At 44.4% G+C, this 72,089-nt stretch overlaps 5 protein-coding genes across 5 annotated transcripts; 3 read left to right on the top strand and 2 right to left on the bottom strand.

The window, feature by feature from the left end:
* Window positions 1–3,429: 3,429 nt before the first annotated feature.
* LOC311315492 (transcription factor-like 5 protein) lies at window positions 3,430–5,646 on the top strand (the record flags this gene model as incomplete). The annotated part of the gene is made up of 6 exons (XM_084446161.1): window positions 3,430–4,019; window positions 4,145–4,301; window positions 4,393–4,555; window positions 4,765–4,987; window positions 5,141–5,282; window positions 5,527–5,646. The coding sequence occupies 6 exons, from the start codon at window positions 3,430–3,432 to the stop codon at window positions 5,644–5,646; spliced, it is 1,395 nt and encodes a 464-aa protein (XP_084302287.1).
* A 2,529-nt stretch (window positions 5,647–8,175) lies between these two features.
* LOC311315493 (transcription factor-like 5 protein) lies at window positions 8,176–10,149 on the top strand (the record flags this gene model as incomplete). The annotated part of the gene is made up of 5 exons (XM_084446162.1): window positions 8,176–8,771; window positions 8,897–9,054; window positions 9,264–9,486; window positions 9,642–9,783; window positions 10,030–10,149. 5 exons carry the CDS (start codon window positions 8,176–8,178, stop codon window positions 10,147–10,149), a joined length of 1,239 nt encoding a protein of 412 aa, XP_084302288.1.
* A 1,650-nt stretch (window positions 10,150–11,799) lies between these two features.
* On the bottom strand, window positions 11,800–26,695 carry col9a3 (collagen, type IX, alpha 3; the record flags this gene model as incomplete). The annotated part of the gene is made up of 32 exons (XM_084445256.1): window positions 11,800–11,984; window positions 12,101–12,178; window positions 12,304–12,486; window positions 12,639–12,693; window positions 12,819–12,965; window positions 13,432–13,464; window positions 13,609–13,653; window positions 13,742–13,777; window positions 14,445–14,516; window positions 14,713–14,766; window positions 16,411–16,464; window positions 16,680–16,733; window positions 16,871–16,915; window positions 18,020–18,073; window positions 18,180–18,233; window positions 18,317–18,370; window positions 18,519–18,572; window positions 18,698–18,751; window positions 18,916–18,969; window positions 19,195–19,248; window positions 19,341–19,394; window positions 19,579–19,635; window positions 19,811–19,852; window positions 20,094–20,147; window positions 20,947–21,000; window positions 21,552–21,575; window positions 21,938–21,973; window positions 23,535–23,588; window positions 23,824–23,895; window positions 24,020–24,055; window positions 25,427–25,495; window positions 26,630–26,695. 32 exons carry the CDS (start codon window positions 26,693–26,695, stop codon window positions 11,800–11,802), a joined length of 2,037 nt encoding a protein of 678 aa, XP_084301382.1.
* Window positions 26,696–32,280: 5,585 nt separating this feature from the next.
* Window positions 32,281–41,909, bottom strand: ogfr (opioid growth factor receptor). Its single transcript, XM_084445372.1, has 7 exons — window positions 41,633–41,909; window positions 40,629–40,697; window positions 40,425–40,506; window positions 40,263–40,341; window positions 39,829–39,895; window positions 39,448–39,596; window positions 32,281–34,240 (listed from the first exon to the last, which is right to left on the bottom strand). Exons 1-7 carry the CDS (start codon window positions 41,753–41,755, stop codon window positions 33,169–33,171), a joined length of 1,641 nt encoding a protein of 546 aa, XP_084301498.1. The 5' UTR covers window positions 41,756–41,909; the 3' UTR covers window positions 32,281–33,168.
* Window positions 41,910–57,270: 15,361 nt separating this feature from the next.
* kcnk15 (potassium channel, subfamily K, member 15) lies at window positions 57,271–58,856 on the top strand (the record flags this gene model as incomplete). Its single annotated transcript, XM_084446163.1, has 2 exons — window positions 57,271–57,553; window positions 57,865–58,856. The coding sequence occupies 2 exons, from the start codon at window positions 57,271–57,273 to the stop codon at window positions 58,854–58,856; spliced, it is 1,275 nt and encodes a 424-aa protein (XP_084302289.1).
* Window positions 58,857–72,089: the final 13,233 nt, after the last annotated feature.

Below are 72,089 nucleotides of genomic sequence, written 5' to 3' on the forward strand. Positions count from 1 at the left end.
CACCTCCTCTACATAACATCACATGTAGACTACAACATCACCTTCTCTACATCACCTGTAGACTACAACATCACCTTCTCTACATCACCTGTAGAATACAACAGAGCCTCCTCTACATCACCTGTAGACTACAACATCACCTCCTCTACATCACCTGTAGACTACAACAGAGCCTCCTCTGTCATGTGATAGTATACGTGAACACGTTATGTTAGTACTGACTGGGGGCTGCTGCGCATGTGTGAGGAGCTTGGCGCGAGTTAACTAAAGACACAAACTATACACCTGCTCTCTGTGTCATTCTTCGTAGTTATAAGTGAGTATTGCTACATGAGTGACTACCAGATTTGGAAGTTCAGTGAAGCCGCCATCCCGCCTTGATCTATAGGCTAGAATTGGGTTGATGTTCAAAGGGGCAGAATAATCCCCTTTCATCCCAATGGGTTCTTTGGAAGTCTACCCAGAACCCAAGGTTATTGTTTGTTACTGTGAATGTTACTATAGGAGGGTTATTGCTTGTTACTGGTAAAGTTTATATTGAAAAGTGATAAATGAAGAAAAAAAAGATAGTTTGTTGTTCCTGGTTATATAGGAAATGTGACTTATTTTGATATCAGTCCTGAGATGTTTTATAGTAAAGGTGGGGTACATTAACTTAATTAAGAGGGGGCGATGCATTTTTAGTTTTACAATCACATTTAGTTATGTGGATATTCATTGTCCTACAGAGAGGATGGTTAGTAGGTAAAGGCAAAACAGTAATGACTGACAATCAGAAGAATGACAACCCCCCACCTGGGCTCCCCACACACTCTCTCTCTCTCTCACACATACACACACACACACACACACACACACACACACCACGCAGCCTACACACACAGCCAGGTAGCTAGGACTCTCTCCCTTCATCTCTGTGTGGAGGCTCTCCGGTCGTGCGTAGCTGTCAGGAGTCTGACCCGCGGGGACCAAAGAGGCGGCCAGAGCAGGGGGTCCTTATTCACAGGTTTAGGGGAAGTGCAGTAGAGTGAATGGTGCGCTTGTAGTTGTGGATATGGGATGTGTAGTTAGCTATGTGTAAGGTGTTATGTCAGGACTGTGTGTGGTAACCAGTGAGTGCAAGGTGACAATTGGCGGGACAGGTGTTGTTTGAATGTGCGTGCGTCTGTCAATGAGTCCGGTCCGAGATCCGATGGGAGTTCCGTGGGAGGAGGTGTGGGTGGTACCGGGAGGTCAATCAGAGGGGGTTCTGGAGGGCCTGTGGACACGCGGGCAGGGCAGAGGTACGTGGGAACACAAGAGGAGCTGAGAGAGGGAGAGGGTCCGTGGGAACAACATCCTGGGGAAGACACAAACAGGGTAAGGCTGGGTTGGACAAGACAAAGCAGGCTAGTAAAGATCACACTCAAGGAGCTCGACTGTACCGTTAACATTTGGCTACGATCTGGCGACGAACAGCAGGTCTGGCTGGCTCTTGTAGCAGAGGAGCAAATCAGCGAGAGTGCGCTGAGGTGGAGGTCTGGTCAGAGGTGGAGGTCTGGTCAGAGGTGGAGGTCTGGTCAGAGGTGGAGGTCTGGTCAGAGGTAGAGGTCAGAGGTGGAGGTCTGGTCAGAGATGGAGGGTTGGTCAGAGGTGGAGGTCAGAGGTGGAGGTCTGGTCAGAGGTGGAGGTCAGAGGTGGAGGTCTGGTCAGAGGGGGAGGTCTGGTCAGAGGGGGAGGGCTGGTCACAGGTGGAGGGTTGGTCAGAGGTGGAGGTCTGGTCAGAGGTGTTGGGCTGGTCAGAGGTGGAGGTCTGGTCTCCAGCTGAGGCTGCCCAGCCCCTAAGTCTGACGTGCTAACAGTAACTATAGTAACAGTACTCCTATATGCTAACATGGATATCTTAATAACAACACTATAGCTTACAATTAGAATCAGAATCAGTTTTTATGATTAAAATCAGTTTTTATTTAGTTTTTATAATTGAATAATGAATTTATTTTTTTAATGAAAGGATGGAAGAGCCGCACATTGACGGGCCATACATGTAGGTACCCGGTAAGTACCCCGTAAGACACTGGTAAGACACAGATAAGACAAGGGTAAGACACTGGTATGACACAGGTAAGACACTGGTAAGACAGTGTAAGAAGACACGGGTAAAACACAGGTAAGATGCTGGTAAAACACTGGTAAGACAATGGGTAAGACATTATATTATAAAGCATTAGGCTACCCAAAATCCATATTGCTTCTCAGCTAGTGGGAAAGGTCAATAGGTTTCACGACAGCACCGCATTCTATGTGATTGGGATGGGAAGTCATGTTTTGTTATTATATGTTTATAAAATGGGTAGCTCTAATCAAGCAATCTGGCTACGGGACTGACTCTGCTTCTCAGAAAAATGCTGAAAAATGATCCTCAAGCTGGGTTCTGTTTTAGGATGTTAATAGCCTAGTTAAAAAATAAGAATGTCTCTTTGTTATCATAAACATTCATGTAAATAAGTAAATGTTATAAAATACTGAAATCAATACAACAATATATCAATATAACACTAGACTGATGAAAAAAATACGCATAGCAACCGCCTCATGTGCTTCATATTGCCATAGGCCTACTTGGTGACCATTTTATAAAAGCAATAGGCTATCTCAGTCGCATCTCGGCCCAGGCTGCTTCGCGTCGGGCGAACAACGCCCCTCCCTCAGCTGTGATATAATACTACGGCTTGTTTGCCTGATTAATAGACAAAAACGTTCACGCTTCATGAGTCTTCACGTCAGTGAGTGACAGCTGTCTACACTGTCTAGAGTCTAGACGGCTAGCAAGGTGGTAACGTGACTGTCTATTCAGAGAGACAGAAGGAACCTGGCACCGGTAGTGTGACAGTTGGGGAAGTTAGGAACACGAGCCCCTGTCAGATTCTTCAGTTCTGTGTATATACTATTGACGACTATTTAAGTAAAGTACCCAGGTAAGTTAATTGTCTCGTGTTCATTCAGTAAAGTAGAGTAAGAGGTTAATTAGGAGTGGTGACGTTAAGCTTAGCTATGTGTCAGAGAGACGGGCGTCAAAGTCGCTGCCTAGTTGAAGCTTAGCTAATGTAATTAGCTAGTTGATTTGATTAGACTCTTAATGTTGTTTTAGTTAAAGTTATTGATGGTACCTGGCAAGCTACCAACATCTTGTCACATTTATTTTACGTATTGTTATCAACGCTAACCTTTGTTAAGCCAGCTTGAAAGTTGTTCGGCCCGCTAACATTTAGTTAGCTAAAGTTAATGCTAGGCTATCTTTCAGTGCTAAGTTAGCCAACTGTTGAAGCGCGAGACCGAAGCGGGAAAAAAGTGATTCGGCGTTTAGCCAGTTTATAGTTGGTTTATAAGCCTAGCTTGTTAACTTTTGAGTCACAGAAGACGGGCTAATACACACGTTTCTTTATCAGGATGTCGACATCAGGGCAAGACAACTGTGATTCTGTCGGTGTGATTGTGAATCAAAATGGGTGCGTTACTAATGATCAAGGCCAGATTTTGGGCACTGAGCTGAACCTGATGGAGATGACTGACGTTGAGTACACCCACCTTCAGCATATCATCCAGACGCACATAGAGTCGCAAGCAGCAGGCCCGGATGGTCCTGGAGATGTCCGATTCAACTCAACTGTGTTTGCTGTGGGCAGCCCCCCTCTGCACCAGACGACGACTACAGAAGTTGAGACCGAATACAGTGCAACCTCTCCCTATACCACCCCACATGATGTCCCATTAACCCAGCAAGGACTGGTTGATGTTCAGGAGATAAAAATGGTTCTGGTCAGCAATGCTGACAGTATATCAGGCGAAAGGACCCCGACCACTTGCGGGGAAGTCCCAGGCTCTGTCTTGGCGAAGGTCAGAAGGGAAGTAGACCCATCTGTCAGCGGAGCATCGTTACTGGCCAGGCCTAATCCACCGGCCCGAGTTCGTTTGGAAAATAGATTTAACTGCAGTGATATCCCCAGACAACAAGATGCTCAGTCTACAGCTCTTAGCAAGTATGTTTTTTGTTAAAGTGAATCTGGTCTGCTGTAAATTTAGTAACATGAAATAACTTATAGCTTGATGTATAATACTACTTAATCCTATTTATTTATTTAACCTTTCTGTCATTTTATTTCAGTTTTTTGACGATGCTTCAGCATTCCACAGAGGCACAAGAGTCCGCTGTGCATCCTCAAATGCAGAAATGGGTGAGGTCAGACCGAAGCAATCCCATTGAACTGTCACACCCATATGCAGGGAGCATGTTCAACCCAATTGCTGGCTTCCATGGTCAAGTATGAGCAACATGATCAAGTATCAATTTTGCATTGTCATTATTATAAAGGCAGTGGTTCTGTTTGTGTTTAACAAGTGTTAAATTCCCAGGGATTTGGGAATATTCCTCATGTGCTTGAATCCAACAAGCACCAAGGTTTGATCATCCCAACGAACTTCACGTTCAGCTACCGGCAAGAAAGAGTGACTGCAAATGCACCCTGCAACAATCGCACTACCGCAACAGAGGAACAGGTGGGGGTGAAAGTGGAAAGTAAGTAAATATAAATTAAATAAATATTGCTCAGCTTTTATGAGCATGCCTACTACTTGTGCAGTTTACCCCGGGGATCAATAAAGTACCAAATTATTTTATTATGCATTTGTCTTGTCTACATTCAGCACAATGATGAATATAATTTTATGCTGTGTTACAACTGTCAAACAGTTTAATTATCTTTAACATTCCTCCATGTGTTTTAGATGCTGCTGCTGTTAGACCTACGCCTACTAAACATGTTCGACCTCCGCCTACTAAATGTGCCAGAACCCGTGGCCCTCGGATCCTCAATGCCACCGCCATGGCAGTTACAGCAGACTTAAAGGGAGCTGGGGGGGCCACAAGAGGTACAAAGAAGAGAGGAGGGACCCCTATGGAGAGTAGCCAGCGAAGAGAGAGACACAACAGCAAGGAGAGGGACCGCAGGTTACCATGCTCACACATTTGTGCCTCCATAAAACAACTACACTTGTCACCCATCATGTGTACACGCTCTCACATGGAAATTATTAACAAATGGTTAACAGCAAAAAAAAAAAAAAGAGACGTGTTAATTGCCTAGGCCTTACTGGTGTGTAGGAGGAGGATTCGCTTCTGCTGTGATGAGCTGAAGCTGCTGGTGCCATTCTGTAACCATGAGACAGACAAAGCCACCACCCTGCAGTGGACCACCGCCTTCCAAAAGTATATCAGAGAAGTGTACGGAGACTCTATTAAACAGGTGAAGGCCAATCACAAGGTTACCACAGCATAGTCTTTTTGACAATGTGGAATTGAACCACAGGTCACTGGAGATGTGTGTGACCTTGACTAATGCTGCTGTAGTGTCCGAGTAACAGTAGTATTTGCAACCTCAGACAAGAACCCAACAGCTCTTAGGTAACCATAACGGCAAGGCTACAAATATCTGATGCCCCAACTATAATATCGTCATGTGGAGATGACCTGTTTTGTCTCTCCTTCAGGAGTTCCAGAGCACGTTCTGTGGTAAGACTGGCCTCCGCCTGAAACCCAGTGGTGGCTCCAGCCAGGTCCACCGGGAGACAGCAGAGACACAGAGCGCCCTCCAGGATGCAGAGCAGTGACCCCTCAAACTATGCCGTACTATGCTCCCACAATATTTAACGACCACTATTTATAACTAATGTATTGTACCCCCTCTAGTGGCTATGTTCTATCAAGATTGACTTTGGAATGGTATTTGTTACACAATAACATCACTGCCAAAGGCAAACTCATTATTTTATGTTTTGGGGTGTAAGACGATGAACTGCAGATGTGCTGATTTTTCTCTCTGATGTAAACAACTTGATTTGTTCAGCGTTATTGACTTCACCCTTTGACAGGACATCCAACTTCACTTAATGGTGATTTTTGTCAGAGCAACAATACTATGCAGACTCACAGACAGGTGGCACTGTTTCTCTTTGGTAGATGAGATATACACAAGGCTGTCCACTATTTCTGTTTTTCTTATAGAGGTACTTCTGTTATGTTTTCAATAACATTTTACTTAACTTTTTAAGCGCTTTTAAAAATGTGCTTAGTGTATATTGCACATTGTTATGTTAAGTTTTATGTTATATGGTATGATTCTGTTTTATATGTTTATCTCCCCACTCTCCCCCTGACCTAATTTGAAAATAAAAGTGACTGAAATAATTGACCTTGGTTGGTGTTTGTTATTTTATTGCATAAAAATTCAGTTTGTTAACTTCATGTGTAGAAAAGAGTTTTACTGAAAAGTGGCTTTATTTGTTATTTCTTACAACATGGTGCTGTAGCATCTTACTTTACATACAACAGTCACCCACAAATAATAAATAGTATTTAAAGTCATGTATATTTAATAGTTACAGCACCAGCACCATATTTCCTGTAGTGGGTGGAAATATAGTTTGTAAAAAAAAAGAAAAAATATTTAGGCCACTATAGCTTGTAGGAATGACTTGTGCTTTGGGAACGTGTGTTTTGCTTCTTAACATGCACGCATGCAGAAAAAAACTGAATTTTCACTCTGGCATATCTCTGTGCCCCCCCCCCCCAGTCAAAAAGGTCTAGAATCGCCACTGTCTGATGGTATTGGGGTGTACTCCAAGGCACTCAGCTATTCCAAAGGCGGAATAGCTGCAATTGACAAACCACTCCAACGTTTCCTGAGAAATGTTTAAACGTGGTCTCCCTACTAAACCACGTCTGTCTGCATGTACGTCAATGGGAAAAACTGGCTTCAGTTAGCTGTAACGTTAGAAGTTCGCTTGTAGCATCAGCTACTAGCTCGACCACCCTTGGATTTATTTGAACTCCGCTAGCTTGTGCATTAACAAGAAAACATTTTAGCCATTCCAAGTTGAAAAGGAGGACGTCGTCGCTTGGGCCGCTGATAACAAGATATCGACAGACTCGAAGTTTATTTACAATAAAACCCTGCACATCAGAGGCTGCCTGCGCCATTTTTTGAAAACTGCGGTCATGCGCATGACATTTTTCATCAAAAGACATGTCCAATCGACAAGGATAGCCTGGATGTACGCCTGTGGGCGTGGTCAGGTGATTGACACACAACACACACCAGTCTAATGATAAAGGCTTTATCGTTAGAGTGGTGTGTGTTGGGAAAGGGCAAAAGCGCAGTTTAATGACAAAAGTGAAAGCACACTGTTATGATAAACGCCCAATCTAATGATAAAAGCACACGCTAATGATAAAAGTGCAGTTTACTGATAAAAGCACACTAATGATGAAAGCACACTTTTAATGATAAAAGCGCACTCAAATGATAAAAGTGCAGTTTAATGATTAATTTAATGACTAATTGAATGATTCATTTAATGAATAATTGCATTTGATTGCATTTTAATCATTCACACATTTAATTCGATTGCATTTTAATCGATCACACATTTAATTCAATTGCATTTTAATCGACAACATATTTATTTATACATTTTTGTTACTTCCACCCCTCATAGCCAAGGTGGTAACGTTACTGTCTATTCAGCGGAGACAGAAGGAACCTGGCACCGGTAGTGTGACATTTGGGGAAGTTAGGAACACGAGCCCCTGTCAGATTCTTCAGTTCTGTGTATATACTATTGACGACTATTTAAGTAAAGTACCCAGGTAAGTTAATTGTCTCGTGTTCATTCAGTAAAGTAGAGTAAGAGGTTAATTAGGAGTGGTGACGTTAAGCTTAGCTATGTGTCAGAGAGACAGGCGTCAAAGTCGCTGCCTAGTTGAAGCTTAGCTAATGTAATTAGCTAGTTGATTTGATTAGACTCTTAATGTTGTTTTAGTTAAAGTTATTGATGGTACCTGGCAAGCTACCAACATCTTGTCACATTTATTTTACTTATTGTTGTTATCAACGCTAACCTTTGTTAAGCCAGCTTGAAAGTTGTTCGGCCAGCTAACATTTAGTTATCTAAAGTTAATGCTAGGCTATCTTTCAGTGCTAAGTTAGCTAACTGTTGAAGCGCGAGACCGAAGCCAACAATCAGAGCAGGAAAAAGTGATTCGGCGTTTAGCCAGTTTATAGTTGGTTTATAAGCCTAGCTTGTTAACTTTTGAGTCACAGAAGACGGGCTAATACACACGTTTCTTTCTTTATCAGGATGTCGACATCAGGGCAAGACAACTGTGATTCTGTCGGTGTGATTGTGAATCAAAATGGGTGCGTTACTAATGATCAAGGCCAGATTTTGGCCACTGAGCTGAACCTGATGGAGATGACTGACGTTGAGTACACCCACCTTCAGCATATCATCCAGACGCACATGGAGTCGCAAGCAGCAGGCCCGGATGGTCCTGGAGATGTCCGATTCAACTCAACTGTGTTTGCTGTGGGCAGCCCCCCTCTGCACCAGACGACGACTACAGAAGTTGAGACCGAATACAGTGCAACCTCTCCCTATACCACCCCACATGATGTCCCATTAACCCAGCAAGGACTGGTTGATGTTCAGGAGATAAAAATGGTTCTGGTCAGCAATGCTGACAGTATCAGTATATCAGGCGAAAGGACCCCGACCACTTGCGGGGAAGTCCCAGGCTCTGTCTTGGCGAAGGTCAGAAGGGAAGTAGACCCATCTGTCAGCGGAGCATCGTTACTGGCCAGGCCTAATCCACCGGCCCGAGTTCGTTTGGAAAATAGATTTAACTGCAGTGATATCCCCAGACAACAAGATGCTCAGTCGACAGCTCTTAGCAAGTATGTTTTTTGTTAAAGTGAATCTGGTCTGCTGTAAATTTAGTAACATGAAATAACTTATAACTTGATGTATAATACTACTTAATCCTATTTATTTATTTAACCTTTCTGTCATTTTATTTCAGTTTTTTGACGATGCTTCAGCATTCCACAGAGGCACAAGAGTCCGCTGTGCATCCTCAAATGCAGAAATGGGTGAGGTCAGACCGAAGCAATCCCATGGAACTGTCACACCCATATGCAGGGAGCATGTTCAACCCAATTGCTGGCTTGAAAGTGGAAAGTAAGTAAATATAAATTAAATAAATATTGCTCAGCTTTTATGAGCATGCCTACTACTTGTGCAGTTTACCCCGGGGATCAATAAAGTACCAAATTATTTTATTATGTATTTGTCTTGTCTACATTCAGCACAATGATGAATATAATTTTATGCTGTGTTACAACTGTCAAACAGTTTAATTATCTTTAACATTCCTTCATGTGTTTTAGATGCTTCTGCTGTTAGACCTACGCCTACTAAACATGTTCGACCTCCGCCTACTAAATGTGCCAGAACCCGTGGCCCTCGGATCCTCAATGCCACCGCCATGGCAGTTACAGCAGACTTAAAGGGAGCTGGGGGGGCCACAAGAGGTACAAAGAAGAGAGGAGGGACCCCTATGGAGAGTAGCCAGATAAGAGAGAGACACAACAGCAAGGAGAGGGACCGCAGGTTACCATGCTCACACATTTGTGCCTCCATAAAACAACTACACTTGTCACCCATCATGTGTACACGCTCTCACATTGAAATTATTAACAAATGGTTAACAGCAAAAAAAAAGAAAAAAGAGACGTGTTAATTGCCTAGGCCTTACTGGTGTGTAGGAGGACGATTCGCTTCTGCTGGAATGAGCTGAAGCTGCTGGTGCCATTCTGTAACCATGAGACAGACAAAGCCACCACCCTGCAGTGGACCACCGCCTTCCAAAAGTATATCAGAGAAGTGTACGGAGACTCTATTAAACAGGTGAAGGCCAATCACAAGGTTACCACAGCATAGTCTTTTTGACAATGTGGAATTGAACCACAGGTCACTGGAGATGTGTGTGACCTTGACTAATGCTGCTGTAGTGTCCGAGTAACATAGTAGTATTTGCAACCTCAGACAAGAACCCAACAGCTCTTAGGTAACCATAACGGCAAGGCTACAAATATCTGATGCCCCAACTATAATATTGTCATGTGGAGATGACCTGTTTTGTCTCTCCTTCAGGAGTTCCAGAGCACGTTCTGTGGTAAGACTGGCCTCCGCCTGAAACCCAGTGGTGGCTCCAGCCAGGTCCACCGGGAGACAGCAGAGACACAGAGCGCCCTCCAGGATGCAGAGCAGTGACCCCTCAAACTATGCCGTACTATGCTCCCACAATATTTAACGACCACTATTTATTACTAATGTATTGTACCCCCTCTAGTGGCTATGTTCTATCAAGATTGACTTTGGAATGGTATTTGTTACACAATAACATCACTGCCAAAGGCAAACTCATTATTTTATGTTTTGGGGTGTAAGACGATGAACTGCAGATGTGCTGATTTTTCTCTCTGATGTAAACAACTTGATTTGTTCAGCGTTATTGACTTCACCCTTTGACAGGACATCCAACTTCACTTAATGGTGATTTTTGTCAGAGCAACAATACTATGCAGACTCACAGACAGGTGGCACCGTTTCTCTTTGGTAGATGAGATATACACAAGGCTGTCCACTATTTCTTTTTCTTTCGTTTTTCTTATAGAGGTTCTTCTGTTATGTTTTCTATAACATTTAACTTAACTTTTTAAGCGCTTTTAAAAATGTGCTTAGTGTATATTTCACATTGTTATGTTAAGTTTTATGTTATATGGTATGATTCTGTTTTATATGTTTATATCTCCCCACTTTCCCCCTGACCTAATTTGAAAATAAAAGTGACTGAAATAATTGACCTTGGTTGGTGTTTGTTATTTTATTGCATAAAAATTCAGTTTGTTAACTTCATGTGTAGAAAAGAGTTTTACTGAAAAGTGGCTTTATTTGTTATTTCTTACAACATGGTGCTGTAGCATCTTACTGTACATACAACAGTCACCCACAAATAATAAATAGTATTTAAAGTCATGTATATTTAATAGTTACAGCACCAGTACATAGTGGATGTGATCATTGCAAAATAAAAAAAGATAAAGCACACAAATCATTGAGTTATTCTACAATTACAATTTCTCATGCATCCACAACGCTTTCATGTTTTTTATTTCAAAACTTATGTAAAAGGGGGGTCTTAATCATCAAACATGTAATCAAAAGGGGAAAAAAAACTGCTTAAGAACTGTAAGACATTGCAAAATACTGTGGTTGCATCAATAAACAATATCTGGGCACTTAGGTTCTCTTTTCATTGTCAGTTACAGTACACACATCTTTACAGAGGCTCAGCTCTGGCACGTATCTTCATATTTTACATTTGGTAAGCTTGTCTTGTGAGGTAACACCTGTGATCTAAGCAGAAAGGCACATTCACTGCTAGGACAATAACCATTGTCAGGTTTGGGCAGTCACCTACTAAATGGATGTTAACCAAAATGATGGGGGTGTTGCAACATGTCATCCTTTTTACATACATAAATGGTTTAGAAAAATAATGGCCTATAAGCACTTTTCCAGTAAAGTTGTTTTCAGTCATTTTTATTATTCATTTTTGATGGTATTTGGAGTTACAGGTGTTCTTCGCACTCGTCTCAGCTTCTGTCCACTTTATTGATGGAGTCTAGAATTGTAGTCTCTCAGTTCATCTCTGATTTCCAAAACTGCTGGCATTGTTCTTAAACACTCAGGGGATGTTCTCTTCCACTCAAATAAATTCACATCGTTTGTTGTTACTGTTCCCATCCCGTTTTAGACATATTAACGAGGAAATGGTGTGTTTGGTCTTGCTCCTCTCTCCTCTCTTTCCTCTTTTCCCCTCCCTGTGGTGGATTGTTTCAGGGTGAGGGGTAATAATGTTTAATGGTTCTTGGGGTTGGTGGCTTTCCCAGCAACTGAGGCCCCCTGGCAGGCTGAAGTGTCACAGATTCCAGGGGAGCCCTGATGTCCGGTCCTACCCGTCCGGCCTGACTCTCCAGGCTCACCTGGATCTCCTGGGGATCCATCACGCCCATCTTTGACGATTCCAAGCACCCCAGGCAGACCTATGTGAACAGCGATGCAGGGTGTAAGCCAAGTTTCATTTTGAGAGCTAAAAATATGCAGAATTTCTGTCTAACAACAGCTGAGTTTACAGAGTATACTTTGTAAACTGACACACCTTGGTATCCTTGGTCTCCAACGGGCCCTTCAATGGCCTTTCCAATGGGTCCCTTGTCACCCTGTGAACCAACATCACCTGTAGGGCAGAGAGTAGTGTTGGCTATTGCCTTGACACAGTGATATCTACCAGACCTGGTCTTAATGAACACAGTCAAACTCAGCTTTATGCTCTGCCAAAGACCCCCATTTCTCTGCTCTCACCTCTGGGACCAGGATCTCCCAGGTCTCCTGACAGCCCTCTGTATCCTGGAGGTCCACGGGCACCAGGATGTCCGATAGACCCGGCGACACCTGGCTTTCCTGGGCGTCCGGCAGGGCCAGGACGACCCACCCCTCCCGGGGACAGTGGCCTTCTCAGGTTGGCAGCAAGCTGTGCAATCTGATCTAAGAAAGAAAGAGCAGGAAAAGACACCTATTTTGACGGGAAATAGCTAGTTTCTCTTTAAATGTAGAAGAAGCAGGACACTACACCACACAGCAATTTTATTAACAATTATGATGGATTCGACATTCAAGGACAGCAGAAAATTCCTCACCATCAATCATTGAGCCACACAATTCTCTGATGTGCTGTTCACTTGCCAGTTTACCCTGGAATCAGAAGCGCAAACAACACGGTTATACACACATGCTATTCTTTACTGTATCATTGGGTCCCTTGACAATCAATTATGGTCAGTTTGAGGGAACCAGTTAGGCAGATCTAGGCTACTCACGGGAACACCAGTTTTCCCTGCAATTCCGGGTAGACCCTGTTCACCCTGGAAGCCCATGAGTCCTGTTTTTCCAGGGACCCCTCTGGCCCCGAGTTCTCCTTGTGGTCCCACCACACCCTTGGGTCCCAGCTCACCAGTCTTCCCTGACTATGAATTAACAAACAAACAAATAAAATCAATACCTCATACTGCTCATTTCTGCTGTCCTACAGCAAGGGAGAAGAATGTAGCCTACTTGTTTGATTAATTAAAGAAACACAAAATGACCTAACTCATTCTCAGCCTGTTCTGTCAGATAGGAAAACAATATGCCAAATGTTCAGTCCCTGGTAGACTTGTGTTTTCTCGCTTGATAATTAGTTTGAATACAACAACAAGGCATGAGTGTGAGAGTTAGTGTCATAGAAAGGTAGAGCCTCACATTAGTGCTCTGTGTCTGCACACAGCAGAGAATAGACTAATAAAGCTAAAGCAGCAATACCCCTGCTAATTAATCCTCTTAAACTTGGAATGTGAGGTGTGTGTGTGCACTGAGGTGTGAGTGCCTCAGTACTGAACAACAGCATATTAGTGATCAAAGAGAGGAGGCAGGGACAATGTCATAATTACTCACCTCTCCCTTCTGGCCAACTGGACCGAATGGGCCCTGAAAATTAGGGAATGATCATAGATGAATTAAACAAATCAGAAATGATTGTGGAAATGAAATCCTCCTGAATGGTATTGGCATGTCAAAAATGGTTTCGATGTATCTGTTGCCTCAACTGGTGAAGTAAAGGAACAGACTTACAGGTTCTCCGTTCTCTCCTGGCAAACCATCAGCTCCTCCCACGCCCTAAACACAAGACAGTGCTGGATGAGGGATAGAATTGATAAGGTACACCTTGACCTTTGAACCTAAAGACAAAGCATCAGTTCCTCACCATGTCTCCCTTAGCCCCTGATGCTCCGACTGGACCCTGTGAGAGGAAGAGAGAGAGAGAGAGAGGAAAAAGAAAACAGAGTAAATGAGAGCCAGCAGTTACAGTGCGCAGTAGCAGTGCCCTTGACTCCATAGATGGCAAGATGGGGGAGAGTACAGGGGTGTGTGGAGGGTAGGAGTAGGGGGAGCCAGGAGCTGGATAAATACATGCTTTGTTCTACACCCAGGTGCTGAACAGGGGGCAGCTTTGTTACCCCTCTCCTGGGTACAGTATGAACACACTGCTGAGGTTGGGGTGTGTAGAGTAGACTGACCTGGTCATCAACATACGCTGCTTCACATTCCATAATGGGTGTGGCTAGATGAGCTGCATGTCTGTGGTATTTTATATATTTATGTGTGTGTGTGTGTGTGTGTGTGTGTGTCTGTGTGTGCGTGTATGTGTGTGTGAGTGTGTGCGTGCGTGCGTGCATGTATGGCATTTGGGTCAGTCGGTCAAAGGGTTCTAATCTGACTAAGACTGCAAACAGAAGGCCTTGTTTATTCCCACAAGGTGTGCACTGCAATGTATATGATGTAATGAACAGGGATATTTTGGCTTGGTGAACAGTCTGTATCCCCGGATGTGGAGTGGACACCGATGCTGGCCACTTCGCCAGGTCATCGGTCCCAGCGGGGCACGCCGTGTCACTCCTCAGACTCACCCTCTCACCATATCCTCCGCGGATTCCAGTTGGTCCTGGAAGGCCAGCGTCTCCGAGAGCCCCCTTCACACCCTGTTCAGTGTGACACAGATGACAGCATTGCTCTACAGTTCATTATCCTTTTGAGCAAGCAGTCGCCCCGAGGTAGCAGAGCGCAGTGGTCGGGGGATGGGGGGAGGGGTGGGGGTGGGGGTGTAGGGTTTGACCAGTTAATGTGTTTTCCCTGAGTTTAACTGTTATTTAGTATTGGTGACAGCAGGTAACTGACCTGGAAGCCTTTGACACCCTGAGGTCCGATGTTGCCCACTAGTCCAATGCCACCCTAAGAAACAGAGGGAATTATATGTTAGTACAACAGGAACTAAAGACTTTAGACATCAGAGAAGAAACATATCCGCAGATTCATTCTGGCAAACCCTTCAAGAGATCAGGCAATTTACAACTATAACCTTTTTTGGGAGGTTTCTTTGTGTGAAGTATAATGCCTGTAGTGGGGTAGTGTGTGATAATATCATCTTATTTGTGTGTGTGTGTGTGTGTGTGTGTGTAGGCGTGCGTGTGTGTGTGTGCGTGTGTGTGTGCGTGTGTATGTACAGTATATGTGTGTGTGTGTGTGTGTTAATTTTTATATGAGGAATGCTTTGAAAGTGAGCCTGTGACCAGCAGGGATGAGGAAATACCACCAGGCTTCAGAACCACTGCTCCATCCTCCCATCCCCAGAGGGATCTAGTGGAGACATACAAAGACCCCTCTGTCCCTCCATCCCTCTCTCCTCCATTCCGCCTTCATCCATAGCTGTCTTATGCCGGGCTCACACTACAGGATATTTAAAATCCTAACCAATTTCGAAATCGGGTTACATCACGCACATAAGGAGAATCTTAACAGATATTCTTCTTGCGCATCTCATACGAGCACACACAGCAAGATTTGAAAATAACGGCTCATCACACACTACAGCATCTTATCGTGCCCGAGGGAGCAACGAACCACTGGTCTCGCCGTCTCACTTGTAAAGTCGGGATGTAATAATCTTAAATATCAAACTTGTTTGATATTATCGGGGCCGCCCCGATGGGTCTGCGAGCCGATCGGGAGGTATAAGATTGGATCTGTAAACCCCTCACATTACAAGATAATCTGGACCGATCATCGGCCCCGACCAACGTTACAGACCAGATTTCTCCTCCGATTGTCGGGAGGGGTGAATTGGGGATAAATCGGCCCAAACATCCTGTAGTCTGAGCCCGGCATTACTCTACGTGACTAGAGCATCAGCCATGTCGGTTGATCGGTTGATTTTCAGTCCTCTCTCACGCTCCCTTATAATCCACTACGACGACGTTCCTTCCACTTAAGCTACCCTTATGCAAATTAAATTATGTAAATCTTTGTGGCTGAATCCATCCACAAGAGTTAATTGTGTACAGTATACTGTAGTTTTGCTAGAAGATGTGGAGCCAGGGAGATTACTGTGGGCGTATGGACATATTCATACTGTGCGTTGCTATGCAACAGACTTCATTAATCATGCTATCACTACTCATTGGTATGATAGGGTGTGTGCTTTTCATCTTGTGTGTGCTTGAACATGCTGGTAGCCACTGTAATGATTATACTGTATCTACTGTATGCCACAATGTCCACCGTTTCACTCCAGTCTTGTGCAATAAGAGAGAAGACTTAGGAAAAGATCATGTGGTGACACCGGTCAGTCAGATGGATGCAGTTTGGGTCAGCTATGAAAAGAGAAGTATGGTTGGCCTCTTTCCAAGAGGGTATTTTAACTGTAATACTCTTCCAGCTTACATACTATAGGTCGATAACTATTCAGATATTCCTCATAGCAATGGCACACTTTGGCTCCATTCTGACATGATAAGACTCACACATGGCTGTTCAGTCTTTATCAAATCAATAAGGTTGCCATGGACGTGGTGTTGTACTGTAAACATGACTACTTACAGCCACTCCTCTGACTCCAGCCATACCCCTCTCTCCGGGGATACCGATGTCGCCCTGTGGGAGGAGTCACAGGATGACACAGACTGGTGAGAGGAGCTGACTTACAAGACAACAACAACAACAACAACAACAACAACAACAACAACAACAGCAACAGCAACAACAACAACAACAACTAAACAAAGTGCCATGTTTGGTTACACTACACACAGAGACCCAGAATAGCCCAGTGCAGTCCCAGAGTTCCCCAGAGCCCATCAGATACATACAGGAATACCTGGCTCTCCAGAGGGTCCCGCCTCTCCCATCTCTCCTGGATCACCCTAGAGAAGGAAGGGCAGCAGCAGACAGAACCATTTGCTTGGTGAGAAGTTATCACTTCCTCTTGCATCTGGATCCCAATGTGTATCAATGTCATTCTGAAAATACTGGCTTAGTGGCGCATTGTCGCCATACTCACGACTCCTCCTTTTGCTCCTTTGGCGCCACCCCTTCCTTGCAGACCCTGAAATAAAGGAACATAGATATGACTTCTAAGGATTCACAGTGCCACAATTCCCTGACATTGAAATTTAACAATGCAGTTTAGGAAAATGTCAGACTGTCTATTGAGTGGATTCTATGTTGATGGATGTGCAGAAGAGTATCATTCACATCTTTATTACCTCCACCCCAGCGACAGTGCAGGGCGAGACGTAATGTTTTCGGTGGCGTGTGTTCGTTTATTGGTTTGTTTATTTGTTTGTTTGTTTGTTTGTTAGCAGAATTAAGCAAAAAATATCAGACCAATTTTCATGAAACTTCTTGGAGGCATGTAGAATGGTCCAACTTAGAACCCATTAAATTTTGGAGTGGATCCGAATTGCGGGGCGTATCCACAAATTAAAACAAAACTTAGAGCAAAGACAACTCTACATATGGAGGGCGCTAGAGACACAGGGTTTAGACTGGGGTGTGTGGGGGGAGATCCAAGAGTGCATTGAACCTGCCCCCCCCCCCACGCCGGCTGCAACCCGAGGGGGGCGCCACAGAGCCCATTCACCTCCATTCATCTTTTTGACTTAGGCTCAGGAGCAAAAAATTCCCCCCACTCATTGTCAAAGGGGGGTATTGAAATGGTCATATCTCAATGTGAGAAGAGACACGGGGTTTGGACGGGCATAAAGCTCTCGGCCTAACAAATGTAGCAATACCAAACATGTCCTGCTTGCAGGCGTGTGTACACGCACTGAGTACTAGGGAATGCATTCATGGGCAGAGGTCTGTGCTCTCCGAGCACCATTTCTAGTTTCAACAGAGAGTACTAAGATTATTAGTGAAACAGTATATCTGGGTCCTGTGTGGGTAGAGACATGGGGATATTATTCTTTTCTTTTTTTTTTTTATCAACCTGGCCTCTTGAGAGTCTAGGGGCAGGGAGGAGGACAGATGTGGGGATAAAAATGTAGACATGAGACATGAGAGTGTGTGAGAGGGGAGGCCCCTGTGGGGCACAGATGGGCCCTGGCCTATTCCACACAGTGGAACACACACAGATAATGTCAGGCTCTACACAGAGCCCTCAGACAGAGGGACACACACTGGGCAAGAGGCACTCTGGGGTACTCACAGGAAGGCCATTGGGTCCTTTCTCACCAGGCACGCCAAACCGACCAGCATCGCCCTGGCAACACAGAGAAACACTGTCACTGTGACATCAGCCGAGGTCGCGTGGTGGACCCGTGGGATATAGAAGCAGAAAGCATGCTGGGAGAAATGGTTCCACTTACCTTCTCCCCATCTAATCCTTGGGTGCCATCCTTCCCGTCTCTGCCAGGAATACCCTGAGGATGACACAGACACTCTCTCAAGCTCACGAATCTGACGATGATATTACGGCGTTTCATATTTAAGAACAGGCACTTACGGGCTCCCCTTTGGGTCCTGCTCCACCGGGAACTCCCTTTGGCCCAATTTTACCCTATGAGAGAAATGGCAACATTACTGGTAATGATGTGTGCTCACCGAAAATTACATGTTTTCAGTCAGCATGATAGCATAACTCCTCGTTTGGTTGGAAATGCCTGTAAAGATAATGTTCACAACTGAAAATGTTGTCATTTACTCACAATGTCTCCCTTAGGTCCATTGAAACCCTGTGGTCCTTTCTCTCCAGGATCACCCTGGAATCATCAGATGAGACACACACAGCTATTTATTGATGGGACCAATGGTCTATTCTACACAAGTATAGATATACTGTCATGATGCACTCGTCAAAATGTTTAACGAACATGGAGAGACTCACTGTCTTTCCAATGACGCCAGCAATACCAGATTTGCCTCGGAAACCAGGATAACCCTAAAAGATCAAGCAGAGAGAGAGAGGGAGAGAGAGAGAGAGAGAGATGGAGGGTCAAAGCTGTACCAATAAGACAACTGTGAGCACGCACAGTTTAAAGGGCAGCCTGGTGAAATGTTTGCTGGTTTGAGTGACCGTGGTCAGTGAGAGGTGCTGGTACTTACCCTGTCTCCCACAGCCCCCATCGGACCCTGGAGACCCCTCAGCCCACGGGGACCCTGCGGAACCACACCAGAGGATGTTCACAGACCAGTCAAGATTACCCACAAACAATGGCGACAAACAGCAACAACGCAGAATCATCTAGAAATTCTCACGTCAACACTGCATCCCAGCCCCAGAGAGGGGCTAACTCTAACGGCAATGCTGACAGCAAACAGGCAAAAGTGTTACATTGTGTTTTGGACATGTGTGAATCTTTGGAGGTTATGTTTGTGACTCACCTGCAGACCCACTGTGCCTGGGAAACCTGCAGGACCAGGAGGGCCAGCAGGACCCTGGAAGAGGGGACAGGACAGACAGTCAGACATGACAAGACCAACAATAGGACATCACCATTTCCCTGTGGTTGTATTCCAGCAGATCTCACCTTCTCTCCATCTTTCCCGACCTCTCCCTTGTCTCCTTTGTGTCCTGTGTGACCCTAAACGAGAAGGATAGCGAGGGATGGAGAGGAAGTGAGTACAAGTAAGTACAAGTAGAAATAGGCATGATAGCACACAGTTACAGTCTTGCATGTTCCTGGAGAAACCTTCATTTGAAGAGCACACGTTTCAAACAGACAGGAGTGAATAATCCTGAAGAGCAGCCCTGGAGGCTGAGCTCACCTTGAATCCAGGCATCCCGGGGGGGCCAGAGGGACCTGGGGGGCAGATGGCAGGACACTACGGGGGGGGGGGGGGGGGGACAATGACATGTCAGTCACTCTCACTGGATCTATGCAGTCACAATACTGTGCTACGTAGCCATGTAGAAGGTTGCCTTTTCTACATTTTCTAACACATGCCCGCAGGCCTGATTTCCTCTGCGTTGGAACCTAAAAAAAGCCTAGAAACTTACCAGAAGATCTCCGCTGCCATCAGGGAGAGCGCCAGGGAGACCCTTAATGAGAGAGGAAGAGAGAGAGAGAGAGAGAGAGAGAGAGAGAGAGAGAGAGAGAGAGAGGTTGCTTTGAGGTGTTCATGGCAATGTCCCAGATCAGAGTAATGACGCGGTCATACTACAGGCATCCACTAGGTGGGGGTAACAAAATACATTGATACTGGTACTGATGCATTTGTAGGCTACTGATGCATTTCACTCATTTGCAGATATGAAGATATTAATGATGTGGAGTACTTACTGGGGGTCCATCAAGCCCGGTAGGGCCAGCCAGTCCTGCAGCACCCTCAGCGCCCTGGTAAACAGGAAGAGGAAAACATTGGTTGGTGTCTCAAAACAAACAACAATATGTAGACAACACTGAATAAAAACAGTCAGTCATTAGGGGACCAAATCATATCCTCCCTGTATACACTCTCTCTTTGATACATAATATATTTAATCAATATGCATCATTCACTTTGCATGAAAAACAAAAAGCCACATCCAGTCCTATCTCTCCACTCACTCCACATTGCCCTTACTAGTCTCTTCATACCCAACTCAGAGCCAATCACAGCAGCCTCTCCCTCCCAGATCACCTCATCAGACTGATGGGAAGCCTGTCTGAAATTAGACCTCGTCAAGATGACTACAATCTCACTCCGGTCCCACAAAATGAGACCCTAGGCTCAGCAACCCCTGCGCATAGACACCCTCCCACTCCACGGGTCATTCGGATTCTCCTATTTCACTATTGCTGGAGGTGACTTCTGCTCAAGGTACATCCTCTGATTGAGATGAGCGGAGAGTGAACAAAGAATGTGACTTATAGAACCCTATGTTTCACTATGTCAAAGGTCCTCCCTATTCCTGTACCCACTACTGAACATCTGCTAAGCCGAAGTTCTGTTTCATTCACTACTTAGATCATGAATTTACCAAGCTAACTTCACTACATTATCTTTTTTCTTTCTTTCTCCAGGCCAGTCCGGGACTGCAACAACCGTGAAATGGGTATAAGTATGTTTACAATTCACTGTGACTGATACAATTGAATACTGTATGGAGGATAATTGAGCTTTTATTAATGGGGTCAGGGGTCAGATACTCACAGCTGGCCCTTGTGGCCCAACTCCACCCTGCAGCCCATTGGCCCCAGCGGGCCCCTGGAAAACAGAGAAATGTATGGGTGCAAGAAGACACACACAGACACATATGCAGATGTAACCCATCTGTTTTGGCATGCATAGGGGGGGATTAGAATAGCGGATTATCCTCTTGGGAGGCGGATGCGCTGACAGTTACGCCAATAGGGACGTCTCTCTTGGAGGACCTGTCAGCGCCTTTTTTGAGGAGTGAGTTTCACCAGCTACACGATTCACTCAGTTACACTCACCCCTCCAAACTCACTCTACACCACTGGGCATCCAGGTCATGGCACCATTGTAACCCATCTGTTTCGGCATGCCCAGGGTGGGATTAGAACCTGGGTCTAACTCCCACTTGTGAGGCGGACGCGCTGACAGTTGCGCCAATAGGGACGTCCCTCTTGGAGGGACTGTCAGCGCTCCTTTGAGGAGTGAGTTTCACCAGCTACTCCACGTTTCACTCGGTTACACAGACACACAAACATCACAATGTGATAACGCATGCAGGGAGGTAAAATGTGATCATACACACATGCAAAGTGACAACACAGTTGATAATCTGTACTCACTGGAGCTCCTGGTCTCCCTCTGCCCTACGGAAGACAGGGAAGGGCAGATTAAGTCGCATGCACAGGTAATGATGAAGAGACATTCTGTTGCAGTTCACTGAAGGAGGTCATATTGGGGTAACATTACGCTATAGCTATCTTCAAGTGATTGTTTCTGTTACAGGTTATTACAGACTCTATGGACATAAGAGTGTGTGTTCCAGGTCCTCCTGAACGTTACGCCCCACTTGACTAGACAAACTCTAGGAGTGGGGGCCGGTTAGGTAGAGGACCGTGTTCTACGGGTTCTGGTGACTGTGGAAAGCTACAGGCTGGTGGCCAGATGAAGGCTGAGACAGTGACAGTGTCATGGTGTAACTATGTAGCCGAAGCGCGAGAGTACTTACAGGAGGTCCACCTGGCCCAGAAGGTCCAGGATCACCCTGGAGACAGACACAGAACATCTCTCAGGTAACCTTATTAGACTTCAGTAGTATTGGACTATAGTGAGTTACTGAGGAACATCCAGGAATGGCATGCATTCTCCAAAGTCTACTACCACTGCTGATAACTGAGACTACCCACATAATTAGCCTAAATCAGCCTGTCCCATGTTCTCCTTATATCTCTGCTTTCTGTTGTCCCTCTTCTCTCTCTCGTCATTGATTCCGTCTCTACCCCCCCCCTACCCCCCCCCCCCCCCCTTCAGCTGTATTTGGAGTCTCTATGTGGTGAGAGGGGGAGGAACATCAACAATCAGCATGGTGGTGTCACAGCAACCCAAGGCATTCCTCACTGTGCAAACTGGAAGAGTGCAGGCTAGACCGGTGCACAAACACTTCCACACACAGATGCATTTCTGTGCTTTTTTTTCTCTTCCTGTGAATGTGTTTGTCCTTTTCATCTCCTCTTGTCTCTCTGGTGATATATAACTATGAGAGTAACAAAACAAACAGGCAGGTGAACAGTTCCATGCTTCTGGTTTATCCTAGAAACAAATGACTCTCCTGCTTCCCTCCGCATGTCTTGGGCTTGGGAGGAGAGGGGGGGGGGGGACTTCTCTGTGTGTTAATTTAATCACATTAGCTCATGGATGTCAGCCAGAAAGTATCAGACCGGTGTGTCTGCAATCAGGTAAATGCACATTTTCTAATAAGTTTGGCTAATTAGGTGAATTGCAGACGACTGCCTTTCTCTTGACAGCGTAGTCATTTGTACCCTTCATGTGAAGAACACAGAATCTCCACTCATTCTTTTATTCCTCATATTTAATGCATGACTCGTAACCCTTGATGTCAAAGCCTGTGGTGCTGTTTCATCATTAGACGCCGTAGTTTCATGCTTTCGCTCACTATTTCGTATTTGTATTCTCCGAGGATAACTCTTCTTCCACCCGGCATCACAGCCCAGATCCCCTGGAACGCTGGGCACATTCCAGGTAGGATTAGTGGAAAAAACAGCAGCCAGAGCTAGATAAATGTGACTCACAGTCAGCCGATCCCTCATTAAAAAAAGAGCCCAAGCCGGCTCGACAAATCCAGGCTGACAGAGAAAAAAACAGAGGCCTGAGTGTGGGTACCAGATTGAGCCTGGTGAGACACCTGTGAAGACCTTGCTTCAACAGCCTGATACCTTGCCCTAGCCTGAGAAGTCAAGCGATAATGATACCCAGAGGACCCCCTCAGTCAGGGGTCATATAGAATATTCTACACCACAGAAACCACAGATGATCCTCAAATGGGTTTCAAACTGAGGATCCTCAAATGGGTTTCAAATCACCTTCAGTGGATATGAGCACTTGCGTGTGTCAGTTTATAGGGGTCATTGTACAGAGGTCTCTCTGAGTGTGTGTGTGTGTGTGTGTGTGTGTGTGTGTGTGTGTGTGTGTGTGTGTGTGATTGATGAGACCAAAGGGACAGTTTGCATTTGAAAACCAAAATAGGCATATCCAGGAGCGCTCCCCCAGGATGCCTTGGACACTGTGTGACACTGAGATTTACTCACCACCACCCCGGGAGGACCATCCTTCCCAGCTGGACCGTCGGGACCTGTCAATCCCTGAGGGACAGACAGACACACACCCAAGGTTAAACTGTGAGACTGTCAATTGACCTCCTCAATTACTATTTATGATAAAGCTTGCTTGGATGTTGAAGGAAAAAATCACCAAAGGGGAGAGTGCTCGAGCCCATGTGTGTTGGACAGAGATAGCAGTTGTGTGTGTGTGTGTGTGTGTGTGTATGTGTGTGCGTGTGTGTGTGTGTGTGTGTGTGTGTGCATGGCAGTCACTTACATCCACCCCTGGAAGGCCTGGCAGACCGGGGCTCCCTGGACCTCCTGGTATCCCTGCTTTTCCTTTGGTTCCCTAAAAGCACAAGGACAGGTGTTGCTGTAGCAGCTCCATGGGGCCTCTTACTGAATCATTTTGAAATTATGACAAAAGGTATATAATGTTGAAAAAGATAATATAGCTATATTGGCATACTCACAGTCTTCCCTGGAAGTCCAGCAGGACCATCTTTGCCCTGTCAATGGAGGAATAACATAGCATTTCTATCTCGTGAGCAGTACAAAATTACATGGAAATCCATAAAGTTGTGGCTAGTCTATTCTTGGTCCATTATAGTCTATTCTTGGTTGGCACTGCTATCAAACACAATTTTTGAACAATTGGTTAAACTAATTTGGTAAATCCAATTAGCTCAAACCCAATTTGCCCTGTGCCGTCAGTGTCAAATTAATATCCTACAAAACTAAATTCTCTCAGTTTGTCCACTCAGGAGAATACACTGGAATTGCTTTTCTTCCGGCCATTAGACCAAATAAGAAAAGATAAATGGAATGTGTCTCAGTGAGGGAGTCTGGGTGTATAAAGCGCTTCAGTACACAGGAGGTTAGTTCCCCTCTGGCTGAAAAAAACAAACAGAACTGAAAAAGACCCCGTGCCTACACCACAGAGCAGAGGGGTCACATGGTGAAGGCCTGAGGTTGATGTGAAGAGGGGATTTGAGGGGGAGGAGGAGGGACAGGAGGGGTGGCAGGAGGTAACTTTAGAAGCTCCTCGGACTGCGGGGATGTATGAATGGACCCTCTGTGTAGCTGGCCTTCCAAGGTGGTGTGAATTTACTTTACATGACATGACCAAAGCAATGGAGGTATTTAATCCCAAAATATTACATTTGACAACGAGAACCTTTCTTCTCATACTATAGAAAAGTCTACATCTCAATCAAAACCATAAAAGCAAATGTCTTAGATTTTGCACATAATCCCATTTCCCCTCTAAATTCTACAAACATGAGTTAGAGGTTTGGTTTTGGTTCCTACCCCCACCCCCGGGTTGGCTCAGATGCATCGTCATCATCTACCTGCCATCCAATATATATTTGTTCAGAGTATTTAACAGTGACACAATACCTGCAAGTTGGGGCCATGTGTTTAAATGGGAGGAGTCAGTGTGATAAAACTGAATATCTAGAGAACAGTCCACCTTAAATGACTGGAAGAGAAACACCTTTGCTTCAGCATCAAAGGAGGGAGTTATCTTTCACAGAAGCAACTTGTGGGGCTATGACGACTGTTGATTTTGTGGAATTTCATTAGAAATCAGTTAAATCTAATTCACAATTAAGTGGTTATGCATGATAATAGGGGATGACATGCCTTTCTTCTGATTCTTTTTGAGAAAAGTATATATTTGTCTCTGCCACAGCTTATGAAGGAATTATCATAATTTCTTAAGGTACACACATAACTATGCCAGAGGATAGGGCTACCAACCATGAAAACAAGTTATTATGACACAAAATCGACAAAATAATTATATTAAAGACTAATTTAGAGTAGGCCTAATCCTAAAGCCAGTGTGTGAGCTGCTGCATCTCTGGCCAACTCACATCCGTGCCATCTTTTCCCGCGAGTCCCGGGGGTCCTGGCGGCCCTGTGGGTCCTCGCGGGCCGGGTCTCTGCAACAGAAAGAAAGTTGTCAAAAAAAACAAAAACGTATCATTAACTGAACTGTTCCAGCCATAATTGTGTGGGCATATTTCTGATGCAAATAAGGCTAAATGGAATTGAAGTGATGCACATTTAGACTGGAAGAACCAATATAAGCCTGTACTAGGCTAGGCTAAATGGGCAGGTTGTTAAAAGTAGTCTTCGGGTTTTAGGTTTTGATTATTTTGGCATCATTAGGCAAGCAAACCCGAAGAAAAAAAATTTGCACAGTTTTACGCATTGCTACCCAAGGTGACAAGCTAATAGGCTATAGCCTAGAACACGTTTTTTTTTTTTATGCCATCATGCCAAAGGTGGACAAAGGAGGAATGTTTATGTTTATTTGGGATCTCCATTAGTTATCACCTCGGTAACAACTATTCTTCCTAGGGTCCACATGTTCACAAATGTGATTATGAGAGATTGTGAGAGAAATGCTGAAAAGAAGCCACAGAAGTGTGTGTACAAATGCGCAAGGATGCCGGAATGCCCCATTTACGCAGAAACGGATGGACGGATATGGCCAAAAGTGAGAAACAATTGAATAACATGTTCACGTATTTTGAGCACAAATATAATTCATTTAATTACCGACTACACTAAAAAGCTCCAGTGTTTCTACCGGCTGCAGGAGCTGAATGAACAAAGGTGTCCTTGTGCGCAGGCCACTGATCTCCAGGCTCAACATTCCTCAGCTTCAGGGAAAACAGAACCCCACGACTTCATAAACCCTTGATAGCTGACTATCTGAAAAGTCAACAACCACATATATACAACTAGGCCAAGATACATCGGATAGAAGGCAAGAATCCACTCATACACAAATTATTAAGCATCACAAAAAAGACTCAGTAGGCCCGCTATGCAGTTGCCCTCGAAACAATATCAATAACAATCTCACCCTCTAATAGCAAATCATGATTATGATGATGGGACCTTGGGGGTGTCTCGTACACCCATAGTACTCGATGCACAGAGAGAAAACATTTATTGCGTCCATACTTTCATCCAACTTGTCACACACAGCACAGGTAGGCCTACATGGTGACAAAATGGAAACATCTCAAATAGATGGATGAGGACGCATCACAGCCACCGCTTACCTGGGCTGAAGATGATGCCAAAAGCTGGCACAGCAAGATCACCCCGAGGGCTGAGAACATAGCCATAGCTCCCGCTCGCCCGAATTTACACGGAAATAGTCAGACCCCGTTCCCAATCCTTATTGATGGCTCCCCCCGTTTACGCAACGGACCGCTCCTTCACCTTACAGCGCGCGGCTCCTGAATGGCATTCACGTAGATTCCAGATAAACCCGAGCCTCCAGCCGAAGGGGCTGAGCTCAATCTCGCGCACTGTCGAAAGGTATGAGGGGGGTTAGGCGAGGGAATGGTGAAGGGGAGAATGAATAGAGGGGCGCAACTCCGGAGCCAGTGGGTTGCGCTAAAAGTTTCAGGGAACGCTGTGCGGGGAGAGTGGTGACCTCATGAAGCATACTCAATCACGAGGGACAAAATAATGGGATGGGTGTAAGCAGTATGGGTGTATGCCCCCATGTATGCAGTGCTACCATTCCACTTTAGGGGGCTATCTATTCAATTATTTCAGATCTACAGATCTATGAAGCAACCGAAGGATATAGGGATAGTTTGGGAATTGGGCATGGGGATGTCAAGTGAAATGGCATGCCTCGAGGAACTGTCGTGTGAACCCTGTACCAATGCTTGTAGCTTTTAAACTATGTTGATCTAGATAAATCTAGAATGATGTTTGAATATGAAGAACAAGACATTATAGCATCAGAGCTCACTGGCTCAAGTGCAGGTTCCAGTCCTGCTTTGATTGCATCCCGATTTTGTTCAAATCCTGCCCCCCCCCCCCTCCCCCCCTCTGGCCAGCATCTGGACACTGCTGCTTCACTGCTATTCCACTCTTTTTTTTATTTTATTTTTTTAAATTTTTGAATTACAAATACAATATCCATTAGAACTGTCACAGCCGAAGCAACATCAGGATGTTGATTTTGTTTTTAGTTAGGCGATACTTTCTGATCATATTTCTGATACATCAACAATGGACATGTACATTTGTCCAAAGAAAACACGAGACTGGCTGTATTTGTCAGATTTTGACAGGCTGGCAGCAGGTAGCTGATGTTGAGTACCTGATTCAGGTGTCTGAGGGTGTGGTTCCTGGACTGCACTCTGCTCTTCAACAGAGATGCTCCGAGGGAGAAGAGAAAAAACAGAAACACAGGTGTATCTTAACCGACCAAGGGTTTCATTTATAAAAGTTTGCCGAAGCGTCATACTAATGTCCCATGTTTAGCGTCTGCTAAATGACTGTAATATAGTGTTGTTTTTTCATAAAATGTCTGTATAACTGACATCTATGAGCTGCTACAGAAGCTGTGCCTCATGTCTCAAACACATCTCAGATGGCGGCCAGGAGGTCCCTCACTCTCTGGCCCACCTGGGAGGAGAGAAGCCTGGGTAAGCCTCCCTGCTCGCTACCCTGTGGCAGGTTCAGCCTCTGGAGCCTCCCTCTGGAGGACAGCGCCACCAGCTGGACTGCCCCTGGGACACATGGCACATAGGAGAGGATGAGGAGAGATTCATAAATTCTCTCACCTTCTAATGTCAGAGAAAAAAAAACACACCGACTAAGAGAATAAACACACACAAATAAAGCTCTCTGCTAAATGAAAAGATGCAAATACACATCATCACAAACTGATTGTGAGGTCAGTGGACACAGTCACCTGAGGGCCTGTGTGAGTGTCCAGCCAGGTCGATCGCCCTGCACACGTCCAGACTCCTGGGGCTCTGGATGCTCTCCTGGCCCTGGCTTGGACTCTCCCCATGCCCCAGCACCTCACCTTCTCCTGGGCCTGTGTCCTCTCCTCTCCCCCTGGGAGATCCAAGAGGTCTGATCCCAGCCCGCACGCACATACACACCACAGGACCCAAGACAGACCCCTCACTGAAGCCTGTCACCTTGTCCCTCTCCTCTGCCCTTCTGCAGGCAGGGACCAGCAACCCCCTCCCCCGGTGACCCACTGCCACCACACACTGAGCACCACCTCCTGTCTCTGGGACAACAGAGGTTCCGACAACTCTGACACGATGCCCTGGTTGCCACGGGAGACGGCAGGAAGGATTTTGAAAATTGTATCTGTGTTGTGTGTTTGATTATGTGTGTGTGTGTGTGTGTGTGTGTGTAACACAGAAATATAATGATAGTTTCTGTATATTCTACACATCTACCCAAGAGCTGTTCACCAGCAATGGCACTGGAATATATTTAGCCCCTCATTTTTTGGGCATAAACTGGATAGTCACATGCTACAAAATGGATGTCCTGGGCATGATGGCAACTAGCATACAGAGAAAGAATCATGTAATAACAGTACAGTTATTACACAGTACCTGGCCAGGACCTAAGCAGAGAGGTCTGGGTACCGAGAGTGAGCCAGAGAGGTTCTGGTGGAGAGGTTTGGCCACAGACTACCACAAAGAAAAAGATACATACACGTGAGACAAGGTCTGAAAGCAGTCAGTCCTAGTACTGCTTATCCAATACTCACTGATGCTGCACACACCGCACCTAGCCTGCAACTGGACAGAAAGGTAGAGGGGGAGACTTTTACATTGGTATAGGTTTGAGGGGAGTGATTCAGGTGCAGGGGTTTCAGTGGGAACTGAGCAGAAAGACAATTTTCATGAGATGAATAGACACATGAAAGGACAAATACTGTGCAGTACTAGTCGCTCTAATAGGTCAGCTGCAAGTAGCCTATCAGTTCCAGGCATTCAATATAGCTAGATAGCGAAACAGATCCTGACAGACCTCACTTGTGTACGACTATGACAGGCCACATGCTAACCAGCCAGGCCTCTCTGCTCACAGCTCACCATGCAGCCTGCCGCAGGTGCTATTCTTAGCTGCATGAGTAATAATTACCCTCCAAATTATTCACTGCACTGGACTACAAAACAAAGTGTTTGATGTAAGAAAAAAAATACCGACTTATGTGACTTTAATGACTTATAAAACGAATTATTTTTTTCTATTCCATAAAAGGAAGAGGATATGAGAGACTAAAAGAAAGTACTGGAAGTGCAACTGGTCCTAAAATTACAGATTCCTCCAGTGCAACTTCCAATAGTAACTGCAACTTCCAATAGTAACACCGGGTGGCACTATCATGGTCTATTTAATCTAGGAAGCACTTGCCACTGAAATGTGGAGGAGGCTGGGTGGGTGGCTCAGGGAAGAAAGCAGGTTTGATTCCTGTAGTGTTGGACAACATGGGTTCAAGCCCCACATCAAAATCAGTATTAGAATCTGTTTATTGCCATGCAGTTTTACAACATACTAGGAATTTGCTTTCAGTCGTGGTGCATAACATTGAGACAACATTGGACAAGATCCAGGGACGAGACAGGACAGTGCAAAACTCGAGTACAAAATGCTAGTGCAAAAAGGATAAGCTAAGAAAAAGAACAATATACAGTGTATATACAATATGCAGTGTGTAGTGTAAGTGAGTGTGTGTATGTGTATGCGGCGTGATGTGTGAGTGCGGTGTGTCCTATACATACATTCAGGTCATGTGCAAGTGTCTATTGACAGTATCTCTCAATGGTGAGAGGAGTGGAAGAGATTATGGCTGGGGTGGGAGGGGGCGGCCGCAATCTTCCAGGCCCGCTGGAGAGGGCAGGTTGCAGCCGATCACCTTCTCAGTGGATGAGATGACGCGCTGCAGTTTGGCCCTGTACCAGAGTACCAGAGTACCAGATGGTGATGGAGGACGTAAGGATGGATTCAATGATGGAGGTGTAGAAGAGTATCATCATTTCCCTTGGGAGTCTGAATGTCCTCAGTTGCCTGAGGAAGTACATCCTCTGCTGTGCCTTCTTTAGGAGATAGCTGGTGTTTAGTTCCCATTTGAGGTCCTGGGAGATGGTGGTGCCCAGGAAGCGGAAAGAGTCGACAGCGTACACTGGGGTGTCATTCATTGTGATGGGGTGGAGGGGGGCTGGTTTCTTTCTTAAGTCTACAATTATCTCCACTGTCTTGAGAGCGTTGAGCTCCAGCTTGTTTTGGCCGCACCACGAGAGCAGCTGGTCGATCTCCCACCTGTAGGCAGTTTGTCTCCCTCAGAGATGAGTCCGATGAGGGTGGTGGTCCCATCCTTCAGGAGCTTGACAGACTGGTGGCTGGAGGTGCAGCTGTGGGTGTACAGGGAGAAGAGTAGCAGGGAAAGGACGCAGCGCGGGGGGGGGGGGAGGGTGGGGGGTGGAGCCGGTGCTGATGGACCTGGAGTCAGAGATGTTTTCGCCCAGCTTTACGTACCAGGAAGTCAGTGATCTACCTGCAGGTAGTCAGGTAGGTAGGGCACGTGCAGCTGGGAGAGATCGTATTCCAGTGTGGGCGGGAGGATGGTGTTGAAGGCAGTGGTGAAATCCACAAACAGGGTCGAGGCATGTTCCAGATGCTGTAGAATATAATGTAGGACCTGTTTGCTCTGCAGGCAAACTGCAGAGGGTCCAGGAGTGGGTCCGTGAAGGATTTGAAGTGCAGCAGAACAAGGCGTCAAAGACCTTAATTTGTCAAAATATGTAGAAATGACCAGCAATAGAGGACCTGAGTGGCTCAAACAATCTTTGTCTCGTATTGAGTCTGCGACAAGGACAATAGTTACAATGATGGCAAAATTGCACTGTGCCATGCCTTGATGTCATCCCAACATGGGTTCAAAGCTATGCTGACAATGAATCCTTCCACCTTCATTGTTCCCCTATACATTTACAAAATAACAGAAGAATGATGTTCAAATAGGATGAACGAGCAGACGCCATAAGAGCTGGTGTTACCAACCAGAAGATCATGGGTTCAAATCCCACTGTGGTTGTGCTGGTAATTAGCTTTTAAACTATATGTTGATCTAGAATGTTATGAAGAACAGGGTATCAGCATCAGCGAGTGAACGTCAGAAGAGCTCCACCACGTTAGCTCAGCGGATTACAGCTGACGTTACTCCCAGCACAATGTGGGTTTGAATCTCACAGATCACAAGGAGTCAGTAACTAGGTCCAGGACAACGAGGTGGAGAAGGCTGATAAAACAACTGTGCTGTCTAGCCGAATGGATTTTATATTGATATACTTAACAATATGATCTACTACTGTCATACTGTAGGCTATAGAGCAGCACATTATTCACACAACATCCTAAGCCTAAAATGGCCAAATGAAGAGTAAATTCAAGTAAACATGGGCATTTCACTCCTAATTTTAAATAGGTCTCAATGTAATTCACAAAGCATTTTAGCATTGATGTACAGTAGCTCCTAAATCCAGAAAAATATAGGAGCGGTGGAGAGGACTTTTATGAGAGGCTAAAGAATTCCTCAATCAAGGGCAACCGTTGCTGCTCGTTATCTGCTGGGTGATTCAGGCCTGGGGGATATTCAGGCCTGGGGGATATACTGAATTTGTAAATGTGCCGGGTAGGAAAGTATGCCCCAGGATTGTATACTGTGCGTCATCTGAACTCCATCCGCCTAGTGTAAAAGCTGCATGCTGAAAATGAAATCCAACTAGTCCTGAAGTACTTGCACAATCCTTATCTTTATTCATTAATTCAATGGGAAAAATTGTACATCTCGGAGGCTGCATCGAAAAGGACACATTAATCTAGTTCCACCCCCCCCCCCATCCCTCCAATAATGTGAAGTTTACAACCCTCTATACATTTTGTTATTCATATGAATTCATGCCCTGAACAACGGCATTGACATTTTGTGACTGTATATGTTCACACAAATCAAAAAATATGATCTGAACAGGAGCTGAAGTTGACTATCTACCACAGGGTTTTCCTGAGATTTGCAATTCAATATTCTAGAAGGGGAACCTGGGCTTTGGCTAATATCTTTTTCCGAAATCAATAAACAAACAACAAAAAAGGAATCAATAAATAGCGAGAACAAGACCACATTGGCCTATAAATGAAAAAAGCGCCCACGTCCATCCAATCACATGCCATTCTCACATCAATGACGTGTATTTCACTTAAGCTACATCTCATGACACCAATACTGTCAAGACATACAATCAACCAGTCTATTTTTTTTTTTTTGGCAATGTTGTCTATTGTTCATATAACTTCTCTGAGCCAAAATATACAAATTGTGCAACGATAATGACATACAATCATGTTCCCATTTCATAGAGGGGTTCCAAAAGACAATAATAATAAAAATGCAGAATGTTCTTCAGATAATGGTCACATCATATTAAATACAAATTAATATTTTTCAGTGCAAAACAACTGCATTCACAGCTTGATAATATTGGTGAATTAAGAACAAAACATTTAAACCATCAAGACATACACTAGAATCAAACATTTAATCAAATGCTTCTCACTTAGGGATACTAATCGAGTATTATAGTCCTTCAAAAAAGAGATGTGTAATCATGAAAACAAATCAGTAGAAAACAATAAGGCCTGGGAACTGTACTGTATACCACTTCATTAACTCCTTCGGTGACTGTCATTTTTTTTATTTTAGTTTTGAGAGTGCCATGTGAATTCAGGCTCCATCTTACTTCTACCTGCTCCTTCACTATATTCAGGAATGTCCCATATCTTGGTCTAAGCTAGGGGTGGTGGATTCAACATCCATCTCCTCCTGGTCTCTCCCGTTTGTCTGTTCACCTTCAGCTTTTTCAGCGCTGTCCCGGCACGCTGCCGACACTGGGATTGCCGCGGTCGACCCCTCCTTCACGTCAGGCACGGGACTAAAGTCAGTCCTGGGGATTTTCTCTCCCCGTTCTAAGGAACAGGAGGGAGAATCTTTAGGGGAACCTTCAGTTTTGGCCCCGGGAGATGGCACTGTCACAGATAGGCTTGTCTGACCAGATAGGTTGTTGCCAGGCGCAGCTGTGACTTCCTCCTGCCCGTTGGTAAGGTCCCCTTTAGGACTGTTGCTTGGCATATCCACATCGCTTTCCCTCTTCTTCTTGGGTGGTTTTTCGGACTCTGATTCACGCGTAGTTTCTAGGACAGGTCGCTCCTGGATGCTGTCCTTTGTCTTACTGCCATCTTTGAGTCCTCCCTCCACATCACTCTCCCCATTCCCAGAGTCAGCGTCTGGGCTTCCTGAATGGTCCATCTCAACATGACCATTACTGTCTCCAAGGTCAGCTTCAGCCTCTGGTTTGGGATCAACAGAGGAGCCTTCAAAGAGTTTGTCTGTGTCTTCATTTGCAGTGTTATTAGTTCCCTTCTGGGTCTCTGGGGCATCCTCTATCATGTCCTTATCATCCTTAGGAGACGCCCCTGCCTCTCCATCTTTCCCCTTGAGCCGTGAGCGACCTTCATCCACTCCGTCTCTGGTCCCTGCTGCCTCAGGCCTCTTCTCTGCCTTCTTAAGCTGTTTCTGGATCTTTCTAGGGCACCATACAAACTTGTCCTTCGGCTCGTAATGTTGGTAGGCAAAACGCACCAGCTCTTTGCGCTTCCTCTTGTCCCGCACAGCAAACAGGAAGTAGTCAAGCACACTGCGCTTGACACTGCTGAGGTTCTTCTTCACCAAAGTCTCCTCCAGGAAGAAACGCACCAGAGGAGCCTGATAGTGCTCAAAGCCAAGCTCCCCTAAGCTCTTCAGAATGCGAGTGATGCGCAGGTTGTTGTGTATATTTCTGAGAAAGAAAACAAGACAAAAAGTTCAGTTAATGTTTGAAATAAAGACAAATTAAGAAATCTCGACTGCTAGATGACGGATAGTATAGTAAATTGCCAGTTTGGTAGTCTCAACGCCAGACCCATGAGAGTTCTTTCGCTGATTCACTACCTAAGCTACGCTAACTACGATACTGCATGCTGCAGATCTCCCTATGGGTCTGGGACACTTCATGCAAACATCTGCAAGTCCTGGCAATTCATTGGTTTCGCAGGAATCCCTGCAACACCAATCATTAACGACTTTTGCGTCAGGTGTTCCCACCCATAGATATTCCCCGCTCATCTAACCTGGGCTAGCGTCTCTCATTTGCTGCTACGACCTGTCACTTTCAACTTTGAACCATCAATACGCCCTGAGAATACCAGCTTGAGCGCGAAGTGGCAGACGCTATTATGTAGTATGCAGAGCAGTGATTCAATGTAATATTTGAGTCTGGAGAGAGACTACCAGTTTGGGAACCTTGAAATGTCTGAGTACCTAGAATTCCAATGCACCTGTACCCTTACTTGTTACTTGTTGTGATGCCAAGCTCAAGACTTAGGGAGGATTTCTATACCAAAGTGGGGGTCTGGGGGTCCTCCCCCAGAAAAAAAATCCAGAGAGTTAGTTTCCTGTATTCTGGTGACTTTTAAAGAATGAAAATAACAAAATTGTTTAAAGTATACCATACCACTTTATTTATAGAGCACATTTAAAGACAACAAAGTTGACCAAAGTGCTGTACAAGTCAAACAACAATAACACACAAAGAGCACATAGTAAAACATACGCAGTATGTCACATGAAAAAGGACAAGTCTCTTAGGCCATGTCAGGAAAACGCCAAAGAGTATAAGTGTGTTTTGAGGCGTGATTTAAACACCTGCAGAGTGGGGGACTGTCTAACATGCAGAGGCAGCTCGTTCCAGAGCTTAGGGACTGCCACTGCAAAAGCCCGATCCCCCCTGAGCTTCAGCCGGGATTTGGGGACAACCAGGAGAAGCTGATCAGAGGACCTTAGGGACCTTGAAGGAGCATAGGGTTCCAGCAGCTCTGAGAGGTAGATGGGTGCCAAGCCATTTAGGCACTTAAAAGTAAACAGCAAAATTTTAAAATCAATCCTAAAACGCACAGGAAGCCAGTGGAGCGAAGCCAGCACCGAGGTAATGTGCTCTTGCTTACGTGTACCAGTTAGCAGACGAGCGGCAGCGCTCTGGACTAACTGCAGGCGAGAGAGAGAGGCCTGACTGACACCAACATACAAAGCATTGCAGTAATCGAGACGAGAAGTCATAAAAGCATGTATTACATTTTCAAAAACACAGCGTGATAAAAAAGGTTTGACCTTGGACAGCCTCCTGAGCTGGAAAAAACTCTTTCCTACAACAGAATTGATTTGTTTGTCCATCTTTAGGTCACAGTCAGTTTTCACCCCTAAATTAGTGGCAGTTGGCTTCACTGTCATTAAAACATAAAAAGTTTAAAGCTAACCATGCTTTGACATCTTCCAGGCATGCCAACAACAGTTTTAAAGAGTCAGGGTTGTTTTGTTTCAACGGCAGGTATATTTGACAGTCACCTGCATAACAGTAGAAGGAGACTCCATGTTTCCTGAAAATAGATCCTAGGGGGAGTAGATACAACATAAATAAAATTGGTCCAAGAATTGAGCCCTGGGGCACCCCGCAAGGGAGAGTTGCAGTGGCGGATACGGCGTCGCCCAGGCTAACACAGAAGCTTCTCTCTGACAGGTATGACCTGAAAAACTCCAGAGTTGAACCTTTGATGCCAACCCAGTGCTCCAGGCGGGAGAGAAGAATATTGTGATCCACTGTGTCGAAAGCAGCAGTAAGATCCAACAGTACAAGAAAAAGAGAATCACCAGAGTCTGTAGCCAAAAATATATCATTAAAAATCCTTAGGTCAGTCTCGGTACTGTGCAGCGCTTTATAACCAGACTGGAACACTTCCAAAATACCATGTGTGTTAAGAAACGACATCAGTTGAACGAGTACAATTTTTTCCAGAACTTTGGAAAGAAACGGGAGCTTGGAGATTGGCCTGAAATTGGAAAGGACAGAGGCGTCCAGGTTAGGCTTTTTGATAAGCGGTTGTACCACAGCATGTTTAAAATTTACTGGTACATCTCCTGCGAGGCTGTGATTCATAATGTTCTGGACATCTGGTCCTATAGCCCTGCTGGCCTCTTTGACAAGGCGAGGGGGAAGGTCATCTAAGGGGGAGCCTGAGGGCTTCATGAGGGAAATTATTTCCTCTAGCTGGGAAAGAGACACAGGCTCAAATTGGCTAAAAGTAGCCGGGCAGGTGACAAAAATAGAGGGGTCGTGTGTCGGGGTGGAGATGCTAGCTCTGATGTTGGCTACCTTATCGGTAAAAAACTGCAGAAAGCTCACATGTTTCAGAGGAAGCTTCAAGGCAGACTGACTGGGGGACATCAAGAATGTCATTAATAGTTTTAAAACAGAACCTGAGGCTTGTGGCAGTTGATTAAAATTATATCAGACAAATGTTTCGTTTTTTCAACTTTGACAATTTGCTGATAGAGTATCTACGCCAGCTGTCCCTTAGAATGTCAAAGGACACATGCAGCTTGTCCTTTTTCCACTGACGTTCAGCCTTCCTGCATTCTCGCCGGGCTTCCTGTGTGCTGCCATTCAACCAGGCCTCGGGTTTAGGTTTGGAGCGCCTGGTTTTCAGAGGAGCGACAGAGTCCAGGATTTGCAGACAGGTGGAGTCAAACTGAGAGGTTAACTCCTCCGCGTTAACACACACGGGGCTGGCTGGGCCAGGTAGAGTAGCGCTGGTAAACGCAGACGAGAAGCGAACAGCAGTGGAAGTGTTAAACATACGGCAACGACGGGCCGGTGCAGATGGTTTGTCGATATCACATGGGAGAGATACATCAAATAAAACAGGCATATGATCAGATAAAAATGCACCACAAACTTCATTATTAAAAACGGATAGACCATCAGATAGGACAAGATCGAGTGTGTGCCCGCGCTCTTGTGTGGGATCAGTCACCGACTGCACAAGATCAAATGAGTCAATAAGATTTAAAAAGTCTCTAGCCAACGGCTTGGAGGGACAGCACACATGTATGTTCATGTCACCGAGAATTAGAAAGTGTGTTCATGTCACTGAGAATTAGAAAGTGGTGATATTTAGGCATTATTTCAGCCAGGAAGTCAGAGAAGTTAGTGATGAAGTGCTTGTTGTATTTCGGAGGTCGGTATATCACCGCACACAGTACAGGGCGAGAGCGACCCAGCTCGAACATGTTCAGCTCAAAGCTGGAGAATGAGACCGAAGACAGTTGTCTACAGTCAAAGTTTTGCTTATAGACGGTCGCAATTCCCCCTCCACGGCCGGTCGTCTGCGGAACATTGAAATACGTACAGGCAGGCGGCAAGAGTTCGGAAAAGGAGCTTGACTCACCAACGCCATGCCAAGTCTCAGTGATGCACAAGAAATCCAATTTGCGTGTGATGAAGAAATCATTTAAAATAAAGGTCTTATTTGCTAGCGATCTAGCATTCACCAGTGCTATCCTTGCGGGAGCCGCAACGTGCCGAGCCGTCCGGGGCGCTCGGGCCAGAGGCCGAAGGCTGCGGGGATTCACCCCTCCTCTGCGGAGACGGGGAGGACAGAGGCGGGTAGGCCTATGACACTCCTCGCTGCCGGTGACAGGTACCAGCCAGGCGCCGACAGACTCCAGAGGGCGAGGGAAGACACAGTAGCGATGGATGGATCCACATCCGACCAAAGTAGACCCGGGACAAAGCACCAGCGAGGCTTTCAGCTTCGCCAGTCGGCCACTGCGTTTACCTCGGCGGCTTCTGGGTCGCCTCCGCCGGGGAGGAGAGGCCGCTGCCCGGTAGAAGTGAGCAGGTATTCCCGCAAGTGGCGGCGGAGGAAAAGTTTTCCGTCCCGGATCAAACTTGACCAGATTTTTACTAGCAAACTGGATATCCGGAAGCGCTTGGCGATCATAAACCCGTAGAGACTTGACATTTTTCGTGACAACTGTCAAAATCAGTACAAACACAAACAAAACTGACAGCGGCAGACGGCAAGCCACACACACCGGCGCCATCACTTCACGCTTCCTTGTCAATGTATACTGAAAAGTATACTGAAACAACATGTTTACATGACATATGCTTTCTTTAATTTTGAGTTATGGGATGAGAGTAATAGATGTTTTATTTAATAAAAAATAATGTTTGATGCCCAGTGATGCTTAACTGCATACTCATACCGTCTAAATAATCAGACTGTCTTTCTAATCTCTCATCTTCACTCTCTCCTGTCCCCTTCCTTCTCCTCTATCTTCTCCTGCTCTCCTCTCAACAACCTCTATCCTTTCCCCTCTCACTTGCCCCTCCACTCTGTGCTGGTCCTGTCTTCTCCTACCACAAGCACTGCCTTTTTTTACATAGCTTACATAAATAATAGGCTACTTTAGACTATGTTTAACTGATATTTCGTTGCATTTGCTGTTGCTTTGACTGGCAACAGCAAATGCAACTTTCGGTTCAGCCAGCCAAAAAGACGGTCGCTCAGTCAGTCAGTCAGGGAAGCGCCTCTGATTCGCATGCTGTACTCGCGCTTGTGGTGTGTGTGGACCGTTTCCTTGACAAGGTTTGCTGACAGACAGCAGCGCGTAAGCTACGTAGATGGAGGTTCCGCTTCGGCTCAAACATAGGCTAGGCTACTGGGTGCATGTGTAGCTCCACGTCGTGTTTCTTCACTGTAACGTTACATATTTATCACACTTCAACTATATTTTTTACTTGTCCAATCAGATAACTGCATGAGGCACTTGCCTGAACAGAGTTTACTGGTCTAGGGGAAGCAATGGGCTAGCCTACCTGACAGCTCTCAACATCATTCTACTTTCTGTTCGTCTTCAAATATTGTATTAAGACTTTAATATACAGTATATAGCCACATTTTTTTGTATTATAATTGTTTGTATTAAAGTGTGCTGGCAAGGATTTTGAGCGGAAACATTGATCTAATCCATGAGGTCAATAAAATGAAGTATTTTAAAAGATAATTTTATGGTCCAGAGGAGCCACAGCTGCCACACACAACATTGCTGACACACATACAAGATTGAGGCCGCAAATGGGGTCAGAATCAGACTTTTGTAACTCACCGTTCAAGGTTTATAAAGCGTTCTCTCCAGTTGTCAGCACGTCCCACTTCGCCTGTTTCTTGGTTGACCAGTCGGATGCCATAGAAGCCCAGCATGAGTTCATAAGATTCCACAAGCCTCTTCTTGGCCTGATCACTCTCCCTGAAGGCCTAATGTGGACACACAGAGAAGGGGATATCACACAATCACTATGAAAGATGATACAATCTCTCACTTACTGTAGCTTACCTATGCTTACTTCTTAGGTGTTCAAACTTGTAATCATCATTGAGTCTAGATCTTGCACAGAACGTCCTTACATAATGTGCTGTTGCATCACTTACAGCCTCTTTTAGATGTCATGCCCACTGCATTACACACCACTCCTTGTTATCCACTCACCTGCATCTCCTTCTTGGTGAGCTCAGATGCCATATAGTTCACCCCAGGCTCCCGCAGTGGAAACAGCCTGGGGATCATAGTGCAAATAGTCGACCTATGAGCTCACTGATTAGTCCTTATTTCAACCTCACTACATACTGTCGATGGGTAAAATTTTAGACAGTGATTGTCTGATTCCATGCAAAAAAAGCAAACACGGGGAGAACATGCAAACTCAGTACAGAAAGGTCCAGGAGAGATACACCACCTGAGTACCTGCCAACCCTGGGGAGAACATCCCCAGTGCCGACATCATCCCCAACGGGAATTGAACCCAGAACCTTCCTGCTGTGAGGCGACAGTGCTATGTACTGTGCCACAATCAGCATTACAGAGCTTGTTATTTCAAGGCACTATATCAGGCTTAGAACACAACCATTTGAAAAAATTCATACCACTGAATGTAGGAGTGAACTCTTTCCAGCCTCTTATAGTCGGTCTTCCATTCTTTTAGAAACGACTCAATTAAAACATCTGTGGAAAGAAAACAAGTAGTTTGTTAAACACGTTTCACAAACACACTGGAAAGTGCTTGGAGGATAAACAGGCCTACCTACCATCAGGAGAGGAGCGGTATTCATTGAGATAGAATTTCAAATTAATCATTCTGTCCTCTGAGCATTCGTCGTCTGTAAGATTCTGTTGGGAGACAAACAGCGCTGTAAGACGTTTTGGGATGAGTAGCCTACCTCGATGGCAAAGTAAAGACGTTGACTGATGATAAACCTGTGATCAAGTGTCTAACTATAGACTTAACTTACTGGATAACCTCGTCTGTAGTTCTGCATGTCCTTTGCTGCTCTCATGTTTCTCGAAGAAGTGTTTGACCACTGTCAATTAGAGAAAATATTCAGTCTCATGATGGTCGACTTAAACAATACATTCTGACAAAACAGTTAAAAAGGAAAAGGGGGAGTGGGTTTGCTGTTACAATGTAAGTTGCTACCGTTACTAGTTAACTGTAGCAACTCTAGCTGCTAACGTTAGCTGGTCTCGACTGGCTCTACCTAGATTTGGATGCAATCTAAGTGCATTGTATTGATATGTATTGAAATCGCTAACGTTAATCTTCTATAAAGTAACGTACAAACATAAAAGCGATGAATGAACCAAATGTATAATAGCTAATACTAAAACAGCTAACGTACAAACATAAAAGCGATGAATGAACCAAATGTATAATAGCTAATACTAAAACAGCTAACTAGATAATTACTATTTTATGAAGCCGCCAAAATAGCTAGCTAGCCACTAGCAAGCTTAGCGTTAGCTGGCTATGCCACTGCTAAGTGAGAGGTAGCTATAACCAACAAGCTTGCTGCTCCCCGCCTACGCGAAAGAGAAACTCATAGCAATCGCTCAAATGAGTAGCTAGCTAATGGGATGTCTTTGTATTGCAAATACTAGAGGGTAACGTCATATTTAGATTGTAAATACTAGATGAATGATTGTCACGTTTCTGCTGAATGATTGCCAGGGGCAAGTCCATACCAAAGCCCGGCCGGAGACCGCTGCTCTCCTCGCTAGCTTGCAAGGAACCAGAAACAGGCAGCAACACAGCTGAGCTAGCTAGCTAGCTAGCAGCATCTAGCTATAGATAGCCTCTCAAATTGTGCTGCTAGCGGCCTATATTGCCGACACATTTGTCCATAGTTGATATCGCTCGATTTATAGCTAACGAGCTATAAGCTCACGAAGTAAGGTCTAAGAAGTGAAAGGGAAACATATCGGACAGTAAGGTTTGGGAAGTTAAACTGAAACATACCAGACCGGTCCAAGATTTGGTTTTGTCCTGACTTGAGCGACGCGTTTGGCTCTCTGCGGGGTCGTCTCCATCGCTCTCTGAGTCCCAGGTCGAATCATACTCGCAGACCAAATCGTCCTCCATTATTTACAGCACAAATTTAGACGATTCAAAGGAACCAAGTATTTCAACCGGTTTGCCGTGATAATTATACATTTGAATAACTTTCAGCTCGGAAGTTCGGTTCGGTGAGGACGACAATCCATCCCTCCATCCCATCCCCGCGTTTGCCGTTGTGTTGAGCACGCACAGGTTGAACTAGCACACACAGAACTAGCCGCCTACCGAGCAAAATAATCGTACAGGGTACTTCTTGCCATGCCAATGTGTACCATCCAAAATGTCCCTAAATCCTTAATGTCAGTGCCCTTGTGTAGGTCTGTGTTTGCCTCGGTGTGTTTGCCTCAGTTTGGCTGGCTAAGGGACTGGTGTTCGAATCCCATTGGTTGCAAGGACAGCACAACTGGATGTCACGAACACCAAAAAGGGATTTCCAGGCGTGCATATGGTTAAATTAATAATATTCTTTATATGAACTTCTTCTTCTTCTTGCAGCATATTTGCTTAGGCTACACTCATTAGACCTATCAAAACTGCTGATGTCTCTTAATTGCTTTGAATTGATCTGGATTTATTAGGCTACGTTGCATTATTTCAGGCTTTATGGGTTGTAGGCTAAAATACCCTAATTTTGAAACTTGTGTAGGCCTTACTGCTCATCTGTGCCCAGCTGACAGACGAATACCACTGCTTTGTCTCACTTTTATAGCAGATCATATTCAATGTATCCTGAGTTGTGTAGCCACTATTTTTGGTCTTAGTTACTGTAGAAACTGTAATATACATCATCTGTTCTACATTTGCATGACTATTCAACATTTCACCCCATCAAGGTTGGGGGGGAATACATTTTGAGGTTGAGATAACTTCTTCAGCACATCACGTTGTGGGGAGTTTCTCAAACCAAGGCAGTGTTGTGGTAGCTCCTGCATTTGGTTTCAATACCATACCCAGAGCTCTCAGACGTGCTATTAAGTGGGATGATGGGAACATCACTCATCAGAGCTGCTGTTCCTTGTGATTTTCTTCTTGGTATGCTTCTTCTTCCTGCTTTCCTTTTTATTTGATGTTACTTTGCTCCCCCCTGCAGTTTATTTCTTCTCTCTTTGCAAGCCCTTTCAATTGCTTTACAGGTGTATTAGTTAAGATTCTTGTCTTCACACACTTTCTCTTTGTGCACTGGGATATGGCCTTTTAAATAAGGGGATAGTTTCATGTGCAGACACATGCAGTGCGGCTGGGATGCAATGTGTAGCCTATGTACAGTTATTGAATGTGTAAGTGGACAAAATCAACAGACAGTGATTGAGAGATAAGAAAGGTCTCTCTCCCTCTCTCTCAGAGCCCATCTAGTAGGCCTAGGGCACAAAAAAAACCAATAACATATATATTGATACTTTATTAAACCATACATAATTTACAAAATACAAAAAACACTAACTACACTAACATGTCTGATGACATTGTGTTCCAAAAGCAATAGTGGAGAAATAAGTGCAGAATATTGTCAAGTCAGTATTTTGTAAGTCACAGCTTCTGAGGTTTCTTTTTGCAGTCTTCTGTCTTTCTTCTGGTTTGCTCTGTCTCTAACCTGAGGAGAGGAGAAGACAGATTACTAATTATGAAACTAAAACCATATTTATTAATCCAACTCCTTCCATTGCCCAGTCTACAACTCCTGTATCATCAGTACCCTTCCATGGTGCCCCAGTCTACCTGTAGGACTTTTATTGTTGTTATTGTTACACATAGTCCTGTATGTTTTATTGTAATTCTGTCCTGTTGTTTGTAACTTAGTGTAACGAGTGCTGAATGATTGTGAACAGGTCACACTTGAAAATGAGTCCTCTGAACTCAACGTGTTTTTTCTTACCTGTATAAATAAAGGTTAAAAAATTAAAAAGGACTGCCCTGATGAATTCCGGCTAGAAGGCAGAAGATTACTGCTCCAAGGGCCGTAACTCCCACAGCAAAGGATATTTCAGCCGAGGTCATAGCTGAGAGGTCCCAGGACATGCTGGTTTCCATCTGTGTGCCACTGTCCAAAGCCCTGATCCTTGTCGGTGTTCCAATTATGGGAATGACCAGGGCTACTCTTGTCCTCTTGTGGGCATTGGGCGTCTTTGTCTCAAAGGTCTTAGCTGACAGGTCAAAGTCCCAGAACTTGCTGGTTTCCATCTGGTGGGCATTGGTAGTCCTTGTCGCAGTTTGAAGACCAGTGAAGGGAGCAAGGTCAAAGTCCAGTAAATCCACTCTGGGTGGAGTGGCAGCCCACTGTTTAGGCACCATGAAAGACATCAGGGTTTCTCTGAAGGCTTTGATGTGTGAAGGCTCAAGCTTGATCGCTGCCACAAGGAGTGCAACTCCAATGAATAGCTTTAAATGCTGAAAAGCCATGTCTGAAATGTTCAAAGGAAATTCAATAGTGAATTCTTTCTAGGGTGAGATCGATGTGAATCTTCAGAATTTTGTTTGCTGTCTTTGTTATTCTTGATGATGATGTAATAGAAGAAAGCTGATGATGTCATAGAAGAAAGCTGTGGAATCATAGAATTGTCATGACAGCCTAGCATTCTAGTTCCTTTTCTCATAGTTTGAGTGTTCCATCTATGGCATCTCATCCTATTTATTAATGTTGTAATTTTAACCTTGATTCTAAGACATTTCTTGATAATAAGCACCTTATTACTAGGAAATTAATAGGTAATTTCAACTGAATTTTTTGAAATTACTTGATAACTAAATGGTAAATGGACTGCACTTATATAGCACTTTTCGACCTTAGCGGCACTCAAAGCGCTTTACAATGGCCTCTCATTCACCCATTCAAACACACATTCACACACCAATGGCGGTAGCTGCCATGCAAGGTCCTAACCTGCTCATTGGGAGCAATTTTGGGGTTAGGTGTCTTGCTCAAGGACACTTCGACATGTGGACAGTCAGAGCTGGGATTCGAACCACTGACCCTTCGATCATTGAACGACCCGCTCTACCAACTGAGCTACAGCCCACCCCACTACCACTACCACCTTATTACTTGGAAATTATAAGGTCATTTCAACCTTATTTCTAAGAAATTACTAGGTAATTACCACCTTATTACTAGGACATTACTAGGTAATTTTGCAAAAAAAACAAAAAACAAACAAAAATAATATATATATATAAATACACAAAATCCACTTCAAATATGAATTTAATACTGTAAAATATTAATTTAATACTGTAAAATCCATTCATATAGAAATGAGGCCATGCCCTTTCAGTCGTGCACAATCTACGTCTGCCTGACAAAAATTCAAAACATCAGCCTACAACTGCTTGTGCTAGGGTTAGCTAGCTCACGTTATCTTTACCGGATACAAAAAATGCACGACCACAGAACTCCTCTTATATAGCCTATGCCAGTTTTTTTGTTTTGGATTTTTGCCATCTTGTAATAGGGGGCCGCTAGCCTGGCATCGCCAGACCCTACTCGCTATTCGCAAATGCGGAGAGAAACAGAATGTGAGCCGGCTAGGGGGCCACAGCCAGAGACTAGTTTGGGAACCCCTGCCATATAGAATACAATAGGATAAGATATACAGTAGGGATGCACCAATTGCAAAATTCTGGGCCGATGCCGATGTTTAAAATAACAATCCGGGCGATGGCCGATGCCGATGGCCAATGTTTATTTTATTTAATTTTTATTCCCCCTTTTGTGCCATGGAAACAAATAAATGAAGTGTTTGGTTCCAAAAGGTCGATTCACTTTAATTTGAAAGCAAACTACACGTGCGTTTGCAGCGTTACGTCACGGATCTTCGCAGACCAAATAATTATACATTTGAATAACTTTCAGCTCGGAAGTTCGGTGAGGACGACAATCGCACCCTCCATCCCATCCCCGCGTTTGCCGTTGTGTTGAGCACGCACAGGTTGAACCGGTTGAACTAGCATACACAGAACTAGCCGCCTACCGAGCAAAATAATCGTACAGGGTACTTCTTGCCATGCCAATGTGTACCATCCAAAATGTCCCTAAATCCTTAATGTCAGTGCCCTTGTGTAGGTCTGTGTTTGCCTCGGTGTGTTTGCCTCAGTTTGGCTGGCTAAGGGACTGGTGTTCGAATCCCATTGGTTGCAAGGACAGCACAACTGGATGTCACGAACACCAAAAAGGGATTTCCAGGCGTGCATATGGTTAAATTAATAATATTCTTTATATGAACTTCTTCTTCTTCTTGCAGCATATTTGCTTAGGCTACACTCATTAGACCTATCAAAACTGCTGATGTCTCTTAATTGCTTTGAATTGATCTGGATTTATTAGGCTACGTTGCATTATTTCAGGCTTTATGGGTTGTAGGCTAAAATACCCTAATTTTGAAACTTGTGTAGGCCTTACTGCTCATCTGTGCCCAGCTGACAGACGAATACCACTGCTTTGTCTCACTTTTATAGCAGATCATATTCAATGTATCCTGAGTTGTGTAGCCACTATTTTTGGTCTTAGTTACTGTAGAAACTGTAATATACATCATCTGTTCTACATTTGCATGACTATTCAACATTTCACCCCATCAAGGTTGGGGGGGAATACATTTTGAGGTTGAGATAACTTCTTCAGCACATCACGTTGTGGGGAGTTTCTCAAACCAAGGCAGTGTTGTGGTAGCTCCTGCATTTGGTTTCAATACCATACCCAGAGCTCTCAGACGTGCTATTAAGTGGGATGATGGGAACATCACTCATCAGAGCTGCTGTTCCTTGTGATTTTCTTCTTGGTATGCTTCTTCTTCCTGCTTTCCTTTTTATTTGATGTTACTTTGCTCCCCCCTGCAGTTTATTTCTTCTCTCTTTGCAAGCCCTTTCAATTGCTTTACAGGTGTATTAGTTAAGATTCTTGTCTTCACACACTTTCTCTTTGTGCACTGGGATATGGCCTTTTAAATAAGGGGATAGTTTCATGTGCAGACACATGCAGTGCGGCTGGGATGCAATGTGTAGCCTATGTACAGTTATTGAATGTGTAAGTGGACAAAATCAACAGACAGTGATTGAGAGATAAGAAAGGTCTCTCTCCCTCTCTCTCAGAGCCCATCTAGTAGGCCTAGGGCACAAAAAAAACCAATAACATATATATTGATACTTTATTAAACCATACATAATTTACAAAATACAAAAAACACTAACTACACTAACATGTCTGATGACATTGTGTTCCAAAAGCAATAGTGGAGAAATAAGTGCAGAATATTGTCAAGTCAGTATTTTGTAAGTCACAGCTTCTGAGGTTTCTTTTTGCAGTCTTCTGTCTTTCTTCTGGTTTGCTCTGTCTCTAACCTGAGGAGAGGAGAAGACAGATTACTAATTATGAAACTAAAACCATATTTATTAATCCAACTCCTTCCATTGCCCAGTCTACAACTCCTGTATCATCAGTACCCTTCCATGGTGCCCCAGTCTACCTGTAGGACTTTTATTGTTGTTATTGTTACACATAGTCCTGTATGTTTTATTGTAATTCTGTCCTGTTGTTTGTAACTTAGTGTAACGAGTGCTGAATGATTGTGAACAGGTCACACTTGAAAATGAGTCCTCTGAACTCAACGTGTTTTTTCTTACCTGTATAAATAAAGGTTAAAAAATTAAAAAGGACTGCCCTGATGAATTCCGGCTAGAAGGCAGAAGATTACTGCTCCAAGGGCCGTAACTCCCACAGCAAAGGATATTTCAGCCGAGGTCATAGCTGAGAGGTCCCAGGACATGCTGGTTTCCATCTGTGTGCCACTGTCCAAAGCCCTGATCCTTGTCGGTGTTCCAATTATGGGAATGACCAGGGCTACTCTTGTCCTCTTGTGGGCATTGGGCGTCTTTGTCTCAAAGGTCTTAGCTGACAGGTCAAAGTCCCAGAACTTGCTGGTTTCCATCTGGTGGGCATTGGTAGTCCTTGTCGCAGTTTGAAGACCAGTGAAGGGAGCAAGGTCAAAGTCCAGTAAATCCACTCTGGGTGGAGTGGCAGCCCACTGTTTAGGCACCATGAAAGACATCAGGGTTTCTCTGAAGGCTTTGATGTGTGAAGGCTCAAGCTTGATCGCTGCCACAAGGAGTGCAACTCCAATGAATAGCTTTAAATGCTGAAAAGCCATGTCTGAAATGTTCAAAGGAAATTCAATAGTGAATTCTTTCTAGGGTGAGATCGATGTGAATCTTCAGAATTTTGTTTGCTGTCTTTGTTATTCTTGATGATGATGTAATAGAAGAAAGCTGATGATGTCATAGAAGAAAGCTGTGGAATCATAGAATTGTCATGACAGCCTAGCATTCTAGTTCCTTTTCTCATAGTTTGAGTGTTCCATCTATGGCATCTCATCCTATTTATTAATGTTGTAATTTTAACCTTGATTCTAAGACATTTCTTGATAATAAGCACCTTATTACTAGGAAATTAATAGGTAATTTCAACTGAATTTTTTGAAATTACTTGATAACTAAATGGTAAATGGACTGCACTTATATAGCACTTTTCGACCTTAGCGGCACTCAAAGCGCTTTACAATGGCCTCTCATTCACCCATTCAAACACACATTCACACACCAATGGCGGTAGCTGCCATGCAAGGTCCTAACCTGCTCATTGGGAGCAATTTTGGGGTTAGGTGTCTTGCTCAAGGACACTTCGACATGTGGACAGTCAGAGCTGGGATTCGAACCACTGACCCTTCGATCATTGAACGACCCGCTCTACCAACTGAGCTACAGCCCACCCCACTACCACTACCACCTTATTACTTGGAAATTATAAGGTCATTTCAACCTTATTTCTAAGAAATTACTAGGTAATTACCACCTTATTACTAGGACATTACTAGGTAATTTTGCAAAAAAAACAAAAAACAAACAAAAATAATATATATATATAAATACACAAAATCCACTTCAAATATGAATTTAATACTGTAAAATATTAATTTAATACTGTAAAATCCATTCATATAGAAATGAGGCCATGCCCTTTCAGTCGTGCACAATCTACGTCTGCCTGACAAAAATTCAAAACATCAGCCTACAACTGCTTGTGCTAGGGTTAGCTAGCTCACGTTATCTTTACCGGATACAAAAAATGCACGACCACAGAACTCCTCTTATATAGCCTATGCCAGTTTTTTTGTTTTGGATTTTTGCCATCTTGTAATAGGGGGCCGCTAGCCTGGCATCGCCAGACCCTACTCGCTATTCGCAAATGCGGAGAGAAACAGAATGTGAGCCGGCTAGGGGGCCACAGCCAGAGACTAGTTTGGGAACCCCTGCCATATAGAATACAATAGGATAAGATATACAGTAGGGATGCACCAATTGCAAAATTCTGGGCCGATGCCGATGTTTAAAATAACAATCCGGGCGATGGCCGATGCCGATGGCCAATGTTTATTTTATTTAATTTTTATTCCCCCTTTTGTGCCATGGAAACAAATAAATGAAGTGTTTGGTTCCAAAAGGTCGATTCACTTTAATTTGAAAGCAAACTACACGTGCGTTTGCAGCGTTACGTCACGGATCTTCGCAGACCAAATAATTATACATTTGAATAACTTTCAGCTCGGAAGTTCGGTGAGGACGACAATCGCACCCTCCATCCCATCCCCGCGTTTGCCGTTGTGTTGAGCACGCACAGGTTGAACCGGTTGAACTAGCATACACAGAACTAGCCGCCTACCGAGCAAAATAATCGTACAGGGTACTTCTTGCCATGCCAATGTGTACCATCCAAAATGTCCCTAAATCCTTAATGTCAGTGCCCTTGTGTAGGTCTGTGTTTGCCTCGGTGTGTTTGCCTCAGTTTGGCTGGCTAAGGGACTGGTGTTCGAATCCCATTGGTTGCAAGGACAGCACAACTGGATGTCACGAACACCAAAAAGGGATTTCCAGGCGTGCATATGGTTAAATTAATAATATTCTTTATATGAACTTCTTCTTCTTCTTGCAGCATATTTGCTTAGGCTACACTCATTAGACCTATCAAAACTGCTGATGTCTCTTAATTGCTTTGAATTGATCTGGATTTATTAGGCTACGTTGCATTATTTCAGGCTTTATGGGTTGTAGGCTAAAATACCCTAATTTTGAAACTTGTGTAGGCCTTACTGCTCATCTGTGCCCAGCTGACAGACGAATACCACTGCTTTGTCTCACGTTTATAGCAGATCATATTCAATGTATCCTGAGTTGTGTAGCCACTATTTTTGGTCTTAGTTACTGTAGAAACTGTAATATACATCATCTGTTCTACATTTTAATGACTATTCAACATTCCACCCCATCAAGGTTGGGGGGGAATACATTTTGAGGTTCAGATAACTTCTTCAGCACATCACATTGTGGGGAAAATGCCACATCACTTTCCTTGAATGCAAAGGTTTCTCAGTGTTTGTCACCCTTAAGTTTCTCAAACCAAGGCAGTGTAGTGGTAGCTCCTGCATTTGGTTTCAATACCATACCCAGAGCTCTCAGACGTGCCATTAAGTGGGATGATGGGAACATCACTCATCAGAGCTGCTGTTCCTTGTGATTTTCTTCTTGGTATGCTTCTTCTTCCTGCTTTCCTTTTTATTTGATGTTACTTTGCTCCCCCCCTGCAGTTTATTTCTTCTCTCTTTGCTAACCCTTTCAATTGCTTTTCAGGTGTATTAGTTAAGATTCTTGTCTTCACACACTTTCTCTTTGTGCACTGGGATATGGCCTTTTAAATAAGGGGATAGTTTCATGTGCAGACACATGCAGTGCGGCTGGGATGCAAATATGTGTAGCCTATGTACAGTTATTGAATGTGTAAGTGGACAAAATCAACAGACAGTGATTGAGAGATAAGAAAGGTCTCTTTCCCTCTCTCTCAGAGCCCATCTAGTAGGCCTAGGGCACAAAAAAAACCAATAACATATATATTGATACTTTATTAAACCATACATAATTTACAAAATACAAAAAACACTAACTACACTAACATGTCTGATGACATTGTGTTCCAAAAGCAATAGTGGAGAAATAAGTGCAGAATATTGTCAAGTCAGTATTTTGTAAGTCACAGCTTCTGAGGTTTCTTTTTGTAGTCTTCTGTCTTTCTTCTGGTTTGCTCTGTTTCTAACCTGAGGAGAGGAGAAGACAAATTACTAATTATGAAACTAAAACCATATTTATTAATCCAACTCCTTCCATTGCCCAGTCTACAACTCCTGTATCATCAGTACCCTTCCATGGTGCCCCAGTCTACCTGTAGGATTGCCATGATGAAGTCCGGCTACAAGGCAGAAGATTACTGCTCCAAGGACCATAACTCCCACAGCAAGGACTTCGATGCGTGAAGGCTCAAGCATGATCGCTGCCACAAGGAGTGCAACTCCAATGAATAGCTTTAAATCCTGAAAAGCCATCACGAAAGTCTGAAATGTTCACAGGAAATTCAATAGTGAATTCTTTCTAGGGTGAGATGTGAATCTTTAGAATTTTGTTTGCTGTCTTTGTTATTCTTGATGATGATGTCATAGAAGAAAGCTGTGGCATCATCTTAGAATTGTCATGACAGCCTAGCATTCTAGTTCCTTTTCTCATAGTTTGAGTGTTCCATCTATGGCATCTCATCCTATTTATTAATGTTGTATTATTTGGTGTTTGTGTGTGTGTGGCATGTCACTCTGGGAAGATTACATCTGCCAAGCATTGCAGTGATGTCAACAGGAGGTTGAGAATTGCCGGTGATGCTAGAAGATATAAGTTTCAACTAGAAAGGGTGCTTGGAGAGCACAGGCCTCCGCCCATGAATTCATTTCGTCAGTATGTGCAGTTGTTGAAAGTGTAAGTGGACAAAAACATCAGACAGTGATTGAGAGATAAGAAAGCAGCAAGGTCTCTTTCTTTCTCCCTAGGCTATCAGGGCCCATTTAGTAGGCCGAAGTTACAATAAAACCTCAATAACAGACACATATTGAAACTATACATCCTTATCAGAATGAAAAAAAAAAAAAAAACACAAAACACTATCACTATGATATACAAGAACTACATATTATGCCCAGACAGCACAGACCGCTCCTGAATGCATTTTGGGGCTCAGTGCACGCCAAAATTGAATGGGTTCTAAATTGCCCCATGCTACACCCCTCCACCGAGGTTCATGAAAAGCAGTCTGGTAGTTTTTGTGTAATCCTAGTCAAAAAAAATTAATGGAGTTGAATGGCTGTCCGGGTTGTGTTTGGGCGGCTTGTGGACCCGCCCCGTGATTCGCTGGGGCAGAGGTAAAAATGACTGGAGGTGAATGGGTGGCTGTATTTGGCTGGCTCTGTGGCGCCCCCCTTGGGTCACAGCCAGCGGGGGGCAGTGCGGTGCACTCCGGGCTCTCCCCCCGCACACCCCAGTCCAAACCCTGTGTCTCTAGCACTCCCACACAAGGAGCTGGCTTCGTTCCAAGTTTTGTTTTTATTCGTGGATCCAGCCAATGATTCTGATGTGCTCCAAAATTTAATGAGTTCTAAGGTGGCCCATGATACAGCCCTCCACCGGCCCATGATACAGCCCTCCACCGGCCCATGATACAGCCCTCCACCGGCCCATGATAAGCCCTCCACTGGCCCATGATACAGCCCTCCACCGGCCCATGATACAGCCCTCCACCGGACCATGATACAGCCCTCCACCGGCCCATGATAAGCCCTCCACTGGCCCATGATACAGCCCTCCACCGAGTTTTATAGAAATCGGCTTGGTAGTTTTTGTGTAATCATAGTCCCAAAAATTAATGGAAGTGAATGGTCAGTCTGGCTGTGTTGATACATCTCACATAGATACCGGTAGATATGTTCATATTATTTGTGTCAACATACTGTACAGTACATCTGTGAGCAGTGGTGGTCGATAGGAAGTATTATAACTCCTATGTACTTGCAATGAAAAATAGAAAAGTATGAAGTTACAAAAATCATTCTGTGAAAAAAAGTATTTGCTGTGTAACATATCAGCTGGTAGAGAAGCTTATAATTATTTTGTTGTAAATATTTTTTACTTATGGTTATCAAACCTATGGGTTTGTATAATTTGATTAGTTTGAACATACTGTATGATATGGTTATAAACTACATAGATTTCTGTTTCCTAAAATCAAATGATTCCTCAGTCAAAAGCTGAATGACATCTGTCTCGGTGCAGTGTTCTTTGAATTTAGATTTCCAGCATGAATGTCATGGGAATTGCTGTAAGATAAATGGTAAATGGATGGCACTCATATTCACCTTATTCACCTCAGCTGCAATATTGGTCAGTCTGACATAATTAGGGGTGCGGATGCAGAAGTGCCCGTTGACTTCAATGTTAAAAGTTTGCTGTAAAAACACCACTTCAAGAACCAAAATAGTCAAAATAACAGGCTGAATACACTATTGGGGTTACAAACTCATCATTACCAGACTCTGATTGTTTTTCACTGCCGTTGTTTTCACGTTTGGAAATACATGGAGGTGAATGAGCCATTGTTAGCCGTCAGCTGCATTCACTCCCATGTATTTCCAAACGTGAAAACAATGGCAGTGAAAAACAGAAATAGTTGAAACCAGAAATACTGGTTTATTTACATTCTCAGTGAATGACACAAGTTCACATCATCTGTGCAGGGATGTATGCCTAATGTGGTATTGCAGGGTCTGGATTTGGATGGTGTTGGGCTTGGCTTTGTTCAATGGCCCTTTGTTGAAAAGCTGCTCTGTGGCAAGGTGCCTGCCCAGGGAACACTGTGCGTCACTTCAAAGATACTAACATGTACCTTGCTGCTGAATGTGTGTGTCTAGTTTGGCATGTTTCCTAATGTATCTGCTGCTCAGAACAATACAATGCAACAGATCTACCCGGTGAGTGTCACGTGTCTGTTTTACAAGGAAAATATAAAACAAGTTGGTCGTACACCAGAGCAGTACGGATATCTGTTAGCACACACATTGCACATGGATTTGTGTGCCACACACAGATATGTACTTTATTTATATTTAATACTCACTACACAAAGCTTAAATTACATGAGGCCTGATGTCATGTTCTTGCCATGAGTGAATTTGTTATTATTATTATTAATTATTGTAACACGGTTCCATATGAATGGAGTTCAATATCAAAGGTCTTTCAAGGGAGAGATCAAAGGAAAGGAAAAAGCCTATTTGTGGTGACTAAGACCAGGCCATGGTCTGGACCAATGACCTCATATCTATAGCTAACTGTCCCTGGCCTGGTGAGAGGAGAGCTCTGTGGGCTCCAGACCAGACTGGGATCTCAGTAGCATCACATTTTGGTTCTCTGTGTCATAGTCCCTGTCTCTCAGGGCTTTAGAAGGGGACAACAACTTCCCACGCCACCCCTCCAACTCCATTCTGCTGTCTGACAAGAGGGCCCCAGGCGCATGTAAAGCCCCATGCTTCATCCTCGCCACGTAGCTCTTATGAGTCATGAGTCACATGAGGCATCAGCCAAAACTCCTTGGCTCCCAAGCTCGAAACATCTCCCACTTTACCACATCAAGTCATTTTCCCCTGATCCACTTGACAGAACCCCTACAACCCCTCTCGGTTTTAAATGTTTTTTCGTCCTCTTAATCAGTGACCTTGTCCCTTTGCTTCTCTCGTCCCCAGAAAAGGGAACCTTTCTACGTGCCCTGCTTCTCCTCTTTCCTTTCTTTCTTAAAAGTTGGAGGTGGCTTGGTCATTTCTGGAGAGAGGTGTGCCACATAGCAATTCACAGCATCGCCCCAGACAGACATCCCTCTGAGGAGGGGAGTGCGATGACTGGAGCATGAAACGGAATTGGCAATCTGGTGTTTTTTCTGGTTGAAAAGATGTATCGGGTTGAGGAAAAAGGAGAAAACGCACACCGTAGTCTTGGAGAGGTGCTGGTAACGGGTGAAATATACTACACAAAGAAATGAAACTGCACACTCAAGCTCTCAATGCTGAAAAGTCTTTGACAAAGGCCGCTAGGCCGAAACGTTGTCTGATTAAATCACCCAGCATCGAGAGCTTGAGTGTGCGGTTTTATTTATTTTTCCTGAAAAGATGTCTTCTAAAACAAGATGCTCTTGTATCTATAAGTGAGCACCAAAGCACAGAATAAAAGCTGACACATGACATGCCTTGGACATTTATCAATGCTGCTGCGAGTGGTTCCAGAATAGTGGGGAAACACATGAAGTAGAACTTTAACACATCACATTCCAACACCATTAAAACCTACAGATGATGACTCCAAAATTACCACATAGGGCATAGAGTGTCTCTCAGTTTGAGTTTGAAGATAAAGCATCTCTTCATCAAATGACACTTTGATCTGTACTCCCCAGTCCTCTCTGTCCCCCTTGGTGAGTAAATTATATCCATCAGTGTGCCTCAGCTGCTTACCTGCCCCCAGCCTTTGAAAAGAAGAGAAACAGGGACACTGGGTAGCTGTTAGCACTGAACGTTCCTCTGTTATCAGCTGAGATGTAATTGATTTAATATGAGCTGTTTTGAATCATGTGCTGGGGACTTGTGTCTGTTATTTATAGCCAAACATGGAGCGGATAGTTTTGCTAATTGCAGAAATGAAATATAATTCAGGTAGTCTATTATTAGTCCTATAGCTACTTACAATTGATTAGCCTCACGGTGACAGTCCAGACCTGTGGTAGCTATGGCAACCAGCATCGGCTGTAGGTTTATAAGTAACCAGCTTTGCTGTTAGCCTTGCACACACAAACACACACACACACACACACACACACACACACACACACATTCATATGCAGATACACATGCACACAGTCGTACATGCATGCACACACACACACTGGAACACACATAGAAAGAGAAGAGCATGGTAGGGAGATGCATGGTAGGGAGATGGCTGCCACAAATATAGGCCTATAGAGTAGAGCAGTAGGTTTGTGATTGCTATAAACATTTAAAGACTTGCACTGTCCAAGCACATGGATACGTTTTAACACGTGAAATGTGTCTGTATGAATATGCCTCTGGCTTAAAGATCTGGGCGATATCAGTGATAAACATTTCCCCATGGCACAGACTGCTCTGTTGCCCCACATAATAAAAAACTATCCCAAAATAGATTACGGCCTGTGTGCTGGTGCCACTCCCCAGCACACAAACTCCGAAGTAGGCTTATGGTCCTTCATGGGTTAATTCAACAAAATGTCTTAAAATATTAAATGCACCTCGTAAAATGTCACGTGCGCCTGGGGTCTGGGCCGCCGCGCATTGCTTGTGAACATCGCCGGAGTTCCACCCACTCATACGCTTCACCAAGCAAGGTTATCAAAGCTAGCCTATACAACCGGAAAAGCCACCTTTTTCCCAAACTGGTGGTTCCTTTACAGCTCACCCACGCGGTTAGCTAGCTAGGTTGCCAATGCAGTAAACTCACTGAGCTGTGTGTAGCCTATAAATAACTCTCGAAATGTGCCACGTTAGGGGTAAAACCTATTCGCTTAGACTGAAGGTGTGTCAGAGTAATCTTTGAAATACAGCCCGCGTAGGCTACCAAGGCTATATGTAAAGCAGAGTAAGGACACTTGACGCACATTTGTGTCGCGTTCAATGTTTTGTTTTAGCCTAATCGAGATGTTAATTCGTTGACAGGATTGAACAGATATAGGAGGCCTATTTCAAATATAAAATGGTCGTGAATAGTTTGAAAAGTACGATTGACTTTGAGCTTAGAAGCTCGCTCTAGAAATGTTATAAGAGGAGCTCGGTGACAGATACAAACCATAGCGCTTATGCACGCGTTCACATGTCGCTGTCCGTGGTGCTGAATGTTTCTAGAGACGGAGATCAAGCTCTCGGTCAATATTGAGTGAGAGCGGTCATGTGGTGCGTTATATAGGCTACGCAGGGGTTTATGTAACCCCATTCTGTGGGCTGCAAAGGTCGCGCTGGAACAGAGAAACCTGATGGACGTGTAAGGGTTGGATAGGATGACTATAATTTAAGAGGTGTCAAGAAAACTCAAAATCCTTACAGCTCCTTTACGATGTAGCCTGCTTCTGATGTAGGTTAACATTTGATCCAGCAGACTATTGGATACATGCTAGTCTATGCTTTCCATGCGCATGCATCAAGCCTATAAAATTGCCTTTCTGACAGAATTTGGAGTTGACTAACGGCTCAGACAACGTTAGCATCTGAATATGCAAATGCATAGAATGAATTGGCTACTGGAGAACATTCTGATTTCTGTCATTTTTTCTGACATTCTGGTTACAAAAAGGGCGCTGTCGACGCAATGACTACGCAAACGTGGTGCGAAATTAAATAACACATGATGATAAAGGGAGGAACGCATGAGAACTAAATTGTAGGCTATCAGTGCTCTCTCTCTCTCTTTATCTATGTACCTCATACCTGCGATTGGATTTCACGCAACAGCCTTGATGTGTATTAGTCCTGGTATTTTTTTTGTGAACAGCTCCACCTGTAACGGTGCGTGTACCCCGAGAGCACCCCAGTTGAGTTTCTCCGAGATCGAAGATGAAGAAGCAGAACGTCCGGACTTTGTCACTCATCCTCTGCATGTTTTCCTATCTTCTAGTCGGCGCCGTGGTTTTCGACGCGCTGGAATCAGAGTCGGAGAGTTCCCGCAGACGCATCTTGGAACAGAAGCGCAGCGAGATGAAGAAGAAGTACCGCTTCTCTGAGGGAGACTACCGAGAAATTGAGCGTGTCGTGCTGCAAGCGGAGCCTCATCGCGCCGGAAGACAGTGGAAATTTGCCGGTTCCTTTTACTTTGCGATAACCGTCATCACCACTATTGGCAAGTTTACTTTTCTTTGCAATAAGTGACAACCCTTTGGGCCTCATTTAGCCACTAGACACCAGGGCATTTTTGGCTAGACTGCCTTATTTGCGTTTATAAATGTATAAGTTTAGTACACTTATAGGCATACAGTCTTTTCAGTTGATTGTTTGAATTAATATGTACCTACAGTAGACCTATTTAGACCCATCCAGTGTTGATTCTTTCAATGAGCTTCACAAGTTTAAATATTTCTTCTTCGACATGGTAAAGAGCCGTCTCTCCCTCTCTCTCTCTCTCTCTCTCCCTCTCTCTCTCTCTCTCCGTAGGATATGGCCATGCTGCTCCAGGGACAGACGCAGGGAAAGTCTTCTGCATGTTCTACGCTGTGCTGGGCATTCCCCTCACCCTGGTCATGTTCCAGAGCCTGGGGGAGAGGATGAACACCTTCGTCCGCTGCCTCCTCCACAAGGCCAAGCGGTGCATGCGGCTACGGCGGACAGAGGTCTCCATGGAAAACATGGTGCTGATGGGCTTCCTGTCCTGCATAGGTACTCTCTGTGCAGGGGCTGCAGCTTTCTCTCACTTTGAAGGCTGGACCTTCTTCCACGCCTATTACTACAGCTTCATCACATTGACCACCATCGGCTTCGGGGACTTTGTGGCCCTGCAGAAGAAGGATGACCTCCAGGAGAAGACTCCCTATGTAGCCTTCAGCTTCATGTACATCCTGGTGGGCCTGACGGTCATCGGGGCCTTCCTCAACCTGGTGGTTCTGCGCTTCCTCACCATGAACACGGAGGATGAGCGGCGTGATGCTCGGGAGAGAGCCTCCATCAAGAGGGAGAGGGGCCTTCTGGAGGAGAGCCTGGGGCTCCACGCGGCAGGGGGCAAGAGGGCTAGAGGTGACCAAGGCCACAGGGATAAGGACAAGATGGTGAACAGCCGTAGTCACAGCACCCTCTTCCTGCCCATGGAGGAGGGAACCAGCCGCACCAACCTTATCGCCTCCCCAGCAGAGGAACAGGAGGCCAGGAGCGCCCCCTGCAGACAGAAGCTGCACCTTGAGATCCGAGCAGGCAGCCGCAAGCCCAACACATGCTTGGGCTCCCTCTGCTTCTGTGTGTGCTACCGCCAGGGCCTGTGTGACAGTCCTCTTCCATCGCACCATGAGCACCCAGGCTGCCACCTCAACTCTGTTTACTACAACTCCATTTCCTACAGGATCCAGAGCCGCTCCCCCAGCCCCAGGGACAACACAGGACTGTATTCCCCAGGGAGCTCCAGGGAGTTTCCTCGCTCTCGGAGGAGGTCCATGTAGAACTAGAGTTTGTACAGGTTTGATCAACAAAATGTTTACCACCAGTGTTGGGGAAGTTTCTTAATACAAGTAATCAAGTAAAGATACTGATTACTTTCTCTAAACTGTAAACTGTAAAGATTACTTTACTAATTACTTTACATTTGAGTTACTTTCTAAAACCAGATCATTCCTTACCCGAATCATAGAAGTGCTGATCTAGGGTCAGTTTTGCATCTTTGATCATAATCGACAGAAAGTGTGATCGTATGCCAGCTGATGTAAGCAGTCAATTCAGCCATGACTGCAGAGACTGCATGCACATATCAACCAAATGAAAGGGAGCAGGCACGAGCATAACTCAAACTAATCCCATTTTTTATTATGTCAGTAACTGTAATCTGATTACTGAAAACTCCAATGTAATCCCTAACATTCCAAGTTACTGGAAAATATACTCCCAACGCTGTTTACAGTACCACATATATTTTCAATACACAACAAAGGTAAGGCTTTTCTAGTAAACCACACTACCATACTGTACACTGTTGTCACTACAAAAAGTAGCATTGTAGTTCAAAATGTCATTCATGATGAATCCTGTGTATTATTCTCTGCTTTTGTTTGTTTATTTGTTTGTGAACCAACGGTCGGTATGTGTAGCATGCTCTCCTACTATTTGGATTTGAATTTTCTTGATTGCAATCATGTTATCTGGATTTTGCATGAACACAAACATGCATGGTAAAGAGGTGTAGGAACACACTGAAAAGTATGATTTGTATGTGAAGAACAGGGTTTTAACAAGCCAAAGGATTAAGTTTGTATTTTCTGTCTTTGAGTGATTATGTTCGGAAGCCAACTGCTCGGAAACTACTTCATGTTGCATGTCTCAGCTGGATGATGCCATTACTGTATGTTTTCATGGAGAGGACATTTTAGAACCCGAGAAAAGCACATGCCAGAGATAGCCTTTAATTAACCAAATCTGCACACTTAAAGGAGTAGTAAAGGCAAAATGCATGTTTAGCCCTGTTTTAAGGTTACTTATGATCATATACAATGGTTCAGATCAAAACGTTGACAAAACTATCACTTTTGAGCTAGTGAGCTTCTTGTCTTTGAAATTTAGAGTTGAACATGTTTTTGAAAGATTTTTCAAGGTGCCCACCCACATCCATTGTATGACCAAAACGTTGGTAGAGCAATTATCAGACTTTCTCAAAAGTACTAGTTTTGTCAACGTTTTGATCTGAACCATTGTATATGATCATAAGTAACCTTAAAACAGGGCTAAACATGCATTTTGCCTTTACTACTTTAATAAATCATCGGACAGAACCAGTCCCTTCGTCAGAGAGGTCAAATAAAACCTTGCATATATTTTCCTGTGCTAATGCACAGATCATGTACAGAGGTAATGCCCGTCATGTGACTGATTTTCATGTACTGTATGTACTGTAGCACATGCCTGAAATGTAGCCGGATGTTATTGAAACATGTACTTCCATGCTTTGTGGGTCTTTTAAAATGTGTTTTCAAAGGAGTGGAATGTTGTCTTCATTTTAACACATGCGACATACAGTTCAAACAGTATCAGTCCTGTTCTGATATAGACAGACCTTTAAAACATGGAAAGGGATCTTGGCGACAAAATATTTGTTTTCCTCTCTCTCAGATCGGACAGATCCATCATGCATGTTACTGGTAATCATTACTGGTGTCCTTGCATAATCTAACCATGAGAACCTAGATATTCCGTGGTTATTGTCAGTAGTTGTTCCCACTGTCTGCGTCTGTGGGTTTTCTTAGTTAGTTGGTCATACCTGCTGTAGCAGCAGACCTTCATGTTTACATGGAAAAATCAGGTCAGAGATGTTTGCTGGGTCCAGACCAAAGGCCCCGTGTCACTCTTGGTTAATCTTCCTCCATATTTTACTCTAGTGGAATAAAATAGATACACATGACGTCTGCACACCTCCCTTGTTCTCTGTAAAGCGCATTGTGTTGCCTCTGGCTATGAAATGCGCTATACAAATAAAGCTTTGATTGATTGATTGATTGTATGTGAGGATGAGGGCCCCAGCCAAGGCTCCTCTGGCTGCAGTAGAAGGGAGCCAGTCTGGGCCTGAGGCTGAGCAGTCTGGTGACAGTATATCAGGCAGGTGGTAAGTTTCAGGTAATGCTGACCGATCTGCTGTATGGAATCTTTTGATTGCCAAATGGCAACACAACAGTAGTACCTCTTGCTTCCTGCTGAAGAATGCGTCTGCACCTCTCCATCGTTACTCACCATTTTATTTGAAGCTGCATTGGCTGGCAAAAGACTTGCATGCTTAAAATCCCACAAAACTACCCCCAAAGCATTAATTTCACCCCATCTGCTGATCAATTAGGAGGTTACTTTACATATAAATGGTAAACTGATTAGGTAATAGACTCTGAAATGGTGATTTGGAATGAGTCACCATCTGCTCTGGGTGCCTGGTGCTGGAGCAGTTACTTCACTAATAACTGTTCAGCTAATGACTTCACCACCTGAACTCTATGATGTGCTCACTCTGATTACCTTCACACAGATTATTATCTTACACCAACAAACATCAAAGCATTAACATGAGAGTGTGTATGTACATACTGTATACTGTATGTGTGTGTGTGTGTGTGTGTGTGTGTGTGTGTGTGTGTGTGAGAGAGAGAGAGAGAGATAGCAAGAGCGAGAGGGACAGAGAAAGAGGAAACTGGAAGATTACTTTGATGAGGGTGCCCTCTACAGGTCCAGGCCAAATATATTTGACTGTGAAATATGACCATGGATCTGTGTTGATCTCAGACCCTTATTCGTTGAGCATCATTTTCTGCTTCATCAAAATCTTCACAGATTGGCTGATGCTACCAGCATGTCAAACAGTAAATAAGACAAATTGACAAGAAAGAGTGGATGCGACAGTCTAAAAAGTCTTCAAAATCTTTGACCACATAACTCTTCAGTTGGCAAGAAGAAAACAGCCTACTTCACCTACTTCAACTCAAAACTGCAGTGAACATTCTCAGTAGGGATCTTGGACAAGAGTGATCCATTTCAATCCAGTCCACACCAGTACATCCACTGTCACTATGACTGGACAATAGATGAACTGGCGCCTAACCCACCTCATCAACACATCTCTTGTTTCAGGATGCTTTCTCTCTGCTTTCAAGACTGCCACTAGACCCCTCTGACATCAAAAACTACAGACCGCTTTCCCTTCTATCCTTCTTATCAAAAACACTTGAATGCGTGATCTTTAGATCAAGACCAACTGTCTTCGTATCTCCACCAGAACAACCTCATGAACCCCCACCAGTCCAGGTTCAAGGTTGGCCACTCGACAGAGACGGCCCTCCTTGCAGTGACAGAGTCAGTCCACGCTGTGAGAGCAAACTCTCTCCTCTGTCCTGAAACTCCTAGACCTGTCATTTGATGGCTTCTCCTACCACTGCTATGCTGGTGACACCCAGCTGGTCCTGTCACTTCCCCTCTCTGACACACAAGTGGAGACACGCAAAGCTACGTACTTGGTCGACATCTTGGAGTGGATGGCGACACATCACATCAAGCTCAACTTGGACAAGGCTGAGCTGCTGTTCGTCAAAGGGAAGGGCTGCCCTCACCACGACCTAGCCATCACCATTGACAACACAGTGGTGATGCCAACTCGGACTGCGAGGAATCTGGGTGTGACCCTGAATGACCAACTGTCGTTCTCGACATATCACATCCGTTACACACTCTTGCAGATTACTGCTCTAGCTGACAACATCAGAAGGATACTAGCCTACAGGACAATGAAAGGAACTGCTCCTTCCTACCTCCAGGCCATGGTCAAGCCCTACACCCCCTCCCGACCACTATGCTCTGCTCCCTCGGGGCAATTGGTTGCCCCGTCACTCTGAGGTCCCTGCGGTCGATCTTTTGTCGCAAGCTGATTACTCACCTCTTCATGAAGTACTACCAGGATCCTTCCTCTTAAGTACCGTTGTATTTATATTTTACTACTCTTGCATTTTGGCTTTAGCACTAGACTATGTTCTCAGTCACTTGGAGATTAACTTGTGAGTTCTGGTGAGTAGTAGTACACTGACTACCTACGTTAAATGCAATTACCTAAAGTCACTTTGGATAAAAGGCCAGTAACCAGGAAACCCTCAGATGTTCACACCACCAGCCAAGTGCCAGGGTTGAAATCCACACACAGTCCAAAGTTAGGACATGAAAGAGGTGAGGATACTATTGTAGATATTATTCTAGATTTTCTTATTGGCCACTAGGTGGCAGTCCAACACCTCAGAACCAGCTGCGGAACACAATTTAGCTAGTTTACGGTGCACCGCTCCCAGTCTTTTCAAACAGTCATACTGTAGCACATATATCTGTGCAGTGGGAAGGATGGTGCTGTGATCTGTCAGTTATTTTAATACATCCATGGTCAGTTCAGACAGTTGTGGGGTCCTCATAGAGCAGAGACTGTCCAAATCCTGCCTGTCTGAAAGGTCCAAATTATCCTCCTGAATGAGGGTAAAAAGTCTGGAGACAGTTAATAGGGTGACAAATATACACCTGGTGAGTTAAGGGAAGAGGACAGCCACATGTCCCCACAGGCATCACCAAAACCTCCGATCGATTGGAGGCGCTATCTCTCCCCTATCCCTGCTCCTCATGATGGTCTCCAAGCAATTAGCCTGCTAGCGTTCCAGTGAGTGCACAGTGCTACAGTACATGGCTAATCTCACTCCTTCTTCTCTTTCTCCCTTTCCTTTATCGATTCTTTTATCCCTCTCTGGACAATGCTTCAGGGCTTTGGCTGTCTGACACGCATAACTGGAGGTGTGACAGGTTTTAAAGCCCAACACTAATACCCTTTATTTGCCTGTAAAGAGCTGTTGTAGGGGAGTTGGTAATGGATTTGTGCGTGTGTGTGTGTTTGTGTCAGTGTGTTTATAGCATGGTCATAAAGAACAGACACTCATCACCCTGGAGAGCAGCCATCTCTGTTCCCATGGCGAAAGGATTGCTGGAGCCTTTCGGTATGTTGATCTGACAGCAGTGGGCAATCACAGCCTCAAAGCAGATAGTGCCTGTGTGTGCTTGTGCGCACGTGTGTGTGTGTATGTATGTGTACACTTTCGCAGTATATCCAGGGCTTAGGGTGATGGTTCTCTGTGGACCTATGGAGCTGCAGAAAGCCTTCCAGTGAGAAAAATATCTTACATTGATCCATTTCTTCCTCCACATAACCTAATACATAGTTTAAACTGTAGGTAGAGGACAGCTTCAGCTTGTGGGGAATGAATCAGGTCCTGGTCAGAATATAATTTAGGACGACCTGGGATCTAGGCAAGCTAGCCCATCAAAACCTAGCCTTTCATAATGCCTCCAGATAATTAAGCGCCCTGAGCATACAGTAATGAGAATAATAATATATTGACATGCGCCTTCACACACCGTCATTGTAAAGATGACAGCCATCATCAGAGGGGAAGTGAAACTTTACTTCAGCAGTAGTCTACTCCTACAGCTATTCATAGTAGCAGTCTTGATCAATATGATTAATTTGATAGTCAGGAGCATGGCTGTGTATTGTCTATTCAGGAGTCTTATTGCACAGGGTCTTGTAAGATGGATGCTTGCTGCCTTTGTGTAACCAGGACGTTATTACGTGGTTGTCATGGTTAGAAGATAAAGATCTCATAGCTCCACACAGTTGTGGTGCCATTGCTAGAGGGCATTTAAAATTGTGAAAATAAATGTGTTATGCAGGCGTATCTACAGTATGAGGAATGCTCTTGGAAGTCCTTGATAAAAGAAAAACTTTTCCTCTAAAACTTGGCAAGCGTTCTTGTTACTCCCAGCAGAAATGTGAACTTCTCTGAAGAATCTCAATAAGAAAGCAAAATAGTTGAGGAGTACTCACAGCAAAACCTCAGCATAGATGTTCTCTTAGTTACGCAACACAAGGCATTTTCATTTCATCTTAGTTTGGAGAAGTGTTTTTCTAATTGAAGTCAATCCTTTCATTTCTCATTTCATCAAATCTGATGTATCAGATGAAACGCGAAGTAAGGGCTGCCTTTTCAGGAAGCAGAGAAGCACTGGAATCTGTGGATGTGGAGGATGATGAAACAGACATCACCACAACAGGAGAACATACTAGAACATATAGTGAATGGACACTGGACTGTGTGGTATTATGAGAGATTGGGTGCTTTTATTGAAATCAAAACACAACGCAGAGCTGAATAAGGACAATAATAAAAGACAACGATTGGTGCCGTGACAGTGCGGATCGGACATCAAACCCTAACAAGTCCAAGACTGGTCGTCAGCCAAAGCAGACAGCTACAGCCACGAGAGACGCCTGGCAGTGCAGCTGTGACCTGACCGACCCCAGACATAAAAACAGACCCAACTGGGTGAGTGGGTTCGATATCCCGATCATAAAAACGAATCAGTAAATCTCAGTATACCACACATAGTCTCTCAACACATAAAACAAACTAGTGCTGGATGTGAATGTGTGTAGCTACATGTCTTATGTTTGAAATGCCAAAGTATCTGAAAGGTGCTGGCATTGTCTTGTCTTGTAAAGTACTTCTTTATATGTATGTATTTGTTGCCTCTGGGGACAAGTAGTATTCTCCAAACAAGGGCCTGTGAAAGAACAGGGGGTACCGTCGATGTGAAAGACGGCGGATGGTTGTATTTGTTGCCTCTGGGGACAAGTAGTATTCTCCAAACAAGGGCCTGTGAAAGAACAGGGGATACCGTCCACGTGAAATACGGGGGATGGTTATGCTTTTAGTTTTTAAGGTAAGGTAAGTTCCAATATCCATAGCCAGGTGGAGTTGGGATCAGACCGTCGGTTGCAAACTGGGCGGCCAGTAACCGCTACAGGGTATGGGATCGCTATTGACTGGGTCACCGGCCGGTCGGGTCGCAGATGGCAGTAAGATCACCAGATGGAAGCTGCGCTCGGCTCAATGTACAGTCAGGCCACTACAAGCCAAAAGCGTTAGTAGACGAGTAGTGCTTCTGTGATCGGTGGGCTTTGAAAAGAAGACACCAGGAAGCAGAAGGTTGAGCTCTCATTCTGGGGAAGCCCGGGCTGAGCCCTCAGATGGAACGGGGTCTAGCCTGGGACTGTGCCCTGGGAGGGAGGTCCGAAAGACCCAAGCGGTGGGGGGCCTACTCGGGGTGAAGAAAGCAAATATGGAGAATTACACAGTAATGTTCCAAATTGTTCCCACTGCTCGGATGACTGTAGCGCTGCTAAAGGGAGAAAGAGAGAATGGGTACTAAGACCATAGGCAGTTTAGAACGAACCTTCCAAAAGGTCAAGTCTGGAATCGACAGTGGCTCTTCTATAAAAAGATAATAATAACCTCTATGTTTGATCTGAGAGAGAGAGAGAGAGAGAGAGAGAGACAGAGAGGAGACATGCTCTCACAATCAGAGAGTGGAATGCATAATGCTGTTGCAGTTTTCTTGTGTTTTTTTTGTGCTAACAGGTGGAGTTGGAGAGAAGCCCTTCCGAGTTGACTTAGGACACGGTGGCCAACGTGTGCTGGAGTTCAACAGGGAAGACTAAACTACTCCGGGTGTAGACGTCGACGACCAAGACGGGACACTTGAACCCTCACCCCACACACACTAACCTTTACTTCCTCCATTCACAGCTTGTTGGTCAGGGAGAGGGAAGCTGATGTGAAGTGTGTGGGTCATTTGTCATACTGTGAATAAAACTCCTCAGGTTGCACTTGAAATATACTCATTAAAACGGAGACCAGGGTATTGTGAAGTATCTTGTTAAAAAGGTTCTTTATCTCTGGGTTGGGGGCACTCGAATTTGGAGTCATTTTCCTTTCACAGCAGAAATCCACACAGCAATACATGAAATTATCTGATAGATAAATATTTTTGCTTTGCTTTAGAATTGTAATCATACTAGAGGAAGGTGTGATGGTTTGGTTAGGGACCCAGGCGCAACAGGAAAGGAGGAGGCAAGGAACGGTAAAGCCCGGAGGGGCGATTTAATAAGATAACACAAAGGGGGAGCCACAAAAGAGGATGCCAAAAAATATAATAGGATGAAATAATAGGAGCCACTAAACTGCCACTAAATAATAATAAATGTCCTTGGCTCAAGGGAGCCGGAGGGATCGGGAGGTGGAGCAGGGTGAGGGCTCTGCTAGCTGGTACACTCAGCAGAGGGGGTCCGGGAAACTGGAGAGACGAGGAGGAGAGGCAGGGTGAGTGATAGTAATCACAAACAGGGAACGAGAAAAAGCACTATAAAATACAGGTAAGTAAATCGTAGGCTAGGCTATACTTTACCACATAAAGGTTATGGTAAGATCTGGCGATGAGTGGAGTGTAGACCAGGTTCTTGTAGGGGTTGAAGGTGATTGCAGAACGAGGGACAGGTGTGATGATAAATTGGAAACCGGTGAGTAGAGCCGCGCCCGCGTCATCGTCGGAGACGAGCGCGCCGTTCTTGTCGTTGCGCACGGGCCGATGTGCTGGGCATGTCGGGATCCGACTCTTCGTCACCGGAGTGGGAGGAGACTGCCGAGTCCGCGGAGCTGGCCGGAGACGGGGAACGCCCGGTAGTGGGGGGAAACTCCGGAGAGTCAGAGCGTTGCATGCCTGGGCCGATGCGACGTGCGGTAGAGCGCGTAGGACGCCCCGAGCGCGCAGCGGGCCCAGAGGGGAGATAGGGAGGCGGTTGTGGAGGCGAGGGCATGCGAGCCGTAACAGAAGGTATGATTATATAGTGTTTAGACATTAACCTGTTTTAGCTTAGGTGTGTTTCCCTGTTTGCTTCTTTTTCTTTCTGCATAATGGCTGTTCAGGTTTAAGTTTGGGAAGTCAACATTCCTCTTGATCATTATGATTTTGCGTGTTCACGTATAATCTTGGGGGGATTTATGAAAATGGGTATTTTCAGAGAAATGTCTTGGTTTAACCTGATCCTGTTAGCTGTTTCTAATTATGATGTTGACCCCTGAATGTGGCTGTCGGCCGGAGTTTTCTGTAAGAAAAGTGTCTCCCTTCGCATACATACATCCCATCGGAGATAAGGGTGACATTCCATGGTGGTACATTCTGTGGACAACAGTAATTGTTGTGGTTAGAGATAGAGACCTGGGCGCCGAACCATCGGCCGGTTATCTCGACTCAAGGCCATAAGCCGCAGGAGACACCAGACCAGTCCAGACCAGTCTGATCGGGGAAGGGGGGGGTGGAACGCCCCCGAACCATAAGAACTTTGCTCAAGCTCAGATGTTTTGATTTTGGAGACAGACAGCCACAGGAAAGCAAGCTGACACTAGACTAGATGCCATCGTCTTTTGTATGCTGTAACCTCCTGTAATAAACAGCTTTTGATTGTCGCTCAAATCCCGTGTTGGAGAGACTCATTTTTGGAATACATCTAGAATGAATGGACACTGGACTGTGTGGTATTGTGAGAGATTGGGTGCCATATTTTATTGAAATCAAAACACAACGCAGAGCTGAATAAGGACAATAATAAAAGACAACAAAAGTCAACAATACTGCACAACTAAACACAAAACTAGTGGAAAATAATGTAGTGGAATGATTTTTGAAATTTGTTTCATTGAATAATAAATAAATGAAAGTCTACCAGCACAGTGTTCGCCAGAGTCGACAACCTCCAGGATAAGTATTATCTCGGAGGAGAGGAGGAGGTTGGGGTTGATGCTAATTAGGCATGGAGCCACCACAAAACATGTCAAAAAAGGGACTAGAATGGTCTGTAGTTTGTATGAATGGAAGGAAAAATGATTAATGAGGAGACTCTAAAGCTTTTGGTTTTTGTTTGAGAGTGGCTGCTAATTGAAAGCGACTGCTCTGAAGGCCACAATCAAAATCTCAGCAAAACCAATGGTAAATCAGAATACAAGTATGGGGGGAAGGGAAACTGACTTTAAATCAAACTTTATTTACATAGCACATTTCATACACAGGCAGCACAATATGCTTCACAGAGAGAAAGGGGGGGGGGGGACATATATACTGATATATATACTGTATACATGCCACACATTTTCCAGATGAGAAAAAAGTTTTTGAGCCAATAGGAGAACAGTAAAAAAAAAAAACTGCCCTGACCTCTCTCAACGAGACGATTGAGCAAGCTTCTGACTGAATTTTGACTATGGTATTAGCTATATACAAAAACATTACAGAGCACGTATGCATAGTATAAATATATTCTAAGAAATGTAACACATTATCAAAAATAAATTAGCAAATAAATAAATACAAATATTTTACCTGAATGGTATAGGCAACTATATGTTAGCTGTATCCCAATAACCCATTATAGGACACCACATAATAAAACACACTGAACATTTAGCAGTAAGCTCCTGGAAAATGTTGAGTACTGAGTAATGTTACTAGATAATAACCAGATAGAAGTGAGAATCAAAGTGCAGAGAACAAAGGTGACTTAAGACGACAGCTGGTGACACAGTGAGATGGAGCAGGACGTGAGGGAAATGGAGGGGGGGGGGGTCTCTACAGGAAATAGGGGGCATCACCTGTCATACCAAATGACTGTCATACCACATTATAAAACACATAGAACATTAAAAACACACTAAACGATAACGTCAATAAACCTACTGTTAAGAATTATAGCCTAATGACAGTTACTGCCCGGCGTACAGGTGGTCCAGTTAGAACGCAGGGAGACGGATGTCCGAACAGGAATATTTAATTTTCTTCAACATCACAGTTATCACCACTCTGTTTGTCTTACTATCAGTATGTGGTTCTGTTCGTGAAAAGGAAATAATCAACAATAATCTATTACAACTTCGAAACAAGTCTTCTTTCACATCTGACATAAATGATAATCTCACTCTACTATTAGAAATGTCAATAGACCTAAGCTAATAAGTGAATTACACCGCTAATTAGCTACATCAATAGGCTAGCTACATCAGCTATCAAATAATAATACTGTTAGGAGATTGCAAGTTCGAATTGCCAACACTAAACAAACTATTTAGGGCATTACATTTAGGCTACTTACTTTTTGCTGCACGCACAACTAACTTTAATGGACAAACGTAGTGCAACAAGGAATGACGTCTAGACTGCTGGACTACATGCAATCTAACACATGAATGAATTCTGTGAGAATCGGTGTCCTAGCAATATTGGGGCTTACTAAAAAGTCCTATGGGAAAATATGGATGATTTACTGGCCTTTTGTACACTTACCTGAAAATAAGACACTGCTAATATACTGTATGTGTAGTACTTGTAATTACAAGGATAAGCCCAAAGCCCACTCAGCACCGGTAAGAGCCACATTACAGACTACAGAGCCACAGCATATCAAGGAGAGCAAATCACTATTAGTATAGGCTACTAATCCACCGCAATCACGAGCTACAACTAGGTCTGTTAGTGCTGCACAGGCCCACTTGATCAGACCATAATACAACACAATAGCAACGAACAACTAAGGTCTGCCAGTCCTAAATTCTGTCAGTCCAAATCACAGATTTGATGAGGTACAGATTTGGTCCCCGGGCACCACTGACGAGGCTGCCCACTCACTGCTCCTGGCTGCCTGGATGAGGACAGCGTTGATGGAAGAAATGCAGAAGACAAATTTCATCGGCAACTGCTTCAGCATGTCTGTGTGTGTGTGTTTCTGTTTAGCCATCCATTGTATGTGTGTTGTGTACAGCTGTATGATGGGAAATAAACGACTTTGAAAATCGCTGTTTGTTGTTTTGTACACAGATTGCACTGCAATTATACAATAGCCTATATGCGAGTCAGGAAATATGTACCCAATTTACACCTACAGTAGAAATATTTATTTTTGCTAAGCAGGATCAGGTTTAGCGTCATTTTATAATGGCATAAAGGCCAATCTTATCATTAGAAATTGGTCTTTTAGTGTCAGAACCTACTCATTTTGATGTATACTTTTTAACTATCTTCATCTTAATATCGTTCAAGACATGTTTGTTTGCACGCTGCCTGTGCTCCTATAGCCTAGTATCATTAAAGTGTCAAATCCATTCTAATGGATTCTTGTCAGACGGTTGAAACTTTCCCCCTGTAATATGCACGCTATTGAACATTCACCGGTAATTGAACATTAATGAACTGTTGAAACAGTTGAGACCTGTGGCGCGTGAGTAATTGATTCTGATGGCTGTGTTTGTGGGTACGGTGTGTCTGCTGGCAGAGCAGCCACTGTGGAGGAGGCAGCTGCTGGTTTGTTAAACGAGGGGCCTGTAATTACCATTCTGGCCAAGAGAGGGCAATAGTGCACTTCATCTCTGTGAAAACGATTTCCCTTACAAGCATGAAGCTCCAGGTAGCGTTAGTGTTGCCAAAATAAAGGGTCAAAAACTGGGGGGTGGTCAAAGGGTGGTCAGTTGCAGGTGCGGGGGCTCATATGGATTAAGCTTGGATTTTTTGTGTTTGGGAAGTCTGTGACCAATCCCGGCTATGTGTCTTATTTTTTGGGCTATTGGTGTCCTACACGTCACGCTGTCTCACTCTGCCTTTTTTCATTAACTTCTTTATTTTTTTGGCACAATCCTAATATCCCCCTTAGCCCTAGACTCTAGTTTTGGAGTGCTCTCAACTGTGTAGTGGCCCTTCAGAACTTAGTCACAAGAGATAGGGGGTGGAATCTTTACCTAAGAAATGGGGGGGCTGCCCATAATTCCGAAATCCCATTATTCCGACCACTTAATGTTCCGAAAATTATCCATTATTCCGACGTCTCATTGTTTGGACGTCCCGTTATTCCGACCATATTAAACCAATTCGTCCGACGTCCCATTACTACGACCAACCTGGTCTCACTTGGCAGACTTCAGAATTCGACGTTTGTCCATCGCCTCCAAACGTCATTTCTAGACGGCATCATAGAACATAACAGTTACAGTAGGCTATGATGAAAATAACGTGGAGGCGCTCGGGCAGCGAGCATTGAGCAATTCCTCTGTGCACCCGCACGCCACCAGGCGCAGGGGTATTGCGATGCGGAGCGCGCCCACTAATCGCCGTCTGAGTAGCTCCACTCCTGGGTCCAGTTTCGTAAATTAGCCTGATCCCTGTGTCCACGTCTATCCCCTTCTGCCAAGTGGTAGAGATTGATTTTGTTCGGAATAATGGGACGTCGGACGAATGGGTTTATTATGGTC

The sequence above is a fragment of the Borostomias antarcticus genome (genome assembly GCF_949987555.1).
Source record: "Borostomias antarcticus genome assembly, chromosome: 11".
Taxonomy (NCBI): Eukaryota; Metazoa; Chordata; class Actinopteri; order Stomiiformes; family Stomiidae; genus Borostomias; species Borostomias antarcticus.

Coding starts and splice junctions, on each gene's coding strand:
- ogfr (XM_084445372.1), bottom strand. CDS start 41,755: ATGGAGGACGATTTGGTCTGCGAGTATGATTCGACCTGGGACTCAGAG. Junction 40,698..41,632: donor CCAAATCTTGGACCGGTCTG/GTATGTTTCAGT, acceptor TCTAATTGACAG/TGGTCAAACACTTCTTCGAG. Junction 40,342..40,424: donor ATACCGCTCCTCTCCTGATG/GTAGGTAGGCCT, acceptor TTCTTTCCACAG/ATGTTTTAATTGAGTCGTTT.